This window comes from Homalodisca vitripennis, chromosome 5 (genome assembly GCF_021130785.1).
Source record: "Homalodisca vitripennis isolate AUS2020 chromosome 5, UT_GWSS_2.1, whole genome shotgun sequence".
NCBI classification, from domain to species: domain Eukaryota; kingdom Metazoa; phylum Arthropoda; class Insecta; order Hemiptera; family Cicadellidae; genus Homalodisca; species Homalodisca vitripennis.
Window position 1 is genome coordinate 173,970,837 of NC_060211.1, and position 72,089 is coordinate 174,042,925.

Sequence of the window (72,089 nt, forward strand, 5' to 3'; positions counted from 1 at the left end):
GTGGTGGTATTATTATGGTGCATGTCCAACCATGAAATCTGGCTGAGCATTATTGAAGCCTGTTGGTTACACAATTTCTCTTTTGGCTACCGGGGGATGTAAAAACTTTTTTGCTTGATTGTCTGTATGTTTATCTGATGTCAAGACTTCCTAGAATAAAATGAGGTATAGGATTTTTTACAGCTATGAAATTTTGCAAGAGGCTCAGCGATATGATGCCGCACGTGGTGTGGCTTACTTGTACCTCATTATAAGAAACTACTCATTAATTTAAGAGTAGTTTTACCTTTTCTCGGAAAATAGGGTGGTTGACGGAAGCAGCTGCCCGGCCTGCAGGACTGTTGATGACTCTTTCTATATCGTAAGGTGTATCATCTCGACCGCTTGGGCCATACCATCCATCCCACTGGCCTTTGTAGTTGGTTCCTAATTGTATTAAGACATTTTTATAACGAGAATATAGATTGTACAGTAAAATATAAGTACGTATTTAAATACAGACAGCCATAGTAGTGTCCTTTGACCATATTGGTAACTAAACCAGTCTAAATTATATCCTCTACTGTAATTTTGGGTACTTTGGTATTATCTGGAGCGTACTCTGTCTTTATATACTACTTGTTATTATACAATTTAAGTAGGTTTAGATTAGGTTATCATAAATATGTAATTTGTAGTACCGAAGACTATGTCTTACTAACACTAGTCTCCCCCACCTCAACTTTCTTGTTTAGCTGGAAAGAAAAGAATAAATTCCGGTAGTCCTAATTTTTAAGCATTGTAAACATTTCTTTTTTATAACAACTGCCTCTTTGATAAGCTTTGTCCAATCTGATCTAGAGATGAAATTTGAAAATTGTTCTCGTGCATTTAGTAAACAAACACATTTAGAGTAGAAATTTCATCACCGGATTCTAAAACTTCTCAATAATTTCTTTTTTGCCATAGAGTACTGTGATTTCCTGAGAGTAGTGAATACATGCCACAATTGTTTTACCTTTGACTATTTTCCAATCGCCCACTGTGAGAGCTGAGCTGCCGTAGATGTCATCGATGTTGTGGAGGACTTCGGTTCTGGTTGTAGCCACCCCCTGGGACATACTGGGCCATTGATCCACCCCGTCAATGTTCATCAGCTCACTACACAGCAATTGGTAAACCTGTCCTTAATTACGTTCTTCGTCACCCTAAGGAGAAAGTACTATATGTCGACAAGATATTAACATACATATGTATTAATGTACATACATATTAAAACATACATACCAATTAATGTACTAACCTATTAATGTACATATATATTAACACACCATGAAACATGTAAAAAAGTCACATATTAACACGTGTAGGGTGAATTCTTGACTCTCAGTGTTTTTGGTTTTGTGCTTTTAAGAATAAAGGTTCATTGAACAATAAAATAAATTTCCTTGCTATTACATTATGGTTTATGTAATATATTTAATATAGTCATTAAAGTAAGAAACATTTAAAAAAAATTAACTAACAATGTCATTCTCCGTTACGATTAGTAACCCAAAACGTTTAGGAGGGGGATTCTCTTACATCTTTATTATTCTCAATGTCCAAATCCTCTCCTGCACTTTCATTCTTAAACTCCATAAATAAATGTCTAATAAGAGTTGCTTCTCTTTCCAAATTTCATGTTAATTTAGAATAAAAAGCTATAGAAACCAGTAAAACGTTGTAAAAATCTACAAAGAAAAATGTTACGCTATAACACGAACAGGCAGGGAATCCCCTTTAAATTGAACATTTATATGTTGACTCCAAATGTTCAAAGTCAATTGGAACTGTAACAGCGGTTTATAGAGGAGACATGTTTTAGAGACGAACTCTAAAATAAATATGTATTCTGACACAGATAAAAAAATTCATTAAAAGCTGGGAATCCTCACCTCACATGTTGTTCTGTGTTAACATACATACATATTAATGTACATACCTACTAATGTATATATATCTATTAATGTACGCACACTTCAACGTTCGTACAGATTTATGTACGTACGAATTAAGGTACTTACATATTAACGTATGTACGTATTAATGTACATACATATTAACGTACAAACATATTAATGTACGTATGTATTAATGTACCCCCCCCCCCACCCCCCCCCCCCCCCACCCCCCCCCCCCCCCACCCCCCCCCCCCCCCACCCCCCCCCCCCCCCACCCCCCCCCCCCCCCACCCCCCCCATGTTTGTTCTACACTCATACAAACATAAAAAAAAACTTATCGCTAATACAATAATACAACCAAATCTGACGCAGAATATCCAGTGTGATGCTAAATATGTTGTAATATGATGCAAAGGTGTTTTTAAGGACAGACAATGAAGTTGAACATACTGAAATGACAGAGCCGAAATTTCAGATCTACAATTTATTTCCTGTGCTTTAATCATCATTATGTTGTTTTTCCTACAAATAACATTTTTATCATACAATATTTAGTTCAAGTCACAAATACATGTTAGTTACGTCTTCCCCCTCAAACAAGAACGGCTGAACGAGTAAAAAGTACAAATGTACTTAATTGAAGGTGAGGTAAAACCCTCTGACATAAAAATAAGTTTATACGAATCGATAGTTATTCCAAAACGTAAATTTCATTGAAACCATGTCTGAAAAATATTTTTTTTAATAATCTGTTTACGTAATTGTTTATCGTAAAAACAAAAACCCAACATTTATTTCAATTATAATATTAAATTCAATTCCAGCACATTTGAGCTAAATCCAGTTATGAGATTGCTACTAAGGAGAGAATGATTTTAATAAAATCATGAAAAATATAATTTTACAAATATTAATTTTCTTGTTATAGATTTCTTACTGCGGTTTGAAATTAGTTTCTACAACATCAGACGTAATACATTTCAATATTTTATTGTTTCAGGCTTTATATAATGTTATAATCATAAAAAAATACTAAAATTTGATTTTTAAATAGCAAATTAATTATATAGTTTTTATTCAATTTAGTAAATAAATTACTCCCTTCTAAGAGTTTTGACGTTCTGGAACATCATCACCTTGGTACATTAGACATAGGAGATGCCAACAAAACCAGAAATTATAAACAATTTTTTTCGATATTAATATGAAACAAAAAGAGAAACGAAATAAAACGCTTCGCACTGAGCACTTCATGTCAGTTACTAATGCCAAAGGTTTATGCGGAAATTGGTGCAGAGGCTGCTTCATCATTGTAGATCAGAAGCAGCTGACAGTATTTGTGTGGGAAACTGTGGTTAGCATGGAACAGCTGGTTACTACAGAGTACAAACTCTAGCGCTAACAAAACAATTCCCAACATTTTGTGTCCGTTTACACTCCTCCCAAATAAATTCTAAATGCAAAAAGCATACAATTACCTACGTTTTTGTTAATAACTATTTTAATAAACTCATGTATTGAATCAAAACTTAAGAAACAACAGAAAACTTAGTTTCTAGAAATATAATATGATGTTCTAGAACATATTTTGTAAAAAATAAGAAATTCAGAAAGTTAAAATGGAAAATGTAAGAATTGCATTTTGTGATTTATAAAGGTGCATAGATACTTGTATGTATTTTCCATTTAGATTTCATTTCTGATAAAGTTCACAATTAATCAACAGTACTTCTCTGCTGAACCGACCAATTGATGGTTTTTTTTCTTTACTTTCACGAACTCCTACCAGTGTCACTGGACAATTTTGTAGATAAGAATCTAGAGACAATGGAGGTTTCAACTAAACAACTGTTACAGACTGGACATTAAGTTTCAATGAAATGTTTGGTAGCCTCACACAGGTACGTCCATCGTTTCCTACGGAACACAATCTCGATAAGATTGCCAATTTGAAGACAAGCCAATCATCGTCACCTTGTTACTAGCTCAGCCGTAGAGTTTCAAGTAAATCCCAAGTCGAACTCCGCTAAACAATTCTGCACATACCACGTCATGAAACCAATTGAACAGCTTTTGCGGATCATTCATTATCTCTTCATTGAGGACAGAAGATTTGCGTTTGGGACTCGGTTTCGAACGGTCTTTGGCTCCCTCAGGAGTCTTTACTCCCTCTGTTCTCTGTTTTGCCGCAGATTGTGCCATTACCTCCGGTGAAATCGGCTCACTCTCCATTCCGTTGACCGATTCGTTGGGGGGAATCGTGGAGGCATCCATCGGTTCCGGTGGGGCCTGCTCGTCATTTGTGTCGTTTTCAGATGCCGGCAACTTCTCCACCAAGGACGCTCCACTGATGGTCAGGATTCCGTGAAGGTTGACTCTGACTTTCACCTTCACTTTAGCACTTTCACCTTCTGGAGTTGGTTTCACATCTTTCACTGTGAATTGGCCTGAAATATATGAATAATGGATGAGTAATCTTTGTCTAAAATCACAATAATACAGATAAGGTAAGATTAATGTACTTTAATTCCTTAGGCCTGAATCATTAATTTATCTCATTAAAATTTAGCAAACTTTAACAGCACACTGTTGGAATGTATAAGCAAATTTAAAATGACTTTTAGAAAGCATTGAAGTGTTTGTTAATCTTTACTGCTAATTTTGACTTTGAAGTAAACAAGTACCTATAAATGTGATAAGCTGTAGTTTAAGTAATTAAGTATTAAGTAATGTAGAAGTGAAAATTACCTATATAGCTGTCAGGATAAGGGGTTGGAGCAGCATAGTACGCTTTGATAGTAAACGGTTCTCTTCTGTAGAATGTCAGCATCTTGCTGAATGGAACTTGGTGGTGCTGAGGGAACACCTCCATTTCTCTGCAAAAAAAGAAATAGTTGGACCGTGACACACTTGCTGTGTAAATGATATCACTACATATCAAATTTTAATCGGTTTTTCGACGTCTTGCTGTGTAATTAATGTTCACAACAATTTAAATTAAGATGTAGTGAAAATAAAACAGGGCTGAGGAATGTTGTGAAGATTATATGTTTTACAAGTGAAAAAAAACTGCCATAAAAATTTAATGTCACAGAGCCTGTAAATGTCTACCGTTATGTATTTTACAGTATATTAGAATAAATGTTTCCATGCCATGTCTGGAATTTTAAGTCATATTTTCTTTCTGTAATACATTATTAGCTAAATACATTAATATTATTTACTTTTTTTTAAACAAATTTAACTTTTTTCATTATATTTGTATTAATATTGAATTTAAATAATTTTTAAATATTTAACTTTAAGTACCGGTATTTTAATTTTGATTTGTTCATGTTCTTAAACGTTTTTAAATCAGCATTTGCCCAAGATTATGCCTCTCCAATAATTTTAAACAGTTTTAAATTTAATTTTTAATTTTGAGCTGCAAGAAGGCTATAAAATAGTAAACAAACTATAAATTTTTAAAATAAAAAATGAAACAGATTTTACACATTTGGGATCATTTCATTTTCCTAAAAAATACTTCTTTATAGAAGTTTCATATGATTTCAGTATGGCTCACAAAAAACTGATACACCAGACTGTTCAACCCGACACTACAAATAGATCCATTGAGACAAATCAGTTAACAAGTCTGGCTAAAGGAACATTTAACCAAGCATTTTAGTGCTGCAGCACTCGACTTACCCGTTCTCCCCCATGTTGGCGTCCCAGACAAGTTTGATGGGGTAGTTCTGAAGATCTGTGACACTGAATTCCCGCACCCTGACGGCGGGGGAGAGAGCATCGCGCACTGCAGTGCGCAGCCTCGTGACACTGCCTCGTCCTGGTTCAGTGTTGTGCTCGGATGTTTCCCGAAGATGTTCTCGATTAAGCTCTTAATCGCAGGGATACGGCTGGAGCCTCCCACAATTTCGACGGAATGAATCTCATCCTGTCGCAGCTCTAAAACAGCATCAAATTTGTTATTCCACATTAATATTTTGGAGAAACAGTAAAAAAAATAAAACAATTAATATTAAAGAGCATTAAAGAATTCTCTTAAAGTTAAATAAAGATAATTGGTTGTGTCACTATCCTTCTAGAACTTAAGCTTAACTTGGCAGCAATATTCTGCTATAAAAAGGTAATTTCCCTAACTATTACAAGGACTCTTAATTTTACTCGGTCTGGTTCTACTGGAAGATACAGGGGGAAAAACTATGAAAAAATCTGCTGATCAGGTGATTAAAACAATCTAGCCATCAATTTGAGATATTTTAAATTTTTTTACAATTACAACAGGAATTGAAGTTTTCAAATAAGATGAAGATCTGTCGAATAAGATGATCTGTCGTAATATCCATTTAAAAAGCTGGATGACTTTACTATTGTTCCAATTATAGACCTCTATCGTTTAAATTTCAACTATAATAAGTTTTGTGGATGTGATAAAGTATACAAATATATTTTTCCTTGTAAACATTGGTATGTATATAAAACCGTGAATAAACTTTGTTGACTTGTATGGCAACCGATGGTCTATTTTTCTTGATATGAAGAAAGCATTCAATATTCTCAATCACAAAATTTTATTGTAAAATATTTAAATTGTAGCTTTAGAGGACTAGCTGAAGTATGGTTAAAACATTATTTAAGACAAAAGTGTTTTAAAATTATTGGAACTACAAGTCAACTAATAATTAACTACAGTGCACCACCAAAGTTTAATGTTGGGGTTTTACTGATATTACACAGGTTTACAAATTACTTTTGCAATTAATTTTTTTCATCGAGTCTACACAATATTCAATGTTGACACTGTACTAGCCTCTTAAAGTAAGAAAATTCATAATCCATTAAAAATATTATTGGACATGAGGTATACAAAATGGTGGTTTTTATAGTAATAAGTCAGAATCAACAAGTGTGACAAAAATACTTAGGCCTACATAAATGTTGTATTCCGCTACAAAATAAATGTTCAGAGACTTATTTTATGTAAGCATAACAATTGCTATCACTGAGCAAAATACATGTAAAATATAAGGACATAATATTACATTAAATTATATACATGAAAATTTACTTAACTTAAACATTTAAATTTAAGTTAAGACAAATAACCACTTTAAAACCACTTGAAACATTACAAAAGGTTATCTGATAGGTTTATTTGAAGAAATATGATAAGTATTATTATTCTTCTCAGATTTCTGTAGTTAAGACCAGTCTTTTTGCATGAAATGTTGAGAGTACTTTTTCTGAACAGTAAAACTAAGTAGTATGTGTGAACACAAAGAGGGAAAATTGTTGTGTCTGCTACAGAACTTACTTTTTATTTCTCTTTGTATTTATTATTAAATTATATTTATTAGGCATATCAGTTTGAGTGTGTCAAAAACTTATATATTTTATGGGTTATGGGTTTATTCAATTAATTATGTTTAATTACTGATGTTTTACAATGTAAGAATTACATTTATTTTTTTGTAGAGAAAATGCAGATTTATTTAGTTGTTCTATAAACACAGCCACATTGGCTGGTATTCTTTATTTTATTGTGTAAATTTGTTGGTTTTGCATTCAGATAGTGCTGTGTTTAAACTATGTATACTCGTACAACACACGGTTTTATTACAACATTTGCATTTGTAGACCTTCACCATTAACATAAAATTCAACAGTGGGCTGATAAACAAAACATGATTTTTCTTATATAACAAAGTTATATCTGTAATACTGACTTGAATCCTCAAGACACTTCTGCAGTGTTTTCTCCACACGTTGCAACAAGTGAGCGCACAGTGCCTCCATTTCAGATCTGCAATAGAAAACAAATGTGTAAGTAATTAATTAATTCCACATTTTACAACTTTTAAAATAACCATTATCACTATAACATTATCAAAATTCAAAGCAAATGTCGCGTAAAATTATGGTTTTCCAAGAACTTAATTTTTTATCTATTTAATATAGTGGGATTTTGTTATTATCTATTTTCAGTTGTTAATTTGTTCCTTTATATTGTATCCAGAAAAAGTGTAATATAACAGTATCAATGACAAAAACATTAATCTGGCTGAAATGAAGTAATAAACCTAATAGTATCTACATGAGTTATCTTAACGGAACAGATAAACACAGCCATGTGGCAACAAGCAATTAGTGTACTACATCACAACAAATACCATCTATGAAATACTAATGAACACAATAAATTATCCTTCTAATAAATTAATTAGGCCTTCAACACATTCAGTAAATTCTTCATTTATTAGAGGAATTTTTCTTGAGAAGCTTAGGGTAGTGAATATTGTACCTCTGAGTAAAAAAGGTGATTTAATTGATTTATCAAACTATCGACCGGTATCTATTCTATCATCCATTTCTAAAATATTTGAAAGAGCCACATAAAATCAATTCGCTTGGTACTTGAAAAATAACTCTCTGCTAGAATAAGAGCAACACAGCTTTAGGTAAGGACATTCCATAATAATTATCGCAAAAATAGATTTTATTAACCGAGTTGATGCCGGTGAAAAAAACTGTACGATATTTCTTAGACTCGATTAGGGCTTTTAATAAGTGTTTTACATTAAATATTGTTGGAGAAAATTTCTAGGTGTAGAGAAACATATATTATCATGATTTAAATCTTATTTCAGCGAGAGAAAAAAATTGTCAGTTTTAAATACAATATAAAAATATTACAAAAAACATGCAAGTCCTCTCTAGTTGAAATAAAGCTTTGTATGCCCTAAGGTTAATTTTTTACCCGTTATTGTTCCTATGTATAATAGAGGGTTTACCCATTTATTAAAACATTTAAATGGTAGCAAAATATCTCTTTACGCTGATATCGGGTCAAAAATAAGCTATGCTAATTTACAAGTTGCTAAAGCATCTTCTAATAACATAATGCGAATGACTGATCAATTCTTAAACAATCATCAGTTATTACAAATAAAAATAAACAAATTATATCATGTTCTCATTAAGTCAAATTAATTTTGAGAAAACTTTTAGGAATTATTCATAACCAGCATTTAACTTGGAATGTACATGTCAATCAATCAACATAAAAGATATCATCAGCTCTACATGTGATATACCGAATGTCAAAATTTTGCTATCTTAGTATGTTTAAAGCTCTTTATTTTGCATATATTGATTCAATCATATGGTTCTGAATATGTATTTATGGATCAATGTCAAAATTTAATTTAAATAGAATTTTAATATTGCAAAAGCGTGCTATACATATTATTCTAGGTTTACCGTGAACCAGTAAGGGAAAAGTTTATACTTAGTGTCTTTCATTCTATTATATATAAAAAAATGACTAATATTAATCAATTAACTGTTCTGGAATCCACCAGAAACAGAAATAGAATAGCCATTAAAAAGCACAGATTACCATTTTTTTCAAAAAGAAAACAAGTTATAATAGTGCAATCATTTTTTACAATTTCCTAAACCAATTAAGAAAGTCACAAATATTAATATTTTTGAAAGCACTAAAGGAATTACTAATTTAGAAACCATTGTATGATTTAGATGAATTTTGTTCAAGTTAAAATTACTATTTATATTTTTATATGCTTACGTTATGAATGAATTTTTTAGGATGTTTAGATTTAAAACAATATTTAATCAATACTACATGTATGTTTTAACGAATAAAGATGTTTTCAATTCAATTTGTCAGTTATACTGGGTTACACTGTTTCAGTTTGTATTGAGAATAAATTGTGTTTTATAAGGAAATATATACAATTTATACATAATGTCCTTTGGCCATTATTTTGCTTGTGGGAGCTCAAACTGAATTTCCATGAAAAAATACGTGAATATGTATAAAAATAGTACAACGAATAACATATTTCAAAGACTGGGTTAATCACCTGTTTATATCACCATGCACATCTTTGTCGTCCATGAAACACTCAATGTTGAGCGGAAGGCGAGTAGAGTTTGCAGACATCTGCTTCTTGACCTTCTCGACCTCAGTGGCCAGTCGTAGGAAGGCTCTGGGGTTGTTCTCAGCGTTAACCTTGTACTTGGAGATGAACTCCTTGTTGAAGTGTTTGGCAAGAATAAAGTCAAAGTCTCTGCCACCGAGCTGGCAATCCGAGGAGCAAGCCAACATCTGAAAAAATTGAAACCAAATAAATTTATTCAGCATTCTGTATTCTCTGAAATTCGGGTTTTGAATTAACCGGTAATGTAGAATTCCTCTCCTATTCAGTTGTTTTGTCCAATTAAATACGTTTTTACTAATATATTTTAGATCCATTTCTCTCTCAAGGCAATGTTATTTTAAAACATTCAATACGGGAGTGTGAAATTCCAACCCAGAAATTCTAGTGCGTGCTACGGCCGGCTGGTAATTCAGCTTCCCCTTTATTGCCTCAGTGTGAGCCCAGGGAACAGATCACCATCTTGGTTGTCTTTCTGTTGTGTGTTGTTGCTTTTAGTATATTGTGGCTGTGTATATGTAACTGTAGTCCAGTGGAGTATACTGAAGTCATTGAACACGTTTTCTGACGGAGAAGAATCCGCTTCAAGTTCAGACAGTTTTGATGATGAAATTTTGAACATTGTGCGAGAGTGGATATTGTTGTTGGTGGTGGTAGTATAACATTAAAAAAAATAAAAATTAAGAAACTGATTTGTGGGTGTAATAGGGGTGGGAGTAAAAAACCAGCGGAATACTCAGTACAAACTGAACGACGACTATCAACAGTGTCGGTGGGCAGGAATTCTAGCTCGGAGATGAAGTCATCAATTCCAGCCAACAAGAATTTCATTAGATTTTTGGATATCCCAAAATATATTTTTGGGTGGGTAAACCAATTTTATTTTTGCTTCGCATGTTGCCTTTTTCCCGCAGCGAAGGTTTTAAGAGGTTTGAAACAATTTTAGACACCCAGTGCAGAAAATACTATCGAGAAACGAAACCTAGTAACTTTCACACAGACTGCAAAACTTACGATGTTTGAAGTAGTCATATCCCTTTCATAGAGTTTTGTTAAAGATACTTTGAATATTAAACGTTAATAGGAAGTTCAAGTTATATAATAAGGACAGTAGTGCAAAACCACATTATATTAAAACACGGACTTTTGATGATTTTTATTACCTTGAGTTTACCCTTATTGAAAGCACAGGCAGACACTTGAAGTGAGGCATGGCCACAGTCCACAAAGACGACATTCCTAGGCTTCTCCTCGGGCGGTGGCAGGTCCTGCTTGTAGATACCGTAGGCAAGAGCGGTGGCTGTGGTTTCGTTGAACAGCCGCAGAACGTTCAGGCCAGCAATAGCTGCAGCGTCCAGCAGGGCTTTCCTCTCAGCATTTGTGAAGTACGACGGAACCTATACCGATATTTACATTTTTACAACTCTGTTTGAAATTACATAGAGACAGAGTTAGGATGCTCTATTCTACTTAACTCTTAACTTAATAGTTTTTTTAAGTTACACTCTCACATTAAAAGAATTGCCGACCAAATGTCTCTCTCTAAAAGGGGAACGTTGAATGAGTTAACCAATTGCAGATCGATCATGTGACTGGGCCTTGCAGCAGAGACTAGCTCAGGTCACAAAAGCGATTTGCTTTTAATTTTACATCTCAATAGTTCTAAAAATATCTAGTAGACTGTGTGAGCATCAATATTACTAACAATGACCTTTCTTTAGATTTCTCAAACATGTTTTTAAATATTCTATAGATCATAGTTGTTAAGTAGAAGTTGAAGAATCGGCTGAATTTACTCTCCGCTACAGATCTCAGATTTGTGTTGGGGCTAAACACAACATTTACACTGATCTATTAAATAACATAATATGAATAAACTTTTAACACTTTTAAACTTTTATTTTCTTATTTTTTTATGTATAAGAAAATAAAAGTTTAAAAGTGTTAAAAGTTTATTCATATTATGTTATTTATTATAAAACACTTTTCGAGGCTACATCTCTAACTGATCTATTGTTTTTACAGCTGTTTTTACAACAGAAACCAGTTTCGCATTTTATAGTATAGGTTGCATGTATTATGTGCTGTAAAAAAGTACTATATGTAATAATAACACAAATGAAGCTCTGCTTTACTGTTCTGCTGCCGATGCATTAGTTAATTTACGTTAACAGAGACACGCATGGCCAAACAAATCGATCCACAATGGGACAATCTTCCTAAATAATAATGTACTGATATTAGATCCAAAATCGTTAGTAAATAATGAATTTATTATCCCAAACAAAGTTAAAGAAATATGACACTCAAATAAGGAAAAAAAAAAATTCCCAACACTATTTTGCAATTCTGATTATCTCTTCTGTTACTTTATGAAGTGAATATATTACTATTAAATAAAATGAGAGCAGTAAAGTTGTTTTGTCTCAACTTTCCGAACTGACTGCAATACTAGTTTTACGTGAGAAATACTCCATTATTTGCAGCAGATTTACATACACTATCATATTACAGCTTAACACAATAAATAACAAACATATCAGACTATTACCATGCTGTAATAGTGATTATCCACTAATTGCTTTTTATTAGTATGAAAATTTGATATCTAAAAAACTGTACGATATAAGAAGGTAAATTTTTATGTCGAGCATAATAATTTTTGGTATCAATTTACAATACCGTGACCATGGAAAGGTATGTTCATTTTTTTTTCCTGAAAACTACAATTTTTCCTGAAAACAATAGTGAAGAAAAAATTCGTCGGCAACGAAAATCAAAGGAATTACGATTTTTTGAAATCCTCTGAAAACTCTGTTTTTGACAGTACCTCTGGCAACACTATCCATATTTGACAGTTTGGTATTACTCCGCGGCTCTCTAAATTAAAGAAGGGACGCCATTTTGAACTATTTTGTTCCTCCGTGTCTATTCTTAACCTCCTTATTGGACAGTTTCGTATAACTCTGCGGCTCTCAAATAAAGAAGGGATGCCATTTTGAACTATTTTGTTCCTCCGTGTCTATTCTTAACCTCCTTATTGGACAGTTTCGTATAACTCTGCGGCTCTCAAATAAAGAAGGGATGCCATTTTGAACTATTTTGTTCCTCCGTGTCTATTCTTAACCTCCTTATTGGACAGTTGCGTATAACTCTGCGGCTCTCAAATAAAGAAGGGACGCCATTTTGAACTATTTTGTTCCTCCGTGTCTATTCTTAACCTCCTTATTGGACAGTTTCGTATAACTCTGCGGCTCTCAAATAAAGAAGGGATGCCATTTTGAACTATTTTGTTCCTCCGTGTCTATTCTTAACCTCCTAGTTCAGTAGTGGTAATGGCACACCTTTGTGTTGATGTTCGTTATCTTACGTGGAAGCAATTCGTAAAGACGAGTATGGAGTTTTGCAATTTTATGTAAACCACAGGGCTTATAACCGGACTAGGCGTTGTGGTAATAGGAAGTGTGGCAACGAACTCGTTGTAAACGAATTTGGGGACTTCAGTTTTCGGTGTGGAAAGTACTACAATGAACATTAAGGTAAGTGATAAGTTACTGAAATGATAGTGACTAGTACGTTAATCCTGTCAACGATGCCTGCCCGCTGCGCACTGCTTGCTCTTTTAGAAAAAAAATTAACTCGAGCTTGCAAAAGTCGAATCCCAGATCACGTGATGCCCCTGCTCCTTAACGCAATAATGCCCGAAAGGCATCAATATAATACAATAATATTCTTTCCCCCCAGTTTATATGCACCTGTGATAATAATACTAGGCTATAAATGCCCAACCCATGAAAAAAAGTCCATTTTCCATGGTCACGGTATTGTAAATAAATACCTAATTTTTAAATAAAAAAGGTAAAGCATACATTTTTAAATACTTCATTTATAGTTACAACAATTAAAAGATATGAATTCTTTAACAATCTTTGAAGTCTTTTTTCATTTGAAATTTTTAACATTAAATTTGATTCTGTACTTTCTGCAACCAAAATAATTGTTTATCTCTTCACATAACATTTCTTTATTACAAAATGCAAACATTTAAAAAATACAACTGTTTTTCTTATTTACATCAAACAACTTTAAAAGTGTCATAAATAAAAATTGCATTCTACAAAAACGCCAAACCCCCTTAAATGTCTAGGTCCAAATCTAATAATCCTAGAAAATTACAAATATTTTAAATTGAAGAAAATAGGACATAAGGCAGCATATCTAGTAGATATTTCATAATAATTACTGTTTATGAAAGCACAAACATTAAAATTAAACAGATCTCTAAAGAAAATACAGAATCATACTATTATAATAAACGCTCAACGCATTGATGCAAGTAACGTAGATCAGATAACTCTATCTGTTAGTTTGTAACATGAGGTGATTAAATGATTGGTTGGCATTCACTAAACACTGTTGAAATACACAAGAAAACAACTAATTATTCAGTAATGTTACTAGACGACAAGAATTACAGTTTCTTGGAGGAAAGCTAAGTTTTCCAATACAAAAATAAAAATTTGACAATCCTAGAACTAATTCTAGTACGCTCCAAAATAATGAGCATGTAAAACAATAATAAATCATTGTTGAATGTAGCATTCAACCATTATAACAAAAATTTAATCATGGTATATGGAGGAAAAATCCAAACTGGAACACAACATACAGAAAATATTCAGAACTGTAGCAACTGATATGGTTGTTCACTTACCGAGATCACACAATCATTCACTTTGGTCTTGAGGGCAACTTCCGAAGTATCCTTGAGTTTTGTTAGTAACATAGCAGTTATTTGTTCAGGAGAAAATACGTGGTCTTCATCTAAATAGTGAACCTTGAACAGAATACACCAACATTTATAGTAGAATTAAATTAATTCTCCTTTATTTTTTAATTATACAGTTTGAATATTCAAACTTCAATCATTCTACTAAATTAACCCTTTGAATGCCGGAGCATCGCTGTCAGCGGTCCAGCATTATATGCAAGAAATGCCAGAATCGCTGTTAGCGACTTCTGCAGTAACGCTTATATTTTATATAGTATTTATCTAAATTGGCTCAATGACTATACATACGCATTCCAAAGGCTTCAACGTAACTTTTGATGTACGTTTTTGTTGCATTCTGGTTAGATTCTGATTTTTACGGCGTTTGTAAAGTGAGCGCATCAGTCGAGTTTAGAATCGACCGCTATGCAGACGAGCCGTCACATGTTTTGTTTGCGCTGCTGTTTATTTCACAAATGATATTGAAAGTTTTTAAGTATAAATGGGTTTGTAGTGTTAGTATCTTCAAATTATTTTGTTTGTGTATGTTGTTCTAGTCTGTGTGTAAGTAGAACAATGACTTGACCGTGAGTTACGGCGATCATAAGCAGCTAGTACTTTACTAAATATACGTTTGTATAGTTTTAATGTTTTTTGTGTTTGTTCAGTGATATTTATAAACAATGAGTCGTAAAAACATTGCTGACAATGAAGACCTAGTATTGCAGGCATTAGATTTAAGCATTAGCAGTGTAGACAATACACAGAGTGTTAGGTTAGGTTAGAAAATTTCTAGTTTTGTAGTGGTTCATATTTTTTATGTCTTTTTGTAAAGAATTTAAATACAGTATAAGATAGAATAACTAAAAGTGAAAAAATAAAATATTTCAACAACACTAAGTTGTGACAAAATAAAAAACAAAATTTTGTTGCTCATAAAGTTTTTGTTAATGATTTTTTCTATTATTTGTATAAAAACGTTAAATAAGTGATCAATGTATTATATTTATAAAGAAATATATTTAAAAAAAAAAACCAAAACCCAAGACATTATACCAATAAATAAATTTTTTATGAATTTTTAACCAGACCCTTGCAGAATCAAGCATTTTTGCTTGGCATTTTATGCATACCATATAGCAAAACGCTGCGGCACTCAAAGGGTTAATTAAGTTTTTACTATATAGAGACCAAATAGACTGGATTTCAGATGGCCAACATTTTAATAAAATGAAATGGAAAGATAGATAAAAACATATTAAAAATAATCCAAGTTTTATAACAAAAAAATTATTTCATAAAAAAATTGAAAATAATGTTATAAAGATGAGAAAAAATTACATTTTAAATTTCAAAATTTCAAAAAGATTGGATTATAAGATATTAGTTGATACAAATTATGGAAAGACAGGTGGCAAAAATCACATGGTAAACACCAAGCTAGTGAAGTACGATTGCAGGCAGATAGTTGTAAAACGCAGTTGAGTGATTGTACTAAAGCATAATAACTAATTGTCAATTAAATGGAATCAATGAGAGTTATTTTCTAAAATTTATTTATAACTAACAGTCTAGTTCTTGATTTATATTTACAAACCACTATTTTTATTTATTAGACATGTGTATGTAGATCACGGTTCATTGCAATCATTTAGAAATGAAAATCTAAACATTACAATAATTATGAAATTAAACTCTAAATTTAACACATCAAATCATATCTCTCTTTATTCATGGAATATTATATATTAAAAAATCGAATAGTGTCAAGAACATTAAAATTATAACTAATCAATTCAGTTCTAGAACTAAAAACAAACATAAAACAGTCATACTAATATTTTAGAGCCCTTTCACTTATTTAATTGCTTGTGTTAATCTAAGTATATTGTTAATATTCCTTTACCTTTGACACATTAAACCTTGTATCAAGCTAAAACCTGACATGGTTTAATTGGTCAATTCACACAATGATTGTACTTATAATAGGCAGGCTAAATTCAATTAAACTTACTTTGTTATGCACAAGTCATCTTTATTGCACATTCATACAGAACATGTGCAATGTCAATAAATATATGCTAAAATATAAATATAAATTAAATTTATAGCAAAGAGACTGAACTAATTAATAAAATATACTTGCTAGGTGTTAAAAATGTTACACGACAATACATTAAAATGTGATAAAAAATACATAAAGAATAAATAATTAATTATATATAAAATAAATACTATATGCTTATAAACAAGTTTAACAACACATTCTTGAAGCTCTTTTCTTATTGGGTATTATATATTAATTTAAAACAAACTCTCCAATAATATAAGTTTTTTTATTTTTGTGAAGCCTTTCGTACTCAATGATAACATCTTTGGACCCGCATAACTGAATAAAAGTTCTCATTGTCCGAAGATGTTCTCATTCAGTACGAAAGGCCTCACAAAAATAAAAAAAACTTATATTATTGGAGAGTTTGTTTTAAATTAATATAGTTTAACAATTTTAAAAATTTCAACACTTAGTAAAGAACAATTTTAAGACATGTGCTATTGAAGTAAAAACAAAAAATTTCTTGAATACTATAAAAGCAGTGGCTGGATAGAAAAGCCAAGGTCTCTCTCTTGAACTTTGTAAAAGATGTCTCCTTTTATATGTAATCTGGGAAATGGTTTAAACAGGCTGATGCAGGTATAATATGGGGATTTTTCATTTAAGGTAATTTTATGTAATGGATACTGTATCAAAGCAAAATTTCGAGTAACATGGGAATATACATGGTTTCTAATTAAAATTTGTCTAATTACTTCTGAAAAAAAACTACACATAGATATATACATAGGGAGGGAAGGGGTAACATTTTGAGATTTTGAAACATTTCCCTGCAAGGGTGTCTGAAGCCAGTGCCAGTCAGAACTCTTGATGACCTTTTTTTGCATAAGGAACACTCTAGAAGACTCGCTGGAGGTGCCCCGAAAAATCAAACCCTAGGATATTAAGGAATTGAAATAAGCAAAATACACATGGCAAAGAGTTAGATGATCAACAACTTGAGAATAAGTTAGAATTAAATAGAAAGCTTTGCTGAGTTTAGGAAGTAAGGAACCAATATGCTGCCAAGTAAGGGAATCGTCGATGAACAAGGCAAGAAATTTAGTACATGTAACAGTATTAAAGTCACATTGGAGATATGAAGAGTCTGTCTGAGGAATTTTACAATGATTTAAGTGAAAATCTATAAACTGTTTTACTAGAATTTAGTTTTAAGTAGGAATTGAGTTGTTGGATACTTGGAATTAAGAATTGATGAAGGACATTTTTGTTACTTGCTGAGGCAACTATGGAAGAGTCATCAGCAATACATTAGAATTTGCACTTTTGACATGAGTTCTGGGAGATCATTGCAATATATAAGGAAGAGGAGTGGACCAAGAATTGAACCTTGATGGATACCCGAGATGACTTTTTCATAGCTGCTCTGAACATTATCATCCACAGCCACCCTTTGTTGACAGTTCATAAAAAATGATCGTAGCCAGTTCAGGGCGACTTCGCCAATGCCATAAAGATTTAAGCTTACTCAGCATCACTTCGAAATCAGCACAGTCAAAGGCCTTGGATAGGTCACAGAAAGCACCAATAGCAAAGTGCGACCCATCCACTGCCCTCGAAACCCCGCCCACAAACTCAAAAATGGCATCTACTGTACTTCTCTTGTGTCGAAAGCCAAACTAAAAAGGGGACAAGATGTTGTTGCTTTCAAGATAATCAGTCTTTTGTAGGCGATCTTCTAGAATACCTTTGAAAAGGTAGATAGAATGGAAATTGGTCTCTAATTATCAACAGTAAGTATGTGTTTCTGTTTTGGAACTGCCTTTACGACTAAAAACTTCAAAAGATCTGGGAAAATGCCACTTTTAACACTTAGAGTGCTAATCCCGTAATTTTACGGAACGGCGAAACTTCGGAAGAATGCTAATCCCGTAGTTTTACGTGGTTGTCATTTCAATTGGTATTATATTACATTGTCCGTATTTAAACGGGTTTTGCCTACTCTACAATGTTATTTGGGTTTTTAGTAACACAATTCACCGCTAGAAAGCGTCAGATGTATTGTATGAGCTTAATGACAAAGCAACTTCGGTCGCGTTGTTTACGTGCCGCTGACGTGACGTTCGTTGCAACCGGCAGTCGATGTCGCAATCATGGCTTCTCACAGCTTGAACGACGTTGCGATCAGTGATGTATTAGATGAAGATAGTTTTATTGGTGTAGATAGTATTTTTGACGATTCTGACATTGATCCTGATTTAATGGAAGAAGATTAGACACATACTTCAGGTAAGAATAAGTAAGTCTATTTATCATATAAACATCAGTCTAAAAGTTTGGTTATGTTATTGTTTTCGTGAATCAAACTATAATTTGTATTATAATAAATTAACTTTATTCAACTAATATTCTATTCTTATGAATAAAATGAAAATATATTCATATTTTACATAGTATATTATTATGTTACAGATGCTGAAAACAGTGCTGACAGCGAAAATGTGATGCCGACGCATCAATATGACGGCATAGTTTTTTGTCAAAAAACTACAAAACATAAAAACATGATTTGTATTATTCAAAGGACAGTTTATATTTGTAAATGGGTCATTGTAAATAATTGTATATATGCTTAGTTTAGTAGGTTAGATAAAAAAAACTGTCTCAAAAAATAATTTTTTTTCCAAAAATATATGTTTTAAAAAAACATTTTTTATGTGTAGTTTTTAAAAAAAACCACTAACAATCTCACGTTAAAAGAAAAACGAAAGTAAGCTGAATTAAGGCATGTAAGTATTTTTCTCATACTTTAAATACTTTTTTTTAAATAAATTTTTGAAATCCACCAAAAACGCCCAGCATTCTACAGAGTTACATGTCATTTAGGGCCAGCACTCAAAGTGTTAAAAGAAGTATTCATCAGATGTACTAGAGGTTTGGTAATTAAATTAGAGCATTTCTTTAAAAGAAAAGGAAACACCTCATCCCAGCCAGCTGCTTTTTTTTGGTTGTCAAGGATCTAAAATATCAACCACCTCTTTTTCAGTATTTGAAATGAAGTCAACATTTTTTTTAGATTTTTCTGAATTACAAATAAAAATATAGAACGATTTAACTACTTGGATGCATATTAACTCTTTTAACCCGAGATCCATATTATATGGACATCGTAAATATGGAGTCAACTCCCGACGTCCATATAGTGCGGATATGCATTTTGTTTTTAATTGTACTGGCCACCTATTTTACCAAATGCTTTGAAATTCCACAGACTTGTGTACAAAGATGTATTGAATTGAAATATATTAGTTCGTAAAGCTTTGACTTTGTATTTTGTCAGTCTGTGATTGAGAAATTGCAATTCATCTCAGCTGACTACTCACTGATTGTCGCAGACAACTGTATTTACTTCCAAAGATATTTACTTAGATCCTGAACTTACTAACCAGTTTTTCCTTGATTCAGTCACTGAGCTCTCAAACAATCTGCCACAGAATAATTCTCCTTTCATGGATTTATTGGGTAATATTCCTGTTCCTCCTAACTCATTTCAGTGGAAAGAAATTAAACCAGATGATTTAGTTAAAATGGTTTCTAAACTCTCAAATTCCAAAAGTATGGACTATTACTGGTTATCTAACAATATAATCAAGAAAACCATCCATGAAATCAAAAGGCCATTGGCTATTGTCTTCAATAAATGTCTGGAGGCGGGTTTTTTCCCTGACTCTTTAAAAAAGTGTCAAAAGTTATTCCGATTTACAAAAAAGGTGACAAGGACAAGCCGCAAAGTTATCGTCCAGTTTCTATTGTCCCCATTTTCTCTAAAAATTTTGGAAACCATCATGCACCAACAGCTTTTTTTGTATTTTGAATATTTCAATCTCCTGTCTGAATCACAATTTGGTTTTCGGCCAGGCAGGTCCACAACTTCAGCGGTGTTGGAGGTTGTTAGTCATACCCCTTGTGGCCTTCGAGAGGAGGGAATCAACGGCTCTATCTCTCTTAGATTTAAGCAAAGCTTTTGATTGTGTCCCCTTTGATTCAATCATTCAAAAACTCAAATATTATGGTATTTCTGAGAGTGCTTGTCAGATTTATCACCTCTTATCTATCGGATAGAAAGCAGTTTGTATCTATTAAGGGGTGTAATTCTTCAATGAAAGAGGTAACAATTGGAGTCCCACAGGGGTCTGTATTGGGACCTTTCTTTTTTACTGTAATAATTAATGACCTGTCAGTGAACTTAAATGTAAACTCAGTTATCTATGCGGATGACACGTCTCTTTTCTCGAGTAACCGATATCTGGACGTTCTTCAAACAGAGATTGAAAATGCTCAAACCGGAGCATTAAATTGGTTCACCTCCAACAAATTACATTGCAATCCAGAAAAAACTCAAAATCTGTTGCTGAGTTTAACATCTAAAGAAAAGCCTCATCCTGTAAAGTTGTTAGGCTTTGTTATTGATTCGAAATTGACCTGGGCTCAGCATGTAAATAATGTGTGTATAAAAATCTCGAGAGTCAGCTATTTACTATGGAAATTAAGAGCTTTAATATCAATAGAACATCTGAGGTCTTCCTATTTTGCAACCTGTTTCAATCACACTTATCTTATGGTCTAATTCTTTGGGGTCATTCTTCTGGTGTATCGGATATTCTCATCATACAAAAGAAAGTCGTCAGAACACTGTGTGGAGCCAGGTATCTTGAACACTGTCGACCTTTGTTCATCCAAGCTAAAATTCTTACAGTGATCAATTTGTACATCTACCATATCCTTATCTACACTAAAACTAACTTACATTTATTTTTCACTAGGCAGCATTTTCATTGCCATTTGACTAGATTCAGCCATAAGCTTGACTTGCCGCAGCATCGCCTATCAAAAACAGGCTCCTCACATCAGGTAAATTGTGTCAAATTTTTTAACAAATTACACGTTTCGGCTCATGACACTCCATTATCTAATTTTAAGCACAAATTGACCACCTGGTTACAGAATAATCCATTTTATTCTGTAGAGGAGTTTTTACAAACTGATGTTTTGCCTTATCTTTTAAGCATAAGTAGCCTATTTATCTGTCTAATTGTTCATTCATGAAATGTCTTATTTATGTATCTTATTTAATAGCCTGTTTTTTTAATGTATAAATGTGACTGTGCCTATTTCATTGTAATGATCAATGGCAATAAAGTATTTGACTTTGACTTTGACTTTGACTTATTTCATTACGTTGTGAATATTCCACCTTGTTTCATGTTTTTAGGTTAAAAATGGTATAAAGTATGACCGTTAAAACTTTAGTTTGTTATTAATTTGATTTCAATTTTTGAGTGAAAGGAATTGTTCAAAGTCTTTTGTAAGTGAAAATACACCAATTAGTAACCTGTTTGCAAGTGGTGTGGATGTGGGTAATGACGACAATTTGAGTAACAGCTATCTTGACAATTCTGAAAACATTTTCTAATAATGTAAATATCGGATAAAAATGGATTTTAATTTTTTAAATATAGCTTATACACAGTTTTAATTATTTCATCAAACTTAGGTTTTATGTTAAGTACTATGGATTTCAAAGCATATGTTACATTTACTTGTGCAGAAATGGCAAAAAGGAAAAATGAAACGTCCTTACAAAAATTAATGTTATTCAACTTGTAAATAAGGAAGGCCTGTAATTTTTGTTTCCGTGGATTAAAAATAAAATATAACATATAGATATTTGAGAGTCAAATTTTTTTAGCAATATAATTTCTATCAACAAACTTGAAATTTTAAAATTTTAATTATTTTATATATATATATAAAATTTTCAGGATATCATTTTGTTTTTAAATATTTCTGTAAACTACATTTAATAAAAAGTAAAACAAAGAAAAGAATGAGCTTGATAACTAAAAAACAAAATCGCCTAGTTATGAGTTGTTTACAAAACTCATATATTTTGTCTAAAATGGCTTGGGATTTTTGGCATATCACTTGAAATAATAGCCGAAGTTGAAATGGTAAGTTACATCTTTAAAATTAGTTACTTCCTGGCTAATTAAATTCTAGAATAAGTGTTTTTTTGTGATTTAAAAAATTGCTGATACCTCAAAAACTGAGTAACTTGTTAAGGACAAGTTTTGTTATTTACACTAGTCACAGAGTGTTCTACCCCTCCCTACAATTGATTATTATCATTGACATGGGATACCTTAATTATAGATAAACAGTATATATTGTATCAGTTCAACCTTGACAATATGAGTGGCAATTCCGATTGCCACAATCACCAGGAGCCTTGACACCGTTGACCTTGACCACAGCTGGAATTAAACTCTTAAATAAGATGCATACAAAATAAAATCTATATTGTCATTTAAAATTAAATCAAGGATTTGAATAGTTTTACAATAGCGTACTCTGGTATAAAATTAAATTCTACCTACCTTAATTCCAATTGAGCCGTCCTGATTAGCAATTAGATTGTAAGGGAGGTGGACCATTTCTTGGCGAACGTAAGGATCATTGTACTTTCGGCCCAGCAGTCTCTTGAAGCCATGAATGGTGTTTTTCATGTTGGTAACCATTTGGTTTTTTGCGGCAACCCCAAGAACTCTGTTTCGTCCGCTGAAGGCAACACATGATCTGGAAAAACATTTCCAATTGAGCACCAAAAAATGTGGTCTGGTTGATTTTAGGAGTTTTGGAGTGGTCTCAAATGTATAACAGACTGTGACAAATGATTAAACCTTTCAGTGCAAGATATTTTTTTTCAATATTAGTCAATAATGCCAAGGGTGTTTTTAAACGTGTTATCCAAGTGTTATACCATTTTTAGGAATTTGCATACGGTTATTATAAAATGTCACAACTTCTTATTTATTGGCCAATTTTTATAATTTTTGTTGTTGTATTGTACAAAAACGTGTATGTTAACAATAAATATACTCAAAATAATTCTTATATTACAATAAAATCCAAATTTTTTATTTTCAGGTTTGACACTTAAATGAGTACCAAAAACAATTTCTCACACTCAATAAAGTCAAGCACACTAAAATAACACTATATTTTTAATATACACACTATGTATTTTCTTAAAAATGCCCGTTAAACCAGACGCTGGCAGTTTATGCATGTTTTTAAAACCTCAGGTTACCTGAACATTGGCATTGAAAGGGTTAATGTAATTAAAAAATAAACTTCTGATGTTTTTACTTTAAAAAATAAAATTTACTCATAGGACTGTTGCACTACTTATTTGGATACATGGATACACTACATACTTGGAAAAGGTTAGGATTTAGCCAAATAGTCAAGATGTTCAAACGGTTCCTTTGGCTACCCAATTTTGATATTTCAAGTAATAATTTCTCCTAGTAAAATAAAATAATCTGCAGATAGAGAATAGTGTTATTTTTGTTCATACTTCCAAAAATATCATTTAAATCTATTAGAGATATTTATTTGAATAATATCTTATTATTACACCATTCATTGTTTTGCATGACACACTGAAGTTTTTCTTATCACACATTATATAAAAAATTTATGATTGTGCCTCTCAGCACAAATCAATCAAAACATATCCTTTCAGGCATAAAAATAGTTGGAAATCATCTTAAATGCTGAAACTTTGGCTTTCACTATCAATATACAATCAGCAATAGATATATTACACACAGTAAATGTTTATTTAAGTCTAATCCGAGTATGTATTAGTTATTTTGATTTGTATCAGAAAACGACTCTGATCGGATGATGCATTTTTAATGATGTCTCAGAGAGTTTAGGACAATTTCATCCATACAGATTTGGTTGATTGTTTTAGAGGTTTCATTTACGTAAGCAGGTGTTTTGGACTTTCCCAATTCTCTTTGATTGGTAGGATGCTGATTTAAGTGTAGCTGAGTTGGTTGGTTCTGTCTGTCCCCAAGTAAGCTTGGAGGTTGTTGACCTTCATTAGCATCAGTCAATGTCCTGTCACTACTTATAATAAACATTTGTTGTGATTATTACTAACTGTTAGATCTTCAATAAATTTCGCCATTAACAAGTTCAATGCTGAGATGATTCTTCACTTTTCTTTCTCTGTTTACAATAGTTCTGCATTCCGTTGGCTTATTCTCCGATTTCTCAATATTAGCTGCTGACAGCATATTGTTCTTTTTTAACTTCTTTAGTTTTAAATAAGAAATTTATACTTAGAAACCCTTGTTATGCAGCAATATGTACTATCTTCCTTCAGAGCAAAGGTGTTTTTGGGAGAAAACCTATCTTCAAACTCCAACTGAAGAAGCTACTGAAGCAATGTACACTATCTTCCTTCAGAGCAAAGGTATTTTGGGAGAAAACCTATCTTCACACTCCACCTGAAGAACCTACTGCAGCAATATATATTATCTTCCTTCAGAGCAAAGGTGTTTTTGGGAGAAAACCTATCTTCACACTTCACCTGAAGAAGCTACTGCAGCAATATATACTATCTTCCTTCAGATCAAAGGTGTTTTTGGAAGAAAACCTATCTTCACACTCCACCTGAAGAAGCCACTACTGGCTTCTAGATTAAACTAGGTCACAGTTTGTTCCTAAATAAAAAAATCTGAACTATGGACTTCGGTAAGAAAAATTGGTTTCAGATTCAAGACAACTTGTAAAAACCAGGCGTTATCATTGCAACAACTGAAGAGCAATGTACAATGTAACACGTGTCAGTAAGAATTGATGTACCTCTGTGTGACAATGATCAAACCATCTTTTATTCCTTTATTCGTATAAATGGTGTCAGGTAAACTATAAAACCAAAAAGTGTTTGGTAAAAATTAGTTCAAATGTATTACTTTTTGTTTATTGTAATAAAATACAAGTCACCACATAATTGATAAATTTATGTTTTTGAACATACATATTTTAGTTTTCCATGAATTTTAAATTTGTTTTTAGTGTGTCATAACTGTTTGGAGGTCTATGGTGCTTACACTGTCCAATTCAACACAAAGCTTTGTTTGACCTTTCCAAGGGGATACCCAAAAGTTTCCAGAATAGCTATGTATTGGGCGGAGCTTGTGCAGAGCAAACTTCTGCCGCTAGTACAACTCATCAGCATTTCAGTGCTGCCTGGATCATTGACCTGGCTTGTTCTGTTCTTCTGTAGTAATAGTTTTTTATGTTGTTTTTAGCTATTTTCATTTTTTATGGTGACAAGTTTGGGTGAACAGCGTACAGATGAAAGTTTTGTTTCCTGCTCTTGCTTAGTTAAATGTTTTTATATTTCGGCGAGCCTTATAACATTGCAATGTTGTATCATGCTAATAAATAATTTAATTTCATATAACACAAAATACAAGAACAACAACAACAAACAAGAACAAAAAAAATTTATTAATAAAAAGTATAAATTTATAGCCTTAAGTTAGTCAACAAATAAATGAAAATTTTAGCCAACCAAGTGGTATTTCAGTGAAAGAGAATAAGACCCTCACAAAAGCCAGCTAGTGTAAAACCACTGAATACATTATGTGTACATGTGAGAATGGGTAATTCTAGCTCAAGAAGGAATCCAGTACTGGTTCTCAGGTGGAGGGAGACATCTATTTTTAGCTTACCATTCATTATCATTATTCATTATTTTGCACTTCAATATAACAGAACCAAATGTTTAAGGAGAGATTCATGTCCTACTGTACTCATAATCAAAGTAGGTATTTAAAAAATGGTATTGGATCGGAGGCCACTATTTTTGGAAAAGTTTTTCTTACAGACAACCTAATCAACTATATTATTAGATGGAACAGATTTTAATTAACTTACTGTAAAATTAAATGTCATTTTGTCTATCAGTTCTTGATCTCTGCTTTCTAAACGGAAGCGATGTCGGCCAAAAGTCACTCGTGTCACTATCTTTTCTTGTTATTATGTGATATAAGTAGGTTTAGATTAGGTTATCATAAATATACCAAAGCTGAAAACATTTATGAGCGCTAACGTGATCTGAGGTTGAATTTAGGTACAATCTTGACGGATTTTATTCTTTCTTCACCAAAAGTGCGGGGTGGCGCTGAAGCCCACATTGATGGCCAGGGGCACTTCTGATCGGTACTTTCCCGAACTCCGATCACGTGCCAAATAGTCCAACGTGTTCTGACGTTGGGAAAGCTAATGACCGATGTCTGCTGAGGAGTAAACATTTTATTTATATCGTTGCACACAATCTATGATAACGCAAACATTACATTTGATACTTTACTGAAAGAATATTGAAACTAAATTATTGGGAACACAAACTATAAATTAACTTAATATTTATGTTAAAAGTACTGGGTGCAGTGTATCAAGCACAACAACCAAAACATAGAATAGCATTAATTGACTACTGAATACAAAAATATTCTGATTATAGTTATTAACAATAAATTGTTTCCACTTATCTCGTATTTATTTAGTATGTTGTATTTAAAATCAATTCAAACAAAGTACATTCATTAAAGTGTGGTATTGAGTAATGACCTATTACATAGTAAAATATTTAGTAATGCACATAGTAAACAACATAGTAAGGAACATTTGTTTTCATTCGTCACAAGCTATCACACACCTTTAAAATAACCTTCAAAATTATAGCTGCAGTATAATAGTGGCCACCACGACAATCGAATCAGCAATATTTCTGATTATGTAAACTACTGAACAATACAAAACTAAAATGTTGGACCGAATTATGTTGTAGCTGTAGTATGTATTTCAAATTATAGTATAGTTCAACCATGTTTATATATCTAGACAATTAATAATTATCTTGAAGATGGAGCTTGTATTGGCTATTCTTAACTTAATCAATACATTTAAAGCACACCAACTAATACTAATTTTTTTAAATTTTTGTGAGGCCTTAATATAAAAAGGTTGTCTGAAAGATTGCGACACAAGTGCATCTTCATAACCACTGTACTTGTGGTCATTACTCAAATGCCACAGAAATGATTTTACTTTGCTTGAATATATTTTAAACAATATTTTTAAATAATACATTAAAAAGCTGGGAATAATTTAAAGTACATAACTTTAATAAGAATGTGTAGTATTTGATGATGTAGGTATTTGTAATCGATAATTTGGTCCGCTGATTTGTTTGCCGTGATGACCACTTATTATACTGCAGCCAAAATAGATAAACATAGTTTTTTATTCATCAAATTATTACTTCTCTAGATATAAAAACATAACTAAACTATACTATTATTAAAAATTTACATATAACTATAATTCGGTTTGACATTTTGGTACAGTAGAACCTCTCATATCTGACCATGACGGGACTGAGCCATGATCAGAACGGCCAAAAGGTCGGTTATCGGGAGGAGCAAAACACTAATTTCTCAGGTAGAAAAAACTACATGTATGTAATGTACTACAATAAGCAAACAACTTTATTGTACTTGTAAATACCAGCATTCGTATGTTGCTGGCAAAATTTAAAACATTTACAGTTTTTAAATAAAATGAACTCAAGAATAAAATCTAAGCGTATGGAACAGTACCTTATTTAAAGAATTCAGTAATTGATTTCTGTTTAAATTTTATCAATCTGACCATGCGGAAATTTCTTTCCATTTTTTGTCCACGACACATCCATCGGGATTGCATTTGGATGTTGCTCGATGTATTTCAGCGCAACGTCGAAGGCATCACTTGTGCTTTCCTCTTCATCGAGTCAATTTCTACTTTCTCGGCCTCGTGCTGCACGATAGCAATGATTTGGTCATCGCTGAGATCTCCATTGGCTGTAACTTCTGAAACATCACCTTCAACAAGCCACTCTTCTACATCTGTCATCTGGAGATCGTGCTGAAACACTTGTAGATTTTGTAATGTTTCTATTTTTTCTGTCTCAACATCTGCTTCTGTCAAAGTTCGCTCATGATCAGTCTAAGGTTCTTTTTGTTTAATTTCATCCCAAGCTGCAGCAACGATAAAGATGGCATCTTTTGAATAAATGAAGAATAAATGATTTATTTCCTATAAACTTACAAAATTGAATTAACTTAACAATGATAGGAAACATACACTGACCTCTTTTACAAGTAGTTTTATATTTAAACTTTTCATTGTCTCAAAAGGTTACATTCTTCTGTTTTTTCCACAAGAAAGCTGACATATTTTCTTCTGCATCTTCTCTTTAGCCACTCAATGACACCCTGATCTATAGGCTGTATTAAAGGTGTAACATGGGGCAGTAAAAATGAAGCCTTGATGTTTCTTTTGTTTAGTTCAGATTCAGAGGGGGGACTGGGAGTGTTATCTAAGAGCAAAGCAGCACGAGCAGGTAAGTTTTTAGAATTTAAATGTTTTTTACTGAGGGGACAAATTTGTAAAAAAAATCATTCCTTGAAAAAATGACTATCTATCCTAGCAGATGATTAATTATGGTAAAACACTGGAAGTGTTGACATGTTAGCTCTTTAAACACTCTTCGCTTCTTAGATTTCTCTATGACGAACAATGGCATTTTGTGGCTTCCTGCGGCATTGCTAAAAGTTGTAATTGTGAGTCTGTCTTTAGCTAGCTTTGTTCAAACACAGACTCATTTTAAGCAGCAAAAGTGGTTTTTAGAATTTTGTAATTTAGGCCTGTTTCATCTACATTGTAGACTTGTTCAGGTACAAGTTTCTGTTCTATGACCAACTTTTCAAATTTTTCTATAAATTCTTTAGCAGCCTTATCATCAGTTAAGACTTTTTCTCCAGCAATTATAATATGTTGTATGCCATGACGCAATTTCCATTTATGTAGCCACCCTTCACTAGCACTAAACCTTTGTAGATTGCCTCCCAACTTGTCAAGCAACTTTATGGCATATTCCTTTACGATAGGGCCTGACAATGGTGTTCCTTTGCGCCTTTCCTGACAAAACCAAATCCATAAGGCTTCATCAACAAGTTCCAGTTTTGGTTTTTCTCAACATTTTTCTGCTTTTTAACGCATCAACTGTCTCGACTATCGTTGAGTACGCTTCCAGACCTTATTGCAGGGAAACACAAACATGTTTACGTTTTTGAGTTGCCATTGTCACACATGCAACCTCACATTAAAGCACTTCACAATTGGGCAAAAACACAAACAGTATTGACGTTAACAAACGTAGAACACTACAAGATTGTAGTCAGAGTACCATTCTACAACAACAACCACGGCTGAACTGGAACTTTGTGGCACGAAAACAATAATGTAGTGTAGATTAGTCTGAACACTCAGCCAACGGAGTATGGTCGGATCACATAGATGGTCGGACACTAGGTCGGATATCGGGAGAAGTCGGATGTGGGAAGATTCGGATATGAGAGGTTCTACTGTATTTATTGTTTGATAATTTAGACAGCCTGGTACTTTTGTGTTATCCAAAGGCCACCATCTTTAGAAGGGTTTTTCTTACCGGGACTTTAAAAAACTAAATTATTACAAAAGATCAGACTTTGAGTTACTGTGACAACTGCGTGTCATTATGATGATTCTTTTGTGTTTTCTGCGTTCCAAAAGGAAGGAAAGTCAATGGTGAAGTGTAGCAGGTACAACAGTTATCACAAGGTAACAGCACCAGAGCCTACACTTATGGCCAGAGGCATTTCCTAATAATGTAGTTTTTTTAAGTTATCAGTAAGAAAAACTGTCCCAAAAATTGTGGCATCTTGATAGTACCACAATACCGATTGCATATAATCAAAAATATTGACTTTCAAGGATGTTGCTTAATATTATGCTGCAACCAAAATAATATTTCTTGATCATATTTGATTAATATTTTAAGGTACGAGGTGCGACAATAAAGTAATGAGACTGATGTGAAAAAAATTTTACTTATCATTATAGTCAAGTTTAGTGTTGTCTCCTTCAAAGTAGTTCCCTCCTGATTGCACATACGTTTTCCAGCACTTCTGCCATTGATGGTAAAATTTCTGAAAGTCATCTTCTGTAATATCCTCCAAGACCCTCGTCACAGCTCTTTGGACATCTTGTGTTGTTTGAAAATGGTGTCCCTTCACCGCAGTTTTGACTCTTGAAATAGAAAAAAGTCGCACGGAGCGATATCTGGTGAATAAGGTGGCTGTGGTAGTACTGAAATTTGATTTGAGGTTAAAAATTGCTGTACTTAAAGAGCGGTATGGAATGGGGCATTATTATGATGCAGAGTCCAATTATCAGCAATTTTGGCACGGACATGGAAGAACTCCTTTACAAAGTTATTACTAGACAAACTGTCTATAGATTGATGTTCAGTTCTTCTGGAATCATTTTCACGGACAATCTTCGATAAGATCGTACGAATTCACGCACCCTGGTTAAATTGACATCTGTCCGTAAGGTTGATGGTCATCCACTGCGGTCTTCATCTTCAAAATTTTATGCCAACGAAAAACTTGAACTCTTGACATAAAATCCTCTCAAAAAGCCTTCTGAAGCTTACCATAAGTTTTCATTGCGTTTTCACCCAATGTAACGCAAAGAAATGGCATACCGTTGCGTAGTATTAAGCAGTTCCATTTCCGTGACGAGAGACACAAACATATGTTAACTTATTACAGCGCAACTCAAAGCTGAGCAGTTGCATCGATGTATCGCTTGGACTAGAAGCAGCTTATAGATCAAGGTTAAAGATATTGTACCTATGCAAGCCTGCAGGGTTGCCACATCTTGCAAAGAAAATCAGTCTCATTACTTTATTGTCGGACCTTGTATACTAACATTTGATTTTCCATTTTAATTTTGATACTTTTCTGATTAAGTTTGTGTTCAGCAAGTGACTTTTACTAGGCCTAGTCTATGACAAAATAGAGATATTTCCATAAGAACTAACAATTAAACATATATAACCCATTATATATATATATATATATATATATATATATATATATATATATATATATGTATGTAATATATCTCTCCCTTATCATGAATTACAAATTATAGCATAGATAGGGATAGAGAAATTGCTTTGATTGCTTTTTATTCAACATTATTGAATTGATAATTTAAATTTATTTCGTTTTCTGACACCTGTAACTATCTTAAATATATTTAAAATGTTCAGTTTGTAATATTTTCATTTATTTTGTAATAGTAAAAAATTGTTCAGTTGATTCAGTAACTGTTTGGAATTTGCCCACAGTTGCCTATAATAGGCATACACAAGTTGTATTCTGGTCTAAGACTGAAATAAATAGAAAAGTCTACATACAATTGTTTTACAGAAGAAAATGATTTAAAACATATCCTTGAGAAATGTGAGTGTTACAATTCATTTTTATTATCTTGTACTCATAATGAACAAAGGACCAACAGCACTTTCCACTTCTGTTGAATAATAGCATAGTTTAAAATTCTTCTTCACAACTGCTTTTTCCAAAAAGAGAATCACAAATTTACAAATTAACTTAATGTTCAAATGCTGAATTTATATAAAATTATATAAACAGAAATGAAGAATAGGCCTACTTATTGAAAATATTAATAAATTAGCTATTTTTCCTACTGCTTTCTTCACCTAGTTGGTGACACAAGTTAGTAAATATTTCTTTGATTGAAAATTTAAACTTTATTATTGGATACTTTAAATGTAGGCCTGGCTAGCCTTATATAAAACAGAGTACTTAGCCTAGGCTACTAGTCTGTGACAATAAATTATGTCTGGCATTACTATTCAGAAACCTTGGCATATTCCAATAATATTAGTTAATAAGAGCCAATGACTAGTAATTTTGGATTAGAATGAACTTCTTGGGTCTAACTGAAAAAAAGGTAATTGGGGCTATAAACACATCCAAACAAGGCGTTTCTTGAATTCAAGGTATTACTCATCTAAGTCTAGAATAAAACTGCACAAGTTATTAATTAAGTATGAGACAAAGAATAAAAGTTATTACTAGATATAGTAACTAACTTCACAAAACTGAAATTATTACAAATTACTTACGGTGTAGCACGCAGACTGTAATCATTTGCTATAGTTTCAATACCGCCTGCTCTCGCGACGGCAACATAACAAGATTCATTACCAAAGTCAATACCGATAACAGACATTGCAGCCATTTTATATCACTAATAACTCAGCAAAAGCAAATTAAACGAGAAACAGCCTTTTGAGGTCAGATAAATGAATAATTGATCCACTAACACACGCTCTTCTCTCAGCAGACAACCGGCTGATGACGAGAAATTTCTAGCACAACGAACAACTCAATCATTGAACAACGAATGAAAAAGCTTGGTCGATCGTTTCCTGATGAATAGAAGACTTTCAGAAGGTTCTAGATTATACAAAGAGGTTTATTCAAACAGTTACCATTACTATAATAAATTGATAAATGTTTATTTATTATTTGTATATCTAATTTATTTAGATCAATAAGTACAGTAACTACATTACATGTATTTCCTTATAAATAATTTACTTAATATAAAAGGTTACGTCGACTGTAATTACTTCTAGTCATTCAATTGGCGTGTAATGTGTATGTTTTATTTTCCTTATCAGTGGCATTTTTAGTAATATACGAGGATATATTTTATATGTGAATTATAATGTGTAGAACGAGCGTTGATGTTCTGTGTAGGCTTATTTCTAAGTAATATTGAGAGATCCTGAGGAAAGGTCGTCAATTAATAAGGACCAGGGAGAAAGGAAACTCGGGTCTGCATACCATAATACAACCATGTCAGTAACATTAAACAAATCAAAACAATAAACGATAAATGTTTGTCTCTAATAGAGGTTGGTAAAGACAAAAGGTTATTGCCGATTACTGTCGACAATGTGAGTTGCAGCGCCATCTATGAGCTGCAACTGCCCCGCTTCACAGTCCGCCAATTGTGTCCACGTGGTCGCAATGTCCGTCCACTAACCTCTCCTGGGTAAATCTGTCAGTGATAGTGTGTGGGCGTGTCACCTGTTTTGTTTTGATTCGGTTGCAGACAATAATTAAGGAAACAATTTACCACATTCCAAAATAAATTATTAGGTACAAATTACAATCAAAGTTGGCAATTTGACTGTAAACTCGGATGTAAATGTACCTTTGTTATGATCCAAACAAAATAATATGATATGGTTTGGCAGGGCCGGCACTTGCTAGTCAGCCACCTCGTGCAAATAATGTTTTTCCACTCCTAACCATTCGTAAGATGAAGTTATTATTTATTCCTCACTTGAAGCTATAGACTATGCAAGTTATAGGAACATTTAAATCAATCTGCAAACTTCAGGTTAGCCTTCCTATAAATAAAGGAGTGTTGTACAGTATTTTACGAGTTTTTACAAACACGTTTTATTTGTTTAAGTTTATTACTAATGACATATCATGTGAACGGATTGTGAATTTTTGCTATCGTTACGGTTACAAAACTGAAAACTAGTATAAAAAAGTCCTCTTCTCCAAGTATATAAACTTATACAAAAATTCACCATTTTTGTTATCTAACACTACCACTCTCTGATAAAAAAGTATTAGTACGAGAGTTTGAACATAACCATGATCTAACTAATTGTCGAGCTAAAATAATGGGAATTACATTTAAAATAGAGTGTTTATTTCTCAAATAAATCAAATAATCTACAAACAATAAATTCTAGTTTTTATTTCATTAACAAGGAAAAACTGTGCGGATATGGCGCTTTACTGTAACTTTGAAAATAATTCCTAGTTCAGATACTTATGATCCGATTAAGACAAATTTTCTTTAAAAGATGGTTACAAAGTGTAATATTTTGTGTATATATTTGTAGAATGTTTTGAATTATAGGTATACTGTACAAGTTATTATAAAATTATCATTCTTAATCGAGTGGTTCAAAAAATTCGCCATTGGTCACGTCATGGTATTCTTAGTTATTATATTAGGCGTGTAGTTTTGTGAAGCACTATTTCAAACTTTAATTTTAACAGAGGTTGTCATTTACCGCGGGCGGCGTCTGCCTGCTCGTTGAAGCGCGCAAACCTTCAAATTGCCGAGGGCGGTCGCGCCCTGAAATGCAAAAAGAAGCTGTAAAACCAGTTGTTTCAATATATTTGACCGTTTTCATAAGAGTTTTGGAGCTACAATGTTAAATTTCAAAAGTAATTTCCTGCTATAACGCAGTTTTCAATTATTTATATTATGCTCAATATTTACATTTGATTTGTTCATGAGTCAGTGTAGATATATTCAATACTTTGCTTTCAATCAGATACCACAAACAGTCTTAGTTATCGTTGTCTATATAATCTTATGCAAATAAATAGGCTTAAATCTTAATTTTTATTTCCATGTTTAACTAATATTGTGAAATACTGAAAATATGGCATTATAGTTTATAGAAAGCCACGGAGTAAAATATATTAGACGTGTGTTATAGCTTGGTTCCCCGAATAGATATAACTTCCGTATCGGCGTGGTGGGGCGTTCTGACGTTAGAGTGAGAGGGAGAACTGCCTGGTTGGCTACCTGACCAATAGGAGCGAGGAGCGTCTGACGCGGTTGCCATAGCAACAGGCACTGTTGCCACATCGGCAAAGGCATATTGGCAAAAGCGGTAGGCTTATTTTACTGCACGCTGGTACATCTGGAGGGTTTGTTCCTAATTATTGCTTGTTATTTGCTTCAAAGCAAACCACAGACTACCATGAAGAAATGAACCATGACACTTTTTCAAAATGGTTCAGAGAATCACTTCTACCTAACCTTTCTGCTCCATCGGTTATTGTTATGGACAACACCCCATACCACTCCAAGGATTTTAGATAAGGCCCCAACGCAACGTAACAAAAAAGCGGAAATTCAGGCGTGGCTTCGCGAGCATAACATACAATTTGCAGAAGGTTTTACAAAAGCCGAGTTGTTAGAAATATGTGAAATGAATAAACCACCGCGCACCGGTCCCCAAGTATATTATAGATGAGATGGCTAAAGCCCAAGGACATAAAATTGTCAAACTGCCACCTTACCATTGCCATTTCAATGCAATAGAGATGGTTTGGGCACAAGTTAAGGGACACGTTTCTCGGAACAATAAAACATTTAACATGACTGAAGTTAGGAGGTTAACCGAAGAAGGACTTCAACAAGTTACAACCGTAGAATGGACGGATATCGTAAAGCACACAAAAAATCTATTTTAGAAGCGTGGGCACAAGAAGGTCTCATTGAAACAGCAGTAGAGGAAATGATAATTCGCGTGAATGGAGATGACAGTGACATTGAAACTAGTGACTTTGAAGATTTTGCTGATGAATATAGAGTGCAAACTGACCAAGGAACACAGGAAACATACGTCAACAGAATGTATGCTGACGGTGTTTGAAGTATTTTGACAGCCCCCGCAATAAATATATTCGTGCTGTGAATGCAATATTAGGTTTTCAGAGTACCCAAATTATTTGTCCTTCACGATATTCGAATTATTTAGTAGTTGTAGATTATTACATAGTATAATGGTAACATATTAATATCGCACATATTTGTGTTAAGTTAGAGAAATTTCGTTTCTGATTACTAGTGTAAACAATCAAAAGACAATACACACTGACGCGTTGTTTGTTGGTAAGTACGCTGGCGCGCACCGTCTGATGTTCTCTTCTCAGTGTTCGGTGAGAAAGTGACCGCTCACGGCAGTGCCCTGCACCAACGCGGCAACACCGCGGACATCAGTCTCCCCACTGCTCGCTGCCCCTCCACCCGCTTCCAATACGGAAGTTACATCTATTCAACTATAAATCATAGCTTGGTCCCCCATGTGTGAGGTGTACATTAATGTGTTGATGTAGGGTGCTGGCTGGAGGATGACGAGAAGGAGAAGGATGGATGGATGACGGGAAGGATTGGTTGAACCGGTAGCACAAGGGCCTACAACTACTAAATATGGGCATGCCCATCGGTATGTAAAATTGATCGCTCGGGCCTTAGGGATAGGTTTGACATTATTGTAATAAATACTATTTTTCTTTTTTTTGAGGGAGAGGCGGAAAATGCTTTTGGCACTCGGGTGGCCAGCTTGTAGTGTGGGACTCCTATAAGCGGTGGGATAGAACCCAAGGGTTGCCTCCTAAAAACCTCCTCTACTGAACAGGGATCTAACCTGGAATTGTTTTTCACATTACTTCAGGCTAGGCCTAAATTTGGCTTACGCCCATAGGGTTCTCTCCATTTCTAGACGTGTGATCATTTGGTCTAGTCCGCTTATCGGTTCTAGATTAGTCTTTTTTATTCGGAGGACACCCTCAACCCTGAACAAATTGTGAAACACAGTCCCAGTTGCCCTCAATAATAATAATAATGATAATGATAATACCAGATTCAAATTCTCAACCCTACTGAAACGAGCATGGCATCCCCTAGACAATGAGTACATCTAGTGATCGATAGAATACAGCAGACAAACCTTTCGCTTCTAATATCTAAAATATCTACTCCCTGTTGTTCATTATTTGTTTGAATGTTACATTACATCCTTAAATGTAATAAGCTCGGTTCATTGAATTAGGAATGACCTGGGTTTTGGATATTGTTGTTAGTAACGTGGTTTTTGGCGTTTGTTCATAGTCTCAGCTCAAGACTTTGCTCGTATCTACACGAATACATTGCATTTTTATGGTATTTTCCTCAGCTTAAATTCATAGATAAAATTGAAACAAAACGAATTAGGATATTTTTAATACACATGAGTTCCATCATGCAATTGGTGTAGAAAGAAAATCCTAAAGCACTTTTCGTAAAACATGCACTTTCGAACTATTGTTGAATATCAAACATATGATCGTTTGAAAACAAGACAATGTATTTTGCTATCTCTAAAGAATACCTAAACGAGGTTAGAAATTTGTTGTAAACACTGTGAGAAAAATAAGTATTGAAACTGTATTATTAGAAGATTTATTGCTATTTCATATGAAAGTAGAAGAGTTATATCTCCAAGAAAAACAAAACCAGGTATAAATTACTCATAAAAAGAACATTACAATATACGAAGAGGCTAATTTCCTACTTCTGCCCCCAAATTATTAAATCTGGATACTGGCATTACTTAATTTTTCGTAAAAACATTACTTTCAATGTTGTACGTAAACTTTTGTGTTTAGCACATTTGCTAACAGAGGTTACATTAGCAATTCCTTCCTGGGGCATAACTAGATTGAAATTATGATTTATAGCCTAAGTGTTTAGCTGCAGAGGTGTTTAAGTTATCAAATTGCTGTATTAGCTATCAAAAATGTTGATATAATATACAAATGTAAGCCAGCCAGGAACAGGAGTGTAAAAAAGTAATACAAGCTTAGGGTACGGTAGCTTGTTAATAATTAACAATAATAATTATTATTTATTATTGATTATGTATGCATAGATTTTTATTTTCCAAAGTATTGTTACATAGGTATGCTGCATACTGTTCGAACTCCACTTCAAAGATCAACTTTTTTACACAAAGTTCAAAGAAGAGGTTTTTAATATTACCGTACAATATGAGATTTTAGACTACTCATTTAATTTCAACGGGTATTTTACACAATTTGAGGTATTTTTATTTATTTATTATTTAAACTCCAGCTTATAGGTAATTAATTATTCGCGCTATATTACTTAAAGCTAGATTGAGATTATTGTTAAACGCTAAAATGCCTTGTACAAATTAAAACCTGACTTGAGGACCTAGATTGATAACCTAAGACTCTAACGTTTTAGTTACCAGAACAGAAGTTGTAGTATTAATGTTAAGTTTAACTCCAGTTCAACTCCTCTTAGTGCAGCCTGTAAAGTTTTATGTTTATATGAAGAAATTCAAAAAAGTTTGGCTACGAAGACACTCAAAATGAATTTTTTTACATCGTTTCAATTTTAGGCACAAAATTGTATAATTGAGTGTACTACGATTTTTCAGATACGACCTCTAAGCAACCCAGCTTTCTACGCTAACGTAGCTATGGTGGGAAGGGATGACACGATCTAAACGTTGAGTTTAGACCCAGTTCACATTCCTGTTAGTTGGTGTGAAGCAGTTCTAAAGTATCTTAGGTTAAAGGGTAAAAACTGAACTGATGATCACTATGCAGGTGGGAGTTACTCTTCAAAGAGTACTGTTCGAGACAGAGATCGACATATTCCCCTGTTTAAACCCCCTGGAGGAAGCAGGTTGGAGTGGAGACGACACGGTCATGTCGGATTTGATGAGTGCCCAGACGGAGGAGAAGATCTGCCAAGTGATCAAGCACCAGACGGGGGAGGGAGACGATGAGTTCCTGACTATTCCTCTTAAGCGTATCGACAGCAGTCCTCATCAACATAACTTGCAGGTATGGATTATGCTGAGACCATACGGTGGATGGGTTGATGAATGTTTAAAACAGAAATCAGGAAATTAAACGTCAAACCTTAATTGCTCAAGGTTTGACGTCAAACTGTAATTGCTCAAGGTTTGACGTCAAACTTAATTGCTCAAGGTTTGACAGGAAAACGTTGTTTTCGCCCCCACGGCAGTCTCACCGGTAACATGGTCTAGCTCCCCTCGAGCATCTAAAACCTAGACTATCGCGTGAGATTCACTCAAGAGCAACAAGTTCTGGACTATTTAGATAGAAGGGCTACCAACCCAGGAACATTTAGAGACTAAAATTTTCACTCGAGGCAGTTCTATACTTGAATGGCTTAAGCAAAATCGTCTTTACGTAAATAAGAAAAAGACCAAGTTCATTAATCTTTTCTAAAACCCTCTTAATATAATTCAAACCAATCTGATATATTATAAGAGAATTCCGCCTTTTCTCTAGTTCTTCTACGGACATCCTTGGTCTTGAGATCGACTCTAACTTATCTTTCCACAACCATATTCATAAAGTTTCAAGAAAGCTTAGCAGTAGTCTGTTTGTCTTACGCAGGTTAGCCTCGTTCGCAAGTAGAGAAGTCTTGATAACAGCATATTACGGCTGCTTCTACACGTACTTGTGTTACGGATTAATCATTTGGGTTTATGAATCCTCCATGACTAAATCCCTATTCGTTTATCAAAAGATGGATATATGTGTCATTTTTGGACTCAGTCGATCTCAATCACGTAAAGATATTTTTAGAGAAAATAATTTACTTATTTGCATATTTTTCTAGTATATTCACTCTGGAATGCTTGACATTTGCCTTAAAAATTAATACTTGTTTCCAATAAAACATAATTATAATGTCCAATAAATCTATTTCCTCCGAGGAAATAATTCCTTGGCCCTTCTAAAACATTGGACATCCTTCCTTGAAAACATACGTTTTATTCTTGCAAGCTTGTAACAATTTGCCCTCAAGGTTCAAAGAGGCCACTAATTTAAATTCTTTTAGGAATAAGTTAAACAATTTTTAATTCTAAAAGAATACTACAGCATCCATTGTTTTTTAATTGATAAAAAAACTTTTAGTTTTAAGGTATTTTATTTAGTTGTAGTTATTTTATGTACTGACGATTATTATGAAATTTACATTGTCAACACCAATAAAGAATTTTTAGTTTGAGTTTGAGGTATGGGCCATATAAAGGGGGCTTAAGCTCCCCTGGAAATTTTGAAAAGCAAACAAAATTGCAAAACTAATTGCGCTAATTAGTTTGTTTTAAGCTGAAACACACTTATGAGGTCTTAAAGCTCAACAATTTCCCTGGAGAAGATCTCCAAGCCCCTACTTTTGGAGGTTATTTTATACCTCCTACACCTCCCAGAGTGTCAGCCCTTTTCGAAATAATTTTCTATATACAGCACTGAGCCCAGGAGCTAATAGGGTTTGAGCATACAAGGAAAGTCTGACACAATTTTACTCTTGAGCTTTGTTTAGAGCAGGGGTTCCCAAACTTTTTTGTACCACGCCCCCTCTGGTTATTTGGAGACCCCCCACGCCCTCCTACACATATCAATAATTGTACGTATGGTGAAAATTTAAACAAGTATTACATGAAAAACGAATATAATAACTGATACAAAATTTAACATTGTAACACAGATACATTTTCAATTTAAGGAAGGTGAAACAATAGGCCTACCTACTTACAAAAACAAAACATAAAATGTAATTTAGTGAGATGGGTGCGCTTGCATGTTCTGGATAAGCTGACAGATCCTGGGTTGAGTTTCAGACAAAGCACAGCGTAGGTCACTTTCGACATCAAGTTTGTTGCGGTACTTGGTTTTGATCGCCACAAGAGTTGAAAACGCTTTTTCGCACATTTATGTTGTTGAAAAAGGCAAGTACATCCGAACAGCTTTCCCTGAAACACTGGGGTAAACTTTTAAGTACTTTAACCAAAATGAGGGCTTGTCCATTTTGTCAAAATCGTATCTTGCAGCAGAGTCATTTTTTATTTCTATTCCCTCCTCTTGCAACTCTTCTGGCAGCAACTGTATGTCCATGTTGAACGGGTCAGTTGATAGTTTGTACAACTCCTCTGACAAGTTAGGAAAGTACCTGCTGAACTCCTCCTTGAGGTTCTTCAAATGGTCAATTATCAAGTTTTTCAAAAGCGGTCCTTCAAAAACGTCCTCAAAACATACTTCTTCTGAGACTGACACTACTTTGCTGAAACTTGAATAGTTGCTGGGGTTCATTGACACTTTACGTATCCAAAGTTGTAGTTTCTCAACGTACATCTTGATGGCATCCCGATGTGTTACTATATTTGAGTCTGCACCTTGCAGTCTCAAGTTTAGGTTATTTAACGTGTCAAAAAAGTCTGATAAATAGGCCAAAATCACTTGGTTCCAGGGTTTTTTGAACTCTGCCCCTAAGCTCGTTTTGTTTCTGCTGTGCCAAAAACGTTATCACTTCATCACGGAGTTCAAATAGTCTTCCCAACATATTGCCTTTTGATAGCCATCGTACTTCTGTATGAAATAGCAGCGTTTTGTGATCACTTCCTAAATCTTCACACAGAATTTTAAACAGTCGAGTATTTAATGCACTGTTCTTAACGTAGTTGACTACTTTAATACAAAGCTTTAAAACAGCATTGAGTTCATTAGGAAGAGTTTTTGCTGCCAAGGCTTGGCGGTGAATAAAACAATGAATCCCAACCACATCAGCATTCTTCTCTTTGACCAACTGCACAAAGCCTGAACGAGAACCCGGCATTGAAGGAGCACCATCTGTGCATACACCAATAAGTTTTTGCCAAGAAAGTTCGTGTTTCTTAAAAAAGTCTGATACTGCTTCCATCACATCTACTGTACAGCTTTAGTAGTGGTCAACAGCTCAGTAGAAAACATCAGTTCATCCTTCATTCTTTCATTTTCAATGTAACGAACATATACAAGCAAATGAGAGCATTGTGCTATGTCTGTACTCTCGTCAAGCTGGATAGCAAAAAACGGTGATTTTTTTATTGCATCAACCACCTGGTTTTTAATGTCCTTGGCCATATCATCAATGCGGCGTTTTACGGTGTTGTCTGAAAGTGGTATTTGTGGTAGCTTTTGCCTACTATCAGTTCCAAGGACAACATCGGCTGCTTTTAAAATGCACGGTTTAACAAGCGTTTCACCAATAGTGTGACTTTTCTTTTCCTTAGCAATAATAAGAGATAATTCATATGAAGCTTCAAGCACTTTTAGAGATGACTGAGCAGCAGATCCAGTGCTATCTAACTTCATGCGCTTTAAATTCTTAGATTTTGCAGCGAAAAACTCTTTAGGTTTGTCCTTTAAAGAGGCATGTTTGGTTGACAAATGTCTCAGAAGACGATTAGGCCTCATCGCGTCATTGCTTAATACCTCATAGCAAATAACGCACTGAGGGTGATCAACATTATCTTTAAGCAAGGAAACAAACCCATATTGAATATAATCGTCAATATACTTGCATTTCTTTGCCGTGTTCATCTTCTCTGATTCGGCTTCACACAGAACTCACACAACACAAAAACAATTACTCCAATTCAAACGTCGCAGCAATTACAGAACACCCACAATACAGCAAACACGCTGACGATAATTCACGGAAAGCACTGTTGGCACAACGGACTGGCGAACGGACTAGTTACAACGCAAGCACTGAACAAAGTGCAAGGTTATTGACATTGGATTGAAGATGCGGTGGGGGTAGTGGTACGCGGGCGTGGTAGGGGTGGAGGGACACTCGCACTCACGCCAAAGCCAAATGGAGGTAACGGGTGGTGGGGGTCATGGATGGCGGGAGGGGAGTATTATTATGAGGAAATTATTTTTGTAATTTTTTTTTATTTATTTCATTTGGGTGTCACGTCCCCCCTGGACTTTCTCCACGCCCCCCCCCCAGGGGGGCGCGCCCCCCAGTTTGGGAACCGCTGGTTAAGAGCATTACAGTGATCAGGAAACACAATGTGGTCACCCATTCAGTGTGGTTGCAAACGAGGGGCATGGAAAACGGTGTAGGACGTGATTGCCTATAACAGCTGTCCGTCGATAACGGTTTTTCATCACAATGTAACAAACGCGGTTTAATTGGCGAAAATATTTACTATCAAAACACCATAACATAAAAGGTTGTACATTTTTAGAGTTTATTGTGAAAATACAGTTTTTAGTGTATACACTTTCTCCCAAGAGTTTTACCTTCATTTGAGGTTTAATCTTAACCTCTAATAAACCTTGAAATAAAAATTGTCCCTTTAAAATACTTTAAGCATTATTAGTATAGTCTTTCTTGTTGATTTTTGGAAATGGAATCGTGTCCAAGTACGCTCGAAGTGACGAGACATAAATCAGATACCGACAAATTTAACAATGTTGCCAAATTTTCAACTTAAATTATAATTTTTATTTAAGTTTAATGTTGCACCTTTTAACATTTTTCATAAAAATCACAAACAATGAAAACAGGATTTTTTTCACAATAGAGCGTTCAATAAACAAAAGCAAAAGCGTTTTTTTTTACATAAAGCAAAAGATCCCAGCGACATACGGAACTACCGTCCAATCACTATTCTGCCGGCAATTGGCAAAGTTTTTGAAAGTATCGTGGTAGATAGACTGAATCCTTTTCTATCCAAAATAATCCATCCTTCCCAACATGGTTTTATGAAGGGCAAGTCTACTGTCTCCAACCTCCTGCTCTTTCAAGAATATGTTTTGTCTGCTTTTCGCAAGAACTACCAAGTTGATACAGCCTACATCGATATGGCAAAAGCCTTCGACAAGGTCGACCACACAATTCTTGTGTCTAAGTTGCTGGGTTACGGAGTGGCTGAACCTCTTTTGTCATGGATTTCTAGTTATCTTCAAAAACGTTCTCTGGTCGTGAGGATTGGTTCCGCCACTTCCACTCAGTTCTCACCTTCTTCAGGAGTTCCACAAGGTTCTTTGCTGGGACCTTGCCTCTTCAATGTCTTTGTCAATGACCTACTAGACAAATTAACTGTAAAGGCCTTACAATTTGCTGACGACCTGAAGATTTTCATCGCTGTGTCTACACCAGAAGACTCTCAAGAAATTCAAAATAGCCTTTCCGGAATTGAGGATTGGTGTGTCAGGAATAACATGTCTGTAAATCCCAGTAAGTGCTCTTGTATAACTTATCACCGCATCAAATATCCAGTCATATACGTATACTCCATTTTTGGTACATCCATTCCACGGTCCCAGTGTATAAAAGACCTAGGCGTTATATTTGCCAGCGACATGGGATTTTCTGGACATATAGACCACATCAGTAGCAAAGCAAACAAGATGCTTGGTTTCATAGCAAGATTCTCCAGAGGCATCGACAACCCTTCTGCTCTTCGCTCTCTGTATTGTTCCCTTGTGAGACAGCTTGTGGAATATGCAAGTCCCGTGTGGTCGCCTTACACTGTTGGCAATAGGACAAGACTGGAGGCTCTACAAAGGCGTTTTCTTCGCTTGATTGGTGTCCGGCTGGGCTTTGCCTATCTTGATGTGCTTGTGGAGGAACTGTCCGGCAATCTGAACTTGTCACCTCTTGCCCTGCGACGTGACGTGGCTGATGTTGTCCTTCTCTGGAAGATAGTAAATGGTCGCATGAACTCTCCAGATCTCCTAGCTGAAATCGACCTCAGAGTTCCGGCAAACACAAGATCTCGAGATCTGCTGGGTCGAAGATACCACTCAACTAACTTCGACTTCAACAGTCCTTTCGCAAGGTTTATTCGCCTGGGAAATCAGGTTGCGTCTGGGTGTGACCTGTTCTTCGATGGACTTCACCAGGTTCGCCGGCAGGCCTTCTCTCTTCTTTCTGTGAGGGACTAGTGATTAAGACCTACAGTAGTTAGCTTTAATCTGTGTTAAGTGCATGTTCATTGTATTATATGTTGTATTTATTTAATTTCACTGTTATTTGTTAAATGTTATATATTATATTTTAATTTATTAGCACAATTTATCTATGTTCGCTCCATACTTGAATAATTATTGTTGTTTGTTAATCTATTTTTATTTTTTGTTATGTTTTGGATATTTATAACTGTTACATCTTTGAATACTAATTATTTATTATCAAATTTTGTATGATACCTATTTTATTACTTTATGTAGATTTTTCATCTGTTCGTATTAATTTTATTTTCCGCTGTATCTACTATCTATGTTTGTATTTGTAAATTGGCTGCTGCCGTTGGAAAATAAATAAATAAATAAATAAAATTTTTTTCTACATGAAGCGTGTAGAAGTGATTGATAATCTTTTCAGTTATCCTTCCTGCAATTAGTTTGGTACCTTTAAATTCAACTACAGTATACTTCAATCTAATATATTTAAAATGTTGATTAACTTACTAAATTGAATAAAAATGGCATGTAAGCTTAAGACTTCAAAACAGACATTTGCAAAATGTTTCTTGAGACTCCACTGATTATACTGGTAAACGTCTTCATAAGCAATGGAGTTGCAAGGAAGTATAAAATACTAATAAGGAGGGATCTACTGAACTGAAAGTATTCATGCATGGTTACTCATATGATCAACCACACCATATTCTGCTTCATCATTCAAGGAAATAAAAAATGAAAGTTGTACTGATGGTGGAAAATATTGTAATAAACTGGGTTTCTTCATGAATACTCTAGAGACAGAACCTACAAAAATGTTTTAAAGTATGGGTAACACATTCCAGTTTTATAACGTTAATAGACAATTGTCTCTTAAAATATTGCGGAAATAGAGCATTCCCACTCATGATAAAGGTTGTTATGGCAACACTTCATAGCAATCAGGAGAGTCGTTTCTGAGATTTCAATGACTTTTAAAACTTGAGGATGTGCTGTATGGAGCCCTCAAATCGAAGAGAAAATCCAATTCTTGTTGTCACATACGAGATAACATGATTACGTATGCAACATTTCATGGCTAGCTTCAGAGAAATTTCAGTAGTAGTCTTGATTGTATTAGTTGCACAAGTGATAACTCCTCCTAGGCTATAAATTGTATCACGGACCACCATATTTGAAGTGAGAGGTCAGGTAGCAATAATTATTTGAACGATAACAATCAAACGTGGCGCAGCCCTAGCGCCAGACCTCAGAACTAACTGAACAATCCCCCGGATTCTAGCACAGCTCGTCCACATGAATGATGTATCTTCTGTGTAACTCAAAATCAAAGGTAAGTAGCCACGTTAGACCACTCGCTGGTGCTGCGTAATGGAATTCGATAAGCTTTGAGGCCATGGGAATTTTCTTGATGACAGCCTGTCTCTGCCAGTACGGTTCACCGAATTGCTCGAAAAGCTAAAAGTCACCCTGTAATCATACCAGGAGACTGCCGCTCTTTGGGCTCCACGCTGTTGGGAAACCATGAGAATATCCTTTACAGCATCCTTGGAGGGCCATGAACGATCATTGAACTCGATCTTGCTTATGGATAAATTTAGTTTCAAGCAACATTCCAAGCTGACGTAGTTCCAAGCCTGCGGACAGACTAACAAACGCAGGATTAGGCATTGCCAGTCCCCTGAGTGATTAAAACGCAAAATTTCCGATGGACGCACTTAAATGAGAGTGCCGATGGCCGAGTGGTCTAAGACGTTGGACTTTGAGTCTGAGTTAGAGATAGCGCAGGTTCGAATCCTGTCTGTGAACGTTGCACTTTTTATCAGTACCATCGACCTTGTACTGTATCGACTCTCCCCCTTATTCTGTTTGATAAGATCCTCGCACAGGCCAGTGGCCCATAAAAGGAGATCGGCTTCTCCTTGAACAAAAAAATGAGCTAAGGATAATCAGGTTCTAGTTTCAGCATTTATAGTAATTTTCAATCTTCCACATCTTCAAGCTAAAATGTCAACTTTTAAAATCCATTTTCAGGCGAGCGCGTAAGAGATAAGGCAATCATATGTACAATAATGTAATCTAAATTTGTTTCCGACAAATATGTAATTATATATTTAGTCTAACTTTATTTCCCAGTAATTGTTGCTGTATATTTAAAAACAAATCCCTACGAATTTCTATAACGAATCTGTTTTAACCCAAGTGTTATTTTTACCGTTGTGAAGACCTTTATAAATAAATATTTAATAGGTTATGTTGAACCAATTTTCAAGGTTTTAATTTCTTTTTATTCAGAACGAAATACACTCAATTATAAAGTACTAACTTTTAAAAATGCTGTTATTTTAGTAATGCATTATGCTAAATATAACTTCTCTAAAATTTTTTTTGACTTTGTATTTATGCGAGGTATATGATATAAAAAGTAAGTGCTTATATGATCACTGTACACAAATATACAGTTTGTTAAGAATTAATAACAGCACAAAATGTCATTAATGGATATCGGTAAATATGGGATGTATTTACATATTTATAAGGTTTTAATAACAAAAAGTTTGTTCTAAATTACTTGATGCTTGAGCTAACATGATGTCAAAGAAATATAAACATAAATAGCAATAATAGAAAGAACTAAGCAATAAAGTCAAACAAAAATGTAGTGCTCATTCAATAATAAACTGAACTACGTAGTTGCTTTGTATAATGCTGTATATAGTTTAGTTCACAACTTAATTAGTAAGACAGATTCTTTGTGATCATTTTGGTATAGTACTTTCGATAGGTTTTATACCGTACTTTAAAACAATTAATTATAGAAAGTCTGTATGTACAGACGTTGGGATCGAAAAGGCCTAATTAAATTAGCTGACAAGAATTCGGCCATCTAGATCTGTACAGAAGTGCATTGTACTGAAGGCAGTGTATAGCCAATAATTGCGGTCGAACAGGACATGGAAACGGCGCGAAGGAGCGCGGCAGCGCGGGAAGCTGAGTGTCGTGACTCATCCAGTCAGCTGATCCTGCGACCCGGGCCGGCTCTGCCATATAAGGCCTTGGTGGTCTGGTCTGGCACTGGCAACGCTATAGCTTTTGACATCGATGCAATAATGGTGGCATAGCGGTCTGCAGCCTCCTCTTCGTCGGAGTTGATTTATACTAGTTCGGTACGAGGCAGGTACCGGTCCTATATTTATGGACTAATCAAGTTAAGAGTTGAGGCCAAGACGAACGAGTTCAAGAATGCTAGATAGATAATTTCCCCCTTTTTGCTTCTTGAACATTACACCCATACAAAACTTGTACGTGTACAAAGTACTGTTGTGCTGTGTTAGGTTATGTTATTTAAGAATAGTGGCAACATAAATATTCCTCATGATGTTAGAAGTTATCGACAACGGATATTTATTTAGATTACGACATTCCTTTCAGTATGCTGGACCCAAAATGCTTTAATAAATCGCCCCAGCATCTTAAAAATATTCAGATCATAGCGAAGTTTTGCTAGAGGCTTATGATCTGGTTACCTGAAAATGGCAGTTTGGGATTCCTTAAAGCAGTATTGCAATAATGCAAGTACCGTATCTAATCAGTGTTGATAAACATTTATAATCTTTGTACTATATCTGGTTATTATTATAAACATGATAAAACATTGTCCTAACACCGCTCTTCATTATATTGTCAGTATTTGTATTTATCATTTATCCTTTTTAATACTAGTGTATATTTGTTAAAATTGTAGCTGACGTCACTGAGTTAATATTTGGTTATTGTGTTACTGGACTCTCAGTTTGTGGATTTTTATTTGATCTTTTTCTAAATAGCTGACACAACTTGATAAAATGTCAGTTTAATTTCTAAGACATTATTACATGTACAGTACCTTACTTGCATAAAATAATATTTTCTTACATTTCATAATATATTACAACGACTTCTGCGTATTAAAGTAATAAATATAAATACATTTTCCTTACTATAATTTATATTAACTTCTATAATTTAGTCAGTATCTTTCTCACTACAGTCTTGTATTTCCGAAATAATTAACTCCAGTTTCATTGTCATTATCTTCTAAAAATGAAATTTTTGATTTGTGTATCTCAACCTTTGATTTGTAATCTCAAACCAACTGGAGATGAGCCTGAACAATCGAATATAACACCTCCGGAGATACCAGATTTTGTTTGCTCTTCTTCTGACAGTCTTCCTTGTGTCGTGGTCTCTGAGGGGAACTCTTTGATTGTCAGCCCTAATGACTCAATGCCTGAACTGCTTAATGTCACTGCAGAAAATGAGAGCTTGAAGCAGGAACTGCATGTTCTTAGAAACAGCTATTCTCTGATGGAGGAATCTATCGAAGACAAGTACACTGAGAAGATAGCCTCGCTCAATCTTCTGGTGAGCGAGTTGAGGGCTGGTAACGAAACCCTTTTAAAATTGGTGGACGATCTTAAGCTCTCAAGAACTACTTCTGACTTCCAACGGCTTGAACTCGAGGATGAGCTTAGGGTCCTGAACGATCAGGTTGCTTGCCTAAAATCGGATGCCACTAAACTTTTGAAGGAAAAAACAAGTTTTGAGAAGTCAACTTGATGATTTCCTCTCTTCAAGAGTCGGCTCTTCTGTCTCAACCCAGACCATTGACAACGAGATTCAGCAGGTCAGCCCTAATTCGAGGAACCATACCCCTCAACCAAGGACTTATGGATTGGTGATTCGATCATTGATAGGTACCTCAACTCCTTTGGGAATGATCCTGCTCTCCAGAACTTGGTGCTTTTTCTCGGACCAGCCATAACTCAGTTCATCAAGCAGGGAGTCCAGAAAGATGTGGACCATGAAATTGAATTTATTAAGTTCTCTAGTTTAAGATTTGCTTTCTGTTGTATTAGCGATAGCCTGGATGCTAGCAAGGAGGACTCCGGATCGCATTGGAGCCTTTTAGTTCTTGATAGGCTCAGCCAATATGCTCTCCATTTTGATTCTGTTGCTGGTATGAATTTGAGAAGTGCAGAAATATTTTTGTCAAGAGCTAAAATTGGGTACAATCTGATTGAAATGCCATGCTTTAAGCAACTGAATAGCTTTGAATGTGGTATTAATGTCCTAACAAACGTTAAACTCATTGTTGAGGGCTATTGTAAAACCCGTTTGTATGATGGCTTGTCACTCAGAGATTGGTTTGTTGGCTTGCTATCTCCTAAGCCCATCAGTGACCCACCCTCTATTCGTAAAACCATCCAGCAACCCAAAAAATCCAGTGCTGAGTCTCAAACATGTAGAACTGTTTCAAGCCAGGACGGACCTGACTGAGGTGGACCATAATATGGTGCCGTTGTGGACTGTGGTGCAGGGTAAAGGGAAACGTCATAAGACATCTAGTAATGCACTCTCTGTAACTAAGCCTACTGTAAACATTAGTAATGGATTTGATGTATTGGCTGAGCTTAAGGACTCTGATTTGAACTCTGCACATGCTTTCAAAAACCCTTCTGGTAAATGGATTAAACACTCGAAACCAAAGTCAGAAAAGCATGTCTAAGGCTGGTACTAGTGACCACAAAAGTGAGCCACAGGTACTCTCGACCCAGTCCAAGGGTGAAGTCTTTTTCCTTACAGACTGATGCTGGGGCTAAGCCTCTTCTTACTAAAACTAAACCTAAGTCATCCACTGAAAGGCCTATCTCTAATAAATCTTTTTCTCTCTGTACCAGCTGGCCTCAAGTTGACACCTAATCTTAATGTGAGACGGAAAATCAGGGTCCTCTCAGACAGCCATGGTCGCTCTTTGAGTGGCTTGTTACACGACAGATTGTATGATGTTGTTGATTTGTTATGCTATGTTAAGCCCAGTGGTAGGATGTGTGATGTTATTGAGGAGATAGACAGGGTGTCTGATGATATGGATTTTAATGACTTCCTGATATTATTTGCAGGAACAAATGATGTAGAGACAAATATCGTTGGGCTCCTTGACTGTGTCAAATCTATGTTAAAGGTGGCTGAAAAGACTAACATTGTCTTAGTGGGTTTACCATATAGACATGATAAGCCTTCTTTGAATGATCTAATTTCATCTCTAAACACCACAGATTCAGAACCTTGTCTCCTCCTGAAAACTATAAACTTTCTTATCCCTCACTCCTATCAGAGGACCATCCTATTACTCTAGAATGGGCCTACACTTCAATTTGACTGGTAAAAGAGTGTTCGTCCAGCTTCTTTTCAAATCTATCCAAGAGGTCCTTGAGCTGGGCTTCTCCACTTCCTCTGTTGCCACACATGTGGGTACTCAAGATGCTTTACATTCAACTCAGTGTCAGGTTGTATCCCAGCCTCTCCCTACTACTCCGGTATCAATTAGTGGGCCGGAACTCTTGTCCTCCCCTCGGCCAACATCCCCCAGCTGGCTTCCCATGACTCGGATACCTTGCCTCTCCCTCGCATCCCATCCAGAACCGACAAGCCTTTTTTAGAGAAGAGTGCTGCAAACGAAATGGTGACCTAAGTAATCCTTCTATATGCTTCAGAATCATTCACCAGAACGTTCAGGGATTGAAGAGCAAGCTGTGCCAAGATTGAAGTATTGCTGGAACTCTACTCTCCGGAGATTTCTATGCTTATCTGAGCACTTCCTAAAAAAATCGGAACTTGATTTATTTTGTCTCCCTGGATATAGTGTCTCTGGTGGATTTTGTAGAGCCAATATGGAGAGGGGAGGTGTTTGTATCTTAACACGTGATTCGTGCAAGGTATCACCGCTTGATGTGTCGGGTTTTGCTGTTGAGGGTGTGTGCGAGTTGTCTGCAGTGAGGATTGGGATCGGTCGTCATGCCTCGGTAGTGATCTGTCTGTACAGACCTCCCGGTGGAGGCTCTGCTGATTATGATTCTTTTCTGCTGTCATTGCAGCGTTGTTTGGAGCATGTAAATCGGCGCGGTGAGTGGATGGTTTCTGACCGGAGATTTCAATGTGGATTTTTCAGTTGTCGGCGGGGAGTGCTGGAAGGGTTGTGGAACTTGTCTCATCTTTTGGCCTTTATAGTGAAATTACTTCGTTCACTAGAGAATACGGCGGTTTCATGCTCATCTTAGTGACAACATATTTACAAATATCCCTAGACAGCAGGCTTCATCCACTGTCCTTGTCACTGGGATTTCTGATCATCACGCACAATTGGGAGAGCATCTCTTTATCGGTTTCACCTCAGCACACTAATTTAAAGTTTAAAAACCTGTAGATTCTTTTCCAGTAATAACATCAGCATCTTCACAAATCTTCTTCGAAGAGAATCCTGGAAAGAAATGGTGGCTGGAAGGGATGTGAGCGAGAAGTTTGATGGTTTCCTATCTGCTGTGGAGTTCAGCTTCAGCATTGCCTTCCCAGAAAAAAACATCCAAAGTTAGGACAAGGAAATATTGTGGCAGGATAAAAACTTGATGAGGATCTTAAGAACCTCCGTGATAGAATGTTATTCCTCTACTCATTGTCTAGGGATTTAGACTCAACTCATCCCCTCAAGAGATCTTTCATTGATCTTAGAAAGGAATTTAGAAGACGTGTCCACTCACTCTGCCAAGGCTGCTGCAATTACTAGCCATTTACAAAAAGCCACCAACAAACAAAAAGCATCTTGGGAATATTGTTAATGACATGATTCCTGGAAAAGAGAGTAAAGGCTTACAAAGAACTTTTTTGTTAAAGACGAGCAGGGCAAACTGTTGAGGAGGACCCAGTGGCTGTGTCAGACAGATTCAAACACGTTCTTCGTTGAGGTGGGCCAAAAGAGGTTAAAAGTTCATGCTGACTCATCTGGGTCTATGTCTTATCGTTATTCCCCAGCTGAAAGAGTGTGTGTTCGTCGATGGTTCTTTTTTCCTGCAAATCAAGGAGAAGTCCTTAAAGTAATCAAATCGCTGAAGCCTGGTAGCTCTGCGGGATTTGATGGAATATCATCTAATCTCTTGAAGAATTGTGCTGATCTTCTTGTTGGGCCACTGAACATATTTGATTAATTGCTCTTTTGAGGAGGGAATATTCCCTACAGCTCTTAAATTATCTATCGTAAAACCCCTCTATAAAAGAATGGCAGTGATCATGACATAAATAATTTTCGTCCTATAGCTATTTTATCCACGTTTTCAAAGGTATTCGAGAAGCTCTTTCTTGCAAGGTTATCTTCTTTTCTGATTTCAAACAATATTCTTTATGCACATCAGTATGGCTTTAGAGAGGGTCTGTCTACAACAAACGCAATGTTTAGTCTTATATCAGACGTAACTAAGAGCTCTAGATAACAAGGAACATGTGCATGGGCTCTTTTTAGACCTATCTAAAGCCTTCGATGTGGTAGACCATACTTTGCTTTTCCCCCCCCCCCCCCCACCCCCCCCCCCCCCCACCCCCCCCCCCCCCCACCCCCCCCCCCCCCCACCCCCCCCCCCCCCCACCCCCCCCCCCCCCCACCCAAACTTTATTGTACTTGTAAATACCAGCATTGGTATGTCGCTGGAAAAATTTAAAACATTTACAGTTTTTAAATTAAATGAACTCAAGAATAAAATCTAAGCGTATGAATGAACAGTACCTTATTTAAAGAATTCAGTAATTGATTTCTGTTTAAAATTTTATCAATCTGACCTTGCGGAAATTTCTTTCCATTTTTTGTCCACAACACATCCATCGGGATTGCATTTGGACGTTGCTCGATGTATTTCAGCGCAACGTCGAATGGCGGTCACTTGTGCTTTCCTCTTCATCGAGTCAATTTCTACTTTCTCGGCCCCGTGCTGCACAATAGCAATGATTTGGTCATCGCTGAGATCTCCATTGGCTGTAACTTCTGAAACATCACCTTCAACAAGCCACTCTTCTACATCTGTCATCTGGAGATTGTGCTGAAAAACACTTTGTAGATTTTGTAATGTTTCTATTTTTTCTGTCTCAACATCTGCTTCTGTCAAAGTACGCTCATGATCAGTCTAAGGTTTCTTTTTGTTTAATTTCATCCCAAGCTGCAGCAACGATAAAGATGGCATCTTTTGAATAAAATGATTTATTTCCTATAAAACTTACAAAATTGAATTAACTTAACAATGATAGGAAACATACACTGACCTCTTTTTATAAGTAGTTTTATATTTAAACTTTTCATTGTCTCAAAAGGTTACATTCTTCTGTTTTTTCCACAAGAAAGCTGACATTTTTCTTCTGTATCTTCTCTTTAGCCACTCAATGACCACCCTGAATCCATAGGCTGTATTAACCCTTTAAGCGTCATGAAAAATTAGACCTGATTCTTTGATAAAGTTACAATTTTTTAAAAATTTCCAATGTTGTAAAGTTTAAATTTTTTTTCGTTTCTGTATGTCAATATAGAGTTATTTTAAAGATGAATAAAATTTGTTTAGCCCTTTTTGTGATTTCCTAGGCTAATTTTTAACTTTTGAGAATATCGTAGAATAGCAGTGTAAATTGTCACCAAATATCTTTTTATTTATTCAGCAAGTATAGGAATGAAACACAGTTTTATTTTATAGATAAAACATATACTATATTACAATATTACAAAACCAATAAAAAATTTAGAAAATACAAAAAGTAGACAGAGTGAGTTTATTTGGTGGCGGGCTGTCACGACTGACATTTCCGCGCGTCTCCCGCAAGCCACTGTTATCGCGTGGACTTTGAACCTTCTTATTGCTCGGCAACCTGTAGGACAGCCTTGCTGGGATTGAATTATGTTTCTTGCTTTCTGATAACATCCTTATGACCGTAGTTAAAATATGAAAAAGTTTGGGGTTGACCAAGTAAATTTGCTCAAAAAAATTACTGAATCTTCAAGTTCCGAATCGTTTGGATTTCGCCATTCACACAGACGAATAATGGTAAAAAAAACACTAAATAAATACTGGAAACTGCTGTATATAATATGAATATAATTTACTTTAAAAAAGAACTAGGACACAAGAGAAAATTAGCGATAACCAAAATACATATGCGTGTACCGGACGCTTCCCCACTAACTAACTGGCTAGATGCCTTGACGGGAGCTCCCGTCAATGACTTTTGTGAAAAGCGCGGGGCCACGCCCGCTAGACAGTGTTTGGCCAATTAAGAAGCAACTGCCACTCCCATTGTAACAGAATTCGAGGCGGCGGGACAACCCGTCTGTATTGTCGCATGACTACTAGAACCATCTAGTAGCAAAAATTATTCAACTAAACATAGCAGTAAGAAAATAAAGAATGCAAAAACGCGGATCCACGGCAATGACGTTTTTGAGCTTGTAGTAGCCCCTCCGCGGATCCGCGTCAATAACGCTGGAAAGGTTAAAGGTGTAACATGGGGCGGTAAAAATGAAGCCTTGATGTTTCTTTTGTTTAGTTTCAGATTCACAGGGGGGGGACTGGGAGTGTTATCTAAGAGCAAAGCAGCACGAGCAGGTAAGTTTTTAGAATTTAAATATTTTTTTACTGAGGGGACAAATTTTGTAAAAAAAAATCATTCCTTGAAAAAATTACTATCTATCCTAGCAGATAATTAATTATGGTAGAACACTGGAAGTGTTGACATTGTTAGCTCTTTAAACACTCTTCGCTTCTTAGATTTCTCTATGACGAACAATGGCATTTTTGTGGCTTCCTGCGGCATTGCTAAAAGTTGTAATTGTGAGTCTGTCTTTAGCTAGCTTTGTTCAAACACAGACTCATTTTTAGCAGCAAAAGTGGTTTTTAGAATTTTGTTATTTAGGCCTGTTTTCATCTACATTGTAGACTTGTTCAGGTACAAGTTTCTGTTCTACGACCAACTTTTCAAATTTTTCTATAAATTCCTTAGCAGCCTTACCATCAGTTAAGACTTTTTCTCCAGCAATTATAATATGTTGTATGCCATGACGCAATTTCCATTTATGTAGCCACCCTTCACTAGCACTAAACCTTTGTAGATTGCCTCCCAACTTGTCAAGCAACTTTATGGCATATTCCTTTACGATAGGGCCTGACAATGGTGTTCCTTTGCGCCTTTCCTGACAAAACCAAATCCATAAGGCTTCATCAACAAGTTCCAGTTTTGGTTTTTCTCAACATTTTTCTGCTTTTTAACGCATCAAACTGTCTCGACTATCGTTGAGTACGCTTCCAGACCTTATTGCAGGAAAACACAAACATGTTTACGTTTTTGAGTTACCGTTGTCACACATGCAACCTCACATTAAAGCACTTCACAATTGGGCAAAAACACAAACAGTATTGACGTTAACAAACGTAGAACACTACAAGATTGTAGTCAGAGTACCATTCCACAACAACAACCACGGCTGAACTGGAACTTTGTGGCACGAAAACAATAATGTAGTGTAGATTAGTCTGAACACTCAGTCAACGAAGTATGGTCGGACATTAGGATGGATATCGGGATAAGTCGGATGTGGGAAGATTCGGATATGAGAGGTTCAACTGTATTTATTGTTTGATAATTTAGACAGCCTGGTACTTTTGTGTTATCCAAAGGCCACCATCTTTAGAAGGGTTTTTCTTACCAGGACTTTAAAAAACTAAATTTTTACAAAAGATCAGACTTTGAGTTACTGTGACAACTGCGTGTCATTATAAGGATTCTTTTTGTGTTTTCTGCATTCCAAAAGGAAGGAAAGTCAATGGTGAAGTGTAGCAGGTACAACAGTTATCACAAGGTAAAATAGCACCAGAGGCCTACACTTATGGCCAGAGGCATTTCCTAATAATGTAGTTTTTTTAAGTTATCAGTAAGAAAAACTGTCCCAAAAATAGTGGCATCTTGATAGTACCACAATACCGATTGCATAATCAAAAATATTGACTGTCAAGGTGGTTGCTTATATTATGCTGCAACAAAAATAATATTTCTTGATCATATTTGCTTAATATTTTAAGGTACGAGGTGCGACAATAAAGTAATGAGAATGATGTGAAAAAAAAATTTTACTTATCATTATAGTCAAATTTAGTGTTGTCTCCTTCAAAGTAGTTCCCTCCTGATTGCACATACGTTTTCCAGCACTTCTGCCATTGATGGTAAAATTTCTGAAAGTCATCTTCTGTAATATCCTCCAAGACCCTCGTCACAGCTCTTTGGACATCTTGTGTTGTTTGAAAATGGTGTCCCTTCACCGCAGTTTTGACTCTTGAAATAGAAAAAAGTCGCACAGAGCGATATCTGGTGAACAAGGTGGCTGTGGTAGTACTGAAATTTGATTTGAGGTTAAAAATTGCTGTACTTAACCCTCCGGCTGGCGTGCATTTGAGCCTTGACTGGCACCCTGTTTTGAAGCTTCGTGCAGAGTTTTTAATTTTTCATCCTGTACCATTTAATTATTGGAAAAAACACAAAAGTGTTATACATCAAATTACTCTGCAGAATATGTTGTACAATATAAACATAATTATAATTTGACTTGCCTAAATAATGGTGGATGTTTGATGGTCAGAACTCAAAAACTTTTTTTTTCAAAAAACACTTTTTTATATTAAGCCATTAAAAAAAACTCAAAATTATTTTATTTCAAAATCTAAAAATATGCATAATGTTCACTTACTTATGCACAAAAAGAAAATACATAGTTATAAAACACTTTTATTTACAAATGAAATTACAATTGAAAAAAAAACAAGACTACATTACAAGCACTAACAGTTGCCGAGAGTCGCGTCACGCGGAAGTAGTCGGGAGCTTTTAGCAGCCAGTAAAATAACAAATATTCATATATATATATATAAGTGAATACATTATTAGAAGGCTTGGGATCTTGTGATTAAAGTGATATAACTTTTATGCGATTTCGAGCGGTAATTATCGGAACTATGATGTAATTAGTAGACGATGTTTAATGTAGTCGTATATTACGACTCTGCCAGTTCACGGCGGGAAAAAATGAGTCGCAATTTACGACATTGCCAGCCGGAGGGTTAAAGAGCAGTATGGAATGGGGCATTATTATGATGCAGAGTCCAATTATCAGCAATTTTGGCACGGACATGGAAGAACTCCTTTACAAAGTTATTACTAGACAAACTGTCTATAGATTGATGTTCAGTTCTTCTGCAATCATTTTCACGGACAATCTTCGATAAGATTGTACGAATTCACGCACCCTGGTTAAATTGACATCTGTCCGTAAGGTTGATGGTCATCCACTGCGGTCTTCATCTTCAAAATTTTATGCCAACGAAAAACTTGAACTCTTGACATCAAATCCTCTCAAAAAGCCTTCTGAAGCTTACCATAAGTTTTCATTGCGTTTTCACCCAATGTAACGCAAAGAAATGGCATACCGTTGCGTAGTATTATGCAGTTCCATTTCCGTGACGAGAGACACAAACATATGTTAACTTATTACAGCGCAACTCAAAGCTGAGCAGTTGCATCGATGTATCGCTTGGACTAGAAGCAGCTTATAGATCAAGGTTAAAGATATTGTACCTATGCAAGCCTGCAGGGTTGCCACATCTTGCAAAGAAAATTAGTCTCATTACTTTATTGTCGGACCTTGTATACTAAAATTGGTAATTCTAAGCAATATATGGGTCAACCTCGATTTTTCTCATATTACAATATATTGTTCCAATAGTCAATTAGAGAAGGAAATGACTAGAATTTCTTGCCGGAAAGCAGTTATAGGGAGCAGGCAACTGCCAGACGGTCATATATTGCTTAGAGTTACCTATTAGTGATCAGGGGCACTGACGTGATCTGGGCTTCAAATTTGGAACTACTCGAGTTAAATTTTTTTTTCTAAAAAGAGCAAGCAGCGCGAAGCGCTGCGCAGCGGGCAGGCATCGTGCATGATCCTTTTTTTTATTAAAAATTTCTGATAAATTGTTATTACATATTACAATATAATGTAGGTAATGTATGTAAAACAATTTTAAACACATAATTACATGCTGGAAAGCAAAGTAAACCAATATAATCCGCCCAATACAAAATCTCCATAAAAATCTGGTAAAGTAATCTGTGTCATTCCTTTGGCCTGAATCAATTCAGTATAGACGAAGATCACGCACGATGCTTTGCCGCTGCGCAGCGCTTCGCGCTGCTTGCTCTTTTAGAAAAAAAAAAATTAACTCGAGTAGTTCCAAATTTGAAGCCCAGATCACGTCAATGCCCCTGATCACTAATAGGTAATTCTCGCAGTTTGCCTGCTCCCTATAACTGCTTTCCAGCAAGAAATTCTAGTCATTTCCTTTTCTAATTGACTATTGGAACATTATAATGTAATATGAGTTGCCTGCTCCCTATAACTGCTTTCCGGCAAGAAATTCTAGTCATTTCCTTTTCTAATTGACTATTGGAACATTATATTGTAATATGAGAAAAATCGAGGTTGACCCATATATTGCTTAGAATTACCCTAAAATTTGATTTTCCATTTTAATTTTGATACTTTTCTGATTAAGTTTGTGTTCAGCAAGTGACTTTTACTAGGCCTATGACAAAATAGGGGATATTTCCATAAGAACTAACAATTAAACATATATAACCCATTATATATACATTATATATATATATATATATAGTGTTATGTAATATATCTCTCCCTTATCATGAATTACAAATTATAGCATAGATAGGGATAGAGAAATTGCTTTGATTGCTTTTTATTCAACATTATTGAATTGATAATTTAAATTTATTTCGTTTTCTGACACCTGTAACTATCTTAAATATATTTAAAATGTTCTGTTTTGTAATATTTTTCGGTATTTATTTACAATACCGTGACCATGAAAAATGGACTTTTTTTTCATGGGTTGGGCATTTATAGCCCCAGTATTATTATCACAGGTGCATATAAACTGGGGGGGAAAGTATATTCATTGTATTATATTGATGCCTTTCGGGCATTATTGCATTAAGGATGGAAAAATAACCGACAAAATTTAGTCGAAACAACACTTGGAGGGTTTAAGGATCAGGGGCATCACGTGATCTGGGATTCGACTTTTGCAAGCTCGAGTTAATTTTTTTTTCTAAAAGAGCAAGCAGCAGTGCGCAGCGGGCAGGCATCGTTGACAGGATTATAACGTCTTCATTTCAGTAAAATTTGCCAGAGGTACTGTCAAAAACAGAGTTTTCAGAGGATTTCAAAAAATCGTAACTCCTTTGATTTTCGTTGCCGACGAATTTTTTTCTTCACTATTGTTTTCAGGAAAACAAAAAAAAAAAATGAACATACCTTTTCCATGGGTCACGTTATTGTAAATTGATACCATATTTTCATTTATTTTGTAATAGTAAAAAATTGTTCAGTTGATTCAGTAACTGTTTGGAATTTGCCCACAGTTGCCTATAGGCATACACAAGTTGTATTCTGGTCTAAGACTGAAATAAATAGAAGTCTACATACAATTGTTTTACAGAAGAAAATGATTTAAAACATATCCTTGAGAAATGTGAGTGTTACAATTCATTTTTATTATCTTGTACTCATAATGAACAAAGGACCAACAGCACTTTCCACTTCTGTTGAATAATAGCATAGTTTAAAATTCTTCTTCACAACTGCTTTTTCCAAAAAGAGAATCACAAATTTACAAATTAACTTAATGTTCAAATGCTGAATATATATAAAATTATATAAACAGAAATGAAGAATAGGCCTACTTATTGAAAATATTAATAAATTAGCTATTTTTCCTACTGCTTTCTTCAAATAGTTGGTGACACAAGTTAGTAAATATTTCTTTGATTGAAAATTTAAACTTTATTATTGGATACTTTAAATGTAGGCCTGGCTAGCCTTATATAAAACAGAGTAGCCTAGGCTACTAGTCTGTGACAATAAATTATGTCTGGCATTACTATTCAGAAACCTTGGCATATTCCAATAATATTAGTTAATAAGAGCCAATGACTAGTAATTTTGGATTAGAATGAACTTCTTGGGTCTAACTGAAAAAAAAGGTAATTGGGGCTATAAACACATCCAAACAAGGCGTTTCTTGAATTCAAGGTATTACTCATCTAAGTCTAGAATAAAACTGCACAAGTTATTAATTAAGTATGAGACAAAGAATAAAAGTTATTACTAGATATAGTAACTAACTTCACAAAACTGAAATTATTACAAATTACTTACGGTGTAGCACGCAGACTGTAATCATTTGCTATAGTTTCAATACCGCCTGCTCTCGCGACGGGCAACATAACAAGATTCATTACCAAAGTCAATACCGATAACAGACATTGCAGCCATTTTATATCACTAATAACTCAGCAAAAGCAAATTAAACGAGAAACAGCCTTTTGAGGTCAGATAAATGAATAATTGATCCACTAACACACGCTCTTCTCTCAGCAGACAACCGGCTGATGACGAGAAATTTCTAGCACAACGAACAACTCAATCATTGAACAACGAATGAAAAAGCTTGGTCGATCGTTTCCTGATGAATAGAAGACTTTCAGAAGGTTCTAGATTATACAAAGAGGTTTATTCAAACAGTTACCATTACTATAACAAATTGATAAATGTTTATTTATTATTTGTATATCTAATTTATTTAGATCAATAAGTACAGTAACTACATTACATGTATTTCCTTATAAATAATTTACTTAATATAAAAGGTTACGTCGACTGTAATTACTTCTAGTCATTCAATTGGCGTGTAATGTGTATGTTTTATTTTCCTTATCAGTGGCATTTTTAGTAATATACGAGGATATATTTTATATGTGAATTATAATGTGTAGAACGAGCGTTGATGTTCTGTGTAGGCTTATTTCTAAGTAATATTGAGAGATCCTGAGGAAAGGTCGTCAATTAATAAGGACCAGGGAGAAAGGAAACTCGGGTCTGTATACCATAATACAAGCATGTCAGTAACATTAAACAAATCAAAACAATAAACGATAAATGTTTGTCTCTAATAGAGGTTGGTAAAGACAAAAGGTTATTGCCGATTACTGTCGACAATGTGAGTTGCAGCGCCATCTATGAGCTGCAACTGACCCCGCTTCACAGTCCGCCAATTGTGTCCACGTGGTCGCAATGTCCGTCCAGTCCACTAACCTCTCCTGAGTAAATTTGTCAGTGATAGTGTGTGGGCGTGTCACCTGTTTTGTTTTGATTCGGTTGCAGACAATAATTAAGGAAACAATTTACCACATTCCAAAATAAATTATTAGGTACAAATTACAATCAAAGTTGGCAATTTGACTGTAAACTCGGATGTAAATGTACCTTTGTTATGATCCAAACAAAATATAGACCTATATGATATGGTTTGGCAGGGCCGGCACTTGCTAGTCAGTCACCTCGTGCAAATAATGTTTTTCCACTCCTAACCATTCGTAAGATGAAGTTATTATTTATTCCTCACTTGAAGCTATAGACTATGCAAGTTATAGGAACATTTAAATCAATCTGCAAACTTCAGGTTAGGCTTCCTATAAATAAAGGAGTGTTGTACAGTATTTTACGAGTTTTTACAAACACGTTTTATTTGTTTAAGTTTATTACTAATGACATATCATGTGAACGGATTGTGAATTTTTGCTATCGTTACGGTTACAAAACTGAAAACCAGTATAAAAAAGTCCTCTTCTCCAAGTATATAAACTTATACAAAAATTCACCATTTTTGTTATCTAACACTACCACTCTCTGATAAAAAAGTATTAGTACGAGAGTTTGAACATAACCACGATCTAAACTAATTGTCGAGCTAAAATAATGGGAATTACATTTAAAATAGAGCGTTTATTTCTCAAATAAATCAAATAATCTACAAACAATAAATTCTAGTTTTTATTTCATTAACAAGGAAAAAATGTGCGGATATGGCGCTTTACTGTAACTTTGAAAATAATTCCTAGTTCAGATACTTATGATCCGATTAAGACGAATTTTCTTTAAAAGATGGTTACAAAGTGTAATATTTTGTGTATATATTTGTAGAATGTTTTGAATTATAGGTACACTGTACAAGTTATTATAAAATTATCATTCTTAATCGAGTGGTTCAAAAGATTCGCCATTGGTCACGTCATGGTATTCTTAGTTATTATATTAGGCGTGTAGTTTTGTGAAGCACTATTTCAAACTTTAATTTTAACAGAGGTTGTCATTATTTACCGCGGGCGGCGTCTGCCTGCTCGTTGAAGCGCGCAAACCTTCAAATTGCCAAGGGCGGTCGCGCCCTGAAATGCAAAAAAGAGCTGTAAAACCAATTGTTTTAATATATTTGACCGTTTTCATAAGGGTTTTGGAGCTATAATGTTAAATTTCAAAAGTAATTCCCTGCTATAACGCAGTTTTCAATTATTTATATTACATGTATGCTCAATATTTACATTTGATCTGTTCATGAGTCAGTGTAAATATTCAATACTTTGCTTTCAATCAGATACCACAAACAGTCTTAGTTATCGTTGTCTATATAATCTTATGCAAATAAATAGGCTTAAATCTTAATTTTTATTTCCATGTTTAACTAATATTGTGAAATACTGAAGATATGGCATTATAGTTTATAGAAAGCCACGGAGTAAAATATATTATATGTGTGTTAAATCATAGCTTGGTTCCCCATGTGTGAGGTGTAAATTAATGTGTTAATGTAGGGTGCTGGCTGGAGGATGACGAAAAGGAGAAGGATGGATGGATGACGGGAAGGATTGGTTGAACCGGTAGCACAAGGGCCTACAACTACTATAGTCGAATAGATATAACTTCCGAATCGGCGGGGCGGGGGCGTTCTGACGTTGGAGTGAGAGGGAGAACTGCCTGGTTGGCTACCTGACCAATAGGAGCGAGGAGCGTATGACGCGGTTGCCATAACAACAGGCACTGTTGCCACATCGGCAAAGGCATATTGGCAAAAGCGGTAGGCTTATTTTACTGCACGCTGGTACATCTGGAGGGTTTGTTCCTAATTATTGCTTGTTATTTGCTTCAAAGCAAACCACAGACTACCATGAAGAAATGAACCATGACACTTTTTCAAAATGGTTCAGAGAATCACTTCTACCTAACCTTTCTGCTCCATCGGTTATTGCTATGGACAACGCCCCATACCACTCCAAGGTTTTAGATAAGGCCCCAACGCAACGTAACAAAAAAGCGGAAATTCAGGCGTGGCTTCGCGAGCATAACATACAATTTGCAGAAGATTTTACAAAAGCCGAGTTGTTAGAAATATGTGAAATGAATAAACCACCGCGCACCGATCCCCAAGTATATTATAGATGAGATGGCTAAAGCCCAAGGACATAAAACTGTCAGACTGCCACCTTACCATTGCCATTTCAATGCAATAGAGATGGTTTGGGCACAAGTTAAGGGACACGTTGCTCGGAACAATAAAACATTTAACATGACTGAAGTTCGGAGGTTAACCGAAGAAGGACTTCAACAAGTTACAACCGTAGAATGGACGGATATCGTAAAGCACACAAAAAATCTATTTTAGAAGCGTGGGCACAAGAAGATCTCATTGAAACAGCAGTAGAGGAAATGATAATTCACGTGAATAGAGATGACAGTGACAGTGAAACTAGTGACCTGGAAGATTTTTGCTGACGAATATAGAGTGGAAACTGATTAAGGAACACAGGAAATATACGTCATCAGAATGTATGCTGACGGTGTTTGAAGTATTTTGACAGCCCCCGAAATAAATATATTTGTGTTGTGAATGCAATATTAGGTTTTCAGAGTACCCAAATTATTTGTCCTTCATGATATCCGAATTATTTAGTAGTTGTAGATTATTATAGTATAATGGTAACATATTAATATCGCACATATTTGTGTTAAATTAGAGAAATTTCGTTTCTGATTACTAGTATAAACAATCAAAAGACAACACACACTGACGCGTTGTTTGTTGGTAAGTACGCTGGCGGGCACCGTCTCATGTTCTCTTCTCAGTGTTCGGTGAGAAAGTGACCGCTCACGCTCACGGCAGTGCCCGCACCAACGTGGCAACACCGCGGCATCAGTCTCCCCACTGCTCGCTGCCCCTCCACACCCTTCCAATTCGGAAATTATATCTATTCGACTATAAATATGGGCATGCCCATCGGTATGTAAAATTAATCGCTCGGGCCTTAGGGATAGGTTTGACATTATTGTAATAAATACTATTTTTCTTTTTTTTGAGGGAGAGGCGGAAAATGCTTTTGGCACTCAGGTGGCCAGCTTGTAGTGTGGGAATCCTATAAGCGGTGGGATAGAACCCAAGGGTTGCCTCCTAAAAACCTCCTCTACTGAACAGGGATCTAACCTGGAATTGTTTTTTCACATTACTTCAGGCTAGGCCTAAATTTGGCTTACGCCCATAGGGCTCTCTCCATTTCTAGACGTGTGATCATTTGGTCTAGTCCGCTTATCGGTCTAGACCAGTCTTTTTTATTCGGAGGACACCCTCAACCCTGAACAAATTGTGAAACACAGTCCCAGTTGCCCCCAATAATAATAATGATAATGATAATACCAAATTCAAATTGTCAAACCTACTGAAACGAGCGTGGCATCCCCTAGACAACGAGTACATAGTGATCGATAGAATACAGCAGACAAACCTTTCGCTTCTAATATCTAAAATATCTACTCCCTGGTGTTCATTATTTGTTCATCCTTAAATGTAATAAGCTCGGTTCATTGAATTAAGAATGACCTGGGTTTTGGATATTGTTGTTAGTAACGTGGTTTTTGGCGTTTGTTCATAGTCTCAGCTCAAGACTATGCTCAAGACTATACGAATACAATGCATTTTTATGGTGTTTTCCTCAGCTTAGATAGACATTCATAGATAGATTGAAACAAAACGAATTAGGATATTTTTAATACACATGAGTTCCATCATGCAACTGGTGTAGAAAGAAAATCCTAAAACACTTTTCGTACAACATGCACTTTCGGACTATTGTTGAATATCAAACATATGATCGTTTGAAAACAAGACAATGTGTTTTGCTATCTCTAAAGAACACCTAAAACGAGGTTAGAAATTTGTTGTAAAACACTGTGAGAAAAATAAGTATTGAAACTGTATTATTAGAAGATTTATTGCTATTTCATATGAAAGTAGAAGAGTTATATCTCCAAGAAAAACAAAACCAGGTATAAATTACTCATAAAAAGAACATTACAATATACGAAGAGGCTAATTTCCTACTTTTGCCCCCAAATTATTAAATCTGGATACTGGCATTACTTAATTTTGCGTAAAAACATTACTTTCAATGTTGTACGTAAACTTTGTGTTTAGCACATTTGCTAACAGAGGTTACATTAGCAATTCATTCCTGGGGCATAACTAGATTGAAATTATGATTTGTAGCCTAAGTGTTTAGCTGCAGAGGTGTTTAAGTTATCAAATTGCTGTATTTGCTATCAAAAATGTTGATATAATATACAAATGTAAGCCAGCCAGGAACAGGAGTGTAAAAAAGTAATACAAGCTTAGGGTACGGTAGCTTGTTAATAATTAACAATAATTATTATTATTTATTATTGATTATGTATGCATAGATTTTTATTTTCCAAAGTATTGTTACATAGGTATGCTGCATACTGTTCGAACTCCACTTCAAAGATCAACTTTTTACACAAAGTTCAAAGAAGAGGTTTTTGAATAGTACAAAATGAGATTTTAGACTACTCATTTAATTTCAACGGGTATTTTACACAATTTGAGGTATTTTTATTTATTTATTATTTAAACTCCATCTCATAATTATTCGCGCTATATTACTTAAAGCTAGATTGAGATTACTGTTAAACGCTAAAATGCCTTGTACAAATTAAAACCTGACTTGAGGAACCTGACTCTAACCATTTAGTTACCAGAACAGAAGTTGTAGTATTAATGTTAAGTTTAACTCCAGTTCAACTCCTCTTAGTGCAGCCTGTAAAGTTTTTATGTTTATATGAAGAGATTCAAAAAAGTTTGGCTACGAAGACACTCAAAATGAATTTTTTTACATCGTTTCAATTTTAGGCACAAAATTGCATAATTGAGTGTACTACGATTTTTCAGATACAACCTCTAAGCAACCCAGCTTTCTACGCTAACGTGGCTATGGTGGGAGGGGATGACACGATCTAAACGTTGAGTTTAGACCCAGTTCACATTCCTGTTAGTTGGTGTGAAGCAGTTCTAAAGTATCTTAGGTTAAAGGGTAAAAACTGAACTGATGATCACTATGCAGGTGGGAGTTACTCTTCAAAGAGTACTGTTCGAGACAGAGATCGACATATTCCCCTGTTTAAACCCCCTGGAGGAAGCAGGTTGGAGTGGAGACGACACGGTCATGTCGGATTTGATGAGTGCCCAGACGGAGGAGAAGATCTGCCAAGTGATCAAGCACCAGACGGGGGAGGGAGACGATGAGTTCCTGACTATTCCTCTTAAGCGTATCGACAGCAGTCCTCATCAACATAACTTGCAGGTATGGATTATGCTGAGACCATACGGTGGATGGGTTGATGAATGTTTAAAACAGAAATCAGGAAATCAAACGTCAAACCTTAATTGCTCAAGGTTTGACGTCATACCTTTAATTGCTCAAGGTTTGACAGGAAAACGTTGTTTTCGCCCCCACGGCAGTCTTACCGGTACATGGTCTAGCTCCCCTCGAGCATCTAAAACCTAGACTATCGCGTGAGTTTCACTCAAGAGCAACAAGTTCTGGACTATTTAGATGGAAGGGCTAGAAGGGCTACCAACCCAGGAACATTTAGAGACTGACATTTTCACTCGAGGCAGTTCTATACTTGAATGGCTTAAGCAAAATCGTCTTTACGTAAATAAGAAAAAGACCAAGTTCATTGATCTTTTCTAAAATCCTCTTAAGATAATTCAAACCAATCTGATATATTTATAAGAGAATTCCGCCTTTTCTCTAGTTCTTCTACGGACATCCTTGGTCTTGAGATCGACTCTAACTTATTTTTCCACAACCATATTCATAAAGTTTCAAAATAGATTAGCAGTAGTCTGTTTGTCTTGCGCAGGTTAGCCTCGTTCGCAAGTAGAGAAGTCTTGATAACAGCATATTACGGCTGCTTCTACACGTACTTGTGTTATGGATTAATCATTTGGGTTTATGAATCCTCCATGACTAAATCCCTATTCGTTCATCAAAAGATGGATATATGTGTCATTTTTGGACTCAGTCGATCTCAATCACGTAAAGATATTTTTAGAGAAAATAATTTACTTATTTGCATATTTTCCTAGTATATACACTCTGGAATGCTTGACATTTGCCTTAAAAATTAATACTTGTTTCCAATAAAACATAATTATAATGTCCAATAAACCTATATCCTCCGAGGAAATAATTCCTTGGCCCTTCTAAAACATTGGACATCCTTCTTTGAAAAACATACGTTTTATTCTTGCAAGCTTTTTAACAATTTGCCCGCAAGGTTCAAAGAGGCCACTAATTTAAATTCTTTTAGGAATAAGTTAAACAATTTTTAATTCTAAAAGAATACTACAGCATCCATTGTTTTTTAATTGATAAAAAAACTTTTAGTTTTAAGGTACTTTATTTAGTTGTAGTTATTTTATGTACTGACGATTATTATGCAATTTACATTGTCAACATCAATAAAGAATTTTTAGTTTGAGTTTGAGGTATGGGCCATATAAAGGGGGCTTAAGCTCAAGCCCCCTGGAAATTTTGAAAAGCAAACATTGCAAAAATTGCAGCCTAATTAGTTTGTTTTAAGCTGAAACACACGTTTATGAGGTCTTAAAGCTCAACAATTTCCCTGGAGAAGATCTCCAAGCCCCTAACTTTTGGAGGTTATTTTATACCGGCTAAACCTCCCTGAGTGTCAACCCTTTTCGAAATAATTGTCTATATACAGCACTGAGCCCAGGAGCTAATAGGGTTTGAGCATACACGGAAAGTCTGACACAATTTTACTCTTGAGCATTGTTTAGAGCATTACAGTGATCAGGAAACACAATGTGGTCACCCATTCAGTGTGGTTGCAAACAAGGTGGATAGGAAAATGAGAGGGGGGGGGGAGCGTGATCGCCTGACACCATTACTTGTAAAGGTACTTTACCTTTACTTATAATGATAACGGTTTTTCGATCATCGCATATAACAAAGGAGGTTTAAAAGGGGAAATATTTACTATCAAAAACACCATTACATAAAAGGTTGTATATTTTTAGAGTTTATTGTGAAAATACAGTTTTTTTTTCAGATTATACACTTTCTCCCAAGAGTTTTACCTTCATTTGAGGTTTAATCTTTAAATCTCATTATAAACCTTGAAATCAAAATATGTCCCTTTAAAATACTTTAAGCATTATTAGTATAGTCTTTCTTGTTGATTTTTGGAAATGGAATCGTGTCCAAGTACGCTCGAAGTGACGAGACATAAATCAGATACCGACAAATATTTAACAATGTTGCCAAATTTTCCAACTAAAATTTTTGATTTTAATTTAAGTTTAATGTTGCACCTTTTAACATTTTTCATGAAAATAACAAACAATGAAAACAGGATTTTTTTCACAATAGAGCGTTCAATAAAATTTTTTTCTACATGAAGCGTGTAGAAGTGACTGATAATCTTTTCAGTTATCCTTCCTGCAATTAGTTTGGTACCTTTAAATTCAACTACAGTATACTTCAATCTAATATATTTAAAAATGTTGATTAACTTATTAAATTGAATAAAAATGGCATGTAAGCTTAAGACTTCAAAACAGACATTTGCAAAATGTTTGTTGAGACTCCACTGATTATACTGGTAAACGTCTTCATAAGCAATGGAGTTGCAAGGAAGTATAAATACTAATAAGGAGGGATCTACTGAACTGAAAGTATTCATGCATGGTTACTCATATGATCAACCACACCATATTCTGCTTCATCATTCAAGGAAATAAAAAATGAAAGTTGTACTGATGGTGGAAAATATTGTAACAAACTGGGTTTCTTCATGAATACTCTAGAGACAGAACCTACAAAAATGTTTTAAAGTATGGGTAACACATTCCAGATTTATAACGTTAATAGACAATTGTCTCTTAAAATATTGCGGAAATAGAGCATTCCCACTCATGATAAAGGTTGTTATGGCAACACTTCATAGCAATCAGGAGAGTCGTTTCTGAGATTTCAATGACTTTTAAAACTTGAGGATGTGCTGTATGGAGCCCTCAAATCGAAGAGAAAATCCAATTCTTGTTGTCACATACGAGATAACATCTTATATATATATAAATCTTGAGTCACGATGTATGTTGCCAATAAACTCCAAAACGACTGAACCCAATTTCAATCAAATTTCACATGTATCCGTAATTTAGTCTAACTTAGAAGATAGGATAGTTATTATCTGAATTATTCGCTTATGTCGTGAATATAAACGAATAAAATGAAGAAAAGTTTTCAAAGCGCCTGCACATTATAACCTGCAATTACGAGATAGATACGTATATTAAACAGTGAAACACTATTTGAAGGCGCTAAGTTATGATGTATAATTGTCTAAACTAAATTTTTGGTTGAACTTAAAGGTTGAGTGGTAGACCCACTTTGTAATAAAATACATTATGCATGTACAATACATTTTTGACATATTTTCTTGATCGTGACATCAAGGTAAAATCTACATCGGGGTTGGAAAATATAATTTACTTCAACCAGAAATGCTCATACGCGGGCAAAACTTACGAAAAGCGTGCGAAGCCGCGGGAAACAGCTAGTGATTATATATATAATATATTCATGGCTAGCTTCAGAGAAATTTCAGTAGTAGTCTTGATTGTATTAGTTGCACAAGTGATAACTCCTCCTAGGCTATAAATTGTGTCACGGACCACCATATTTTAAGTGAGAGGTCAGGTAGCAATAATTATTTGAACGATAACAATCAAACGTGGCGCAGCCCTAGCGCCAGACCTCAGAACTAACTGAACAATCCCCCGGATTCTAGCACAGCTCGTGCACATGAATGATTTATCTTCTGTGTAACTCAAAATCAAAGGTAAGTAGCCACGTTAGACCACTCGCTGGTGCTGCGTAATGGAATTCGATAAGCTTTGAGGCCATGGGAATTTTCTTGATGACAGCCTGTCTCTGCCAGTACGGTTCACCGAATTGCTCGAAAAGCTGTCTTGGTGTTACTTCCGCCAAAAAGTCCTATAAGTCGCCCTGTAATCATACCAGGAGACTGCCGCTCTTTGGGCTCCACGCTGTTGGGAAACCATGAGAATATCCTTTACAGCATCCTTGGAGGGCCATGAACGATCATTGAACTCGATCTTGCTTATGGATAAATTAAGTTTCAAGTAACATTCCAAGCTGACGTAGTTCCAAGCCTGCGGACAGACTAACAAACGCAGGATTAGGCATTGCCAGTCCCCTGAGTGATTAAAACGCAAAATTTTCGATGGACGCACTTAAATGAGAGTGCCGATGGCCGAGTGGTCTAAGACGTTGGACTTTGAGTCTGAGATAGCGCAGGTTCGAAACTTGTCTGTGAACGTTGCACTTTTTATCAGTACCATCGACCTTGTACTGTATCGACTCTTCCCCTTATTCTGTTTGATAAGATCCTCGCACAGGCCAGTGGCCCATAAAAGGAGATCGGCTTCTCCTTAAACAAAAAAATGAGCTAAGGATAATCAGGTTCTAGTTTCAGCATTTATAGTAATTTTCAACCTTCCAGATCTTCAAGCTAAAATGTCAATTTTTGAAATCCATTTTCAGGCGAGCACGTAAGAGATAAGGCAAACCTGTGTACAATAATGTAACCTAAATTTGTTTGCGACAAATATGTAATTATATATTCAGTCTAACTTTATTTCCCAGTAATTGTTGCTGGATATTTTTCAAAAAAATCCCTGCGAATTTCTATAACGAATCTGTTTAAAACCCAAGTGTTATTTTTACCGCTGTGAAGACCTTTATAAATAAATATTTAATAGGTTATGTTGAACCAATTTTCAAGGTTTTAATTTCTTTTTATGCAGAACGAAATACACTCAATTATAAAGTACTAACTTTTAAAAAATGCTGTTATTTTAGTAATGCATTATGCTAAATATAACTTGTCTAAAATTGTTTTTGACTTTGTATTTATGCGAGGTATATGATATAAAAAGTAAGTG

The 72,089-nt window shown here is 35.0% G+C and overlaps 4 protein-coding genes across 4 annotated transcripts in view; 2 read left to right on the top strand and 2 right to left on the bottom strand.

Moving 5' to 3' along the window:
- Positions 1–1,143, bottom strand: part of LOC124363740 — a 3,642-nt gene extending 2,499 nt beyond the window's left edge. The window contains exons 1-2 of the mRNA XM_046819002.1: positions 998–1,143; positions 287–426 (exon numbers count right to left, since the gene is read on the bottom strand). Of these exons, the coding sequence (XP_046674958.1) occupies positions 287–426; positions 998–1,133 (276 nt within the window). The 5' untranslated portion in view covers positions 1,134–1,143. The remainder of the gene's footprint in view (positions 1–286; positions 427–997) is intronic.
- A 2,751-nt stretch (positions 1,144–3,894) lies between these two features.
- Positions 3,895–32,949, bottom strand: LOC124363199 (heat shock protein 105 kDa). The gene is given in 10 exon segments (XM_046818360.1): positions 3,895–4,370; positions 4,672–4,799; positions 5,614–5,708; positions 5,711–5,871; positions 7,653–7,729; positions 9,813–10,057; positions 11,051–11,284; positions 14,602–14,724; positions 23,149–23,347; positions 32,667–32,949. Coding segments are annotated over 10 exon segments (1,839 nt in total). The 5' UTR covers positions 32,783–32,949; the 3' UTR covers positions 3,895–3,909.
- A 4,538-nt stretch (positions 32,950–37,487) lies between these two features.
- LOC124363741 lies at positions 37,488–48,065 on the top strand. Its single transcript, XM_046819003.1, has 3 exons — positions 37,488–37,654; positions 38,773–39,012; positions 47,895–48,065. The coding sequence occupies exons 1-3, from the start codon at positions 37,613–37,615 to the stop codon at positions 48,063–48,065; spliced, it is 453 nt and encodes a 150-aa protein (XP_046674959.1). The 5' UTR covers positions 37,488–37,612.
- A 17,899-nt stretch (positions 48,066–65,964) lies between these two features.
- LOC124363200 overlaps positions 65,965–72,089 on the top strand; it is a 15,504-nt gene continuing 9,379 nt past the window's right edge. Inside the window, exons 1-2 of the mRNA XM_046818361.1 lie at positions 65,965–66,061; positions 67,153–67,392. Of these exons, the coding sequence (XP_046674317.1) occupies positions 66,020–66,061; positions 67,153–67,392 (282 nt within the window). The 5' untranslated portion in view covers positions 65,965–66,019. The remainder of the gene's footprint in view (positions 66,062–67,152; positions 67,393–72,089) is intronic.

Coding starts and splice junctions, on each gene's coding strand:
- LOC124363741 (XM_046819003.1), top strand. CDS start 37,613: ATGAAAGTAGAAGAGTTATATCTCCAAGAAAAACAAAACCAG. Junction 37,655..38,772: donor TCCAAGAAAAACAAAACCAG/GTATAAATTACT, acceptor ATCACTATGCAG/GTGGGAGTTACTCTTCAAAG. Junction 39,013..47,894: donor CTCATCAACATAACTTGCAG/GTATGGATTATG, acceptor GCGGTCGAACAG/GACATGGAAACGGCGCGAAG.